At 38.6% G+C, this 72,089-nt stretch overlaps 1 protein-coding gene across 1 annotated transcript; it reads right to left on the bottom strand.

The window, feature by feature from the left end:
• Positions 1-29,870: 29,870 nt before the first annotated feature.
• LOC119506533 (non-structural maintenance of chromosomes element 4 homolog A-like) lies at positions 29,871-69,374 on the bottom strand. The gene is given in 3 exon segments (XM_037799561.1): positions 29,871-30,441; positions 30,443-30,650; positions 69,317-69,374. Coding segments are annotated over 3 exon segments (837 nt in total).
• Between the last annotated feature and the right edge of the window lie 2,715 nt (positions 69,375-72,089).

Genomic DNA, 72,089 nt, shown 5'->3' with positions numbered 1-72,089 from the left:
GATTTACAAAACAATCATGCTTAAAATATAGGATTCCAATATGCTACCCTATTATTAACACCTTGGATTGGCATGGAATATTTGTTACAATTTCCAGCACATTTTTATAATTGCACCTTTAAGTATAGCCCATGGTATAATTTGGGATTCACTGTTTGTGTAGTGTACTTCCATGACTTTTTAAAAAGCTTTTATTCTGTTACCATGTATACAATCAGATATATATTTTAATGCAAGTATTTTTAACTTATAGAAATACATATTCCTGCCTCTCCTAGAGTTTAAAATTCAACATGATCTGGGGATCCCTATTTTGAAAAATTTCCTTAGGTGATTAATGTACAGCAAGGAATGGGAACTGCTATTTTGGGGGCACATTTTAATATTTAGTTCCATATGTGAGTAAGATACGTGATTTGTAAATAACTTACAGCAGCTTACAGTTTGAGTCACGTTTAAAGAGCCCCTCCAAAACAAAGTAAGGAGAATTAAATAGTAATCTCCTAAATCCTGTCTTATATTTGGTATTACGATGTGTTGTTTCTTTAAGTAGCTACTCTTGGAAGCTCTCATGCTTCCTCTTAACAGAAAATAGGTTATCATAGTAAGGAAAGTATCCTATATAGTAAACTTAGATCTTATATTTCAGCTTTAGAAAAATTGGGCCTCCCTAAATATAAGTTCAAATGGGAAAATTCATTTTAGCTTTGCTCATTTGTGGTGCCACTCTAATGCACAACTTCATAATTCATACTGAGTTCTGTCAATTCCACCATCTAATCTCTAATCAAAAATAGGTGCTGGGTTACTCTGGTTGATTGTCAGCATAATCACATGCTAATTTGACTTTCTGCTTTTCCTGACACCATCATACAATGTCAAGATTCTTCATAACTCTCTTCCACCATTCAGTTTTTCCAAAGAGCAGGCCTATTAGCCAGAGGCCATAAAATTGTCTTCATGTTTTCCGTACTTTCAGACCAAATGCAGCCATGGTGGCTCCAAGACAACTGGCTTTGCATAGGCACATTCAATTTCACATCGAATTACTTAGGGGGAATTTTCATTCTTCTCCAAATATGAATACTAATATTAAATTGGCAGGCAGAGAAATATATGGTCCCAAGAAGGATTGCCCAGAGGTATACTTTAGGATATTATAAAAGAAAACTCCTTTTTTTTTTTTTGGTGGTTAAACCACTGTTGCCCATTTTATTATATGTTTTACTAGGAAATTTCTTTCTCATGTACTGGAGTTGTTTTTGTTTTTGTTTTTTTAATTGTTTTAATGAGATATATTCACATGCCATACAATCATCCATGGTGTACAGTCAACTGTTCACAGTACCATCTTATAGTAGTACATTCATCACCCCAATCTATTTTTGAACATTTTCCTTACACCAGAAAGAATCAGAGTCAGAATAAAAAAGAAAAAAGAACACCCAAATCATGCCCACCCCCATCCCACCCTATTTTTCATTTAGTTTTTGTCCCCATTTTTCTACTCATCCATCCATACACTGGATAAAGGGAGTGTGATCCACAGGTTTTCACAATCACACTGTCACCCCTTGTAAGCTACATTGTTATACAATCGTCTTCAAGAGTCAAGGCTACTGGGTTGGAGTTTGGTAGTTTCAGGTATTTACTTCTAGCTATTCCAATATATTAAAACCTAAAATGTGTTATCTACATAGTGTGTAAGAGTGGCCACCAGAGTGACCTCTCGACTCCATTTGAAATCTCTCAGCCACTGAAGCTTTATTTCATTTTGCATCCCCCTTTTGGTCAAGAAGATGTTCTCAATCCCATGATGCCGGGTCCAGATTCATCCCCGGGAGTCATATCCTGCATTGCCAGGGAGATTTACACCTCTGGGAGTCAGGTCCCACGTAAGGGGGAGGGCAGTGAGTTCACCTGCTGAGGTGGCTTAGTTAGAGAGAGAGGGCCACATCTGAGCAACAAAGAGGCACTCAGGGGGAGACTCTTAGGCACAATTTTAAGCAGGTTTAGCCTCTCCTTGCAGCAAAAAGCTTTATATGGGCCAGCCCCAAGACAGACGGCTCAGCACATCAAGCCATCAGTCCCCAATGTTTGTGAGAACATCAGCAACAATACTGGAGTTGTTTTGATGTACTGCGATTTATTTTACTAACAAGGATTTCTAAAAAAAATAAAATTAGTGAAAGTTGTTATACTCTATTTGGAGTTGGGAATGGGACTTTGAAAAATTTGGAGGAGGTATTTTTCTACCATGTTTTATAAAAGAATACTATTTCATTCAACAAGTAATAATTGAATGCCTCCTATGAGCAAAACAGTGATTGGCACTAAGAAATATACAAAACAGTTTATATTATGGTTTACATTAGGGTTCACTCGTTGTGTTGTACAGTCCTATGCTTTTTTTAAAATTTTTTTCTAGTGCAAATACACAACCTAAAATTTCCCTTTTTTACCACATTCAGTATGTAATTCAATGCTGTTAATTATGTTCACAATGCTGGGCTACCATCACCACCACCCATTACCAAACCTTTTCCATATATTAATAGTAGTTAATAGTACAATTATAATAATATTCTTTGATCAATTTTAGCACACTAATGCAAAGTGGGGGATATATGGAGACTGTGTATTTTTTGCATGATTTTTCTGTAAACCTACAACTTCTTTAATAAATATATATGTACAAAATAATAATCCCATCATATTATGTAGTATTTTGCAGTTTAGACACCACTTTGATGTTTGTTGTGTTATTTTCTTAAAATGGAGAAATTATAACATTTTCCTTAAGGACATCATACCGTTTTAGGGAGAGATTAAAGGAATGGGGTATATAAATCATAAATTAATTATTAGGCTACAAATTAAAATATAATCTCTTAGCAATCAGATTCTTTTCATGCAAAATAAAGCACAGTTATGGAATATATTTTGATTGATAATTCACAAAGATCCAAATTAGTAATGGCAAATGGGTCCAATTTATGAGCTTCAGTTACAAGGGTAGTAGGGGGAAAATGGCTTGTCTTTAACATAGTAAAAATCGATTTGGCAAAAAATTCCCTAAACATCTAAGCAGTTTTATTTTAACTTTCAAAAGGCCTTTTGGAAATATGCTATTAGAGAGTGAAGAATAGCCTCCTGTTCATCAGCAATAGTGGCAAAGGGATCCTGAAGATGAATTGTTGAATTTTTCCATAACAAATACTGCAAAGGTCAGAGGAAGGAGTGCAGGATGTCTCTGATCCTAAGACAGGTCCAGTTTCTTGAGAGGATGAGGAATGAAACCTGGAAAACTGGGTTTTCTAAAAGGTGATTAAAACTTCAATGTCCGTTTCTCTGAAGAGGAAATACAAATGGCTAGAAAACATGTGAAAAAATCGTCCTCACTAGCTTTTAGGGAGATGCAAATTAAGACCACAATGAGATGTCATCTCATAGCAATTAGAAAGGCTGCCGTTAAACAAATAGGAAACTACAAATTCTGGTGAGGAGGTAGAGAAATTGGAACCCTTATTCATTGCTTGTGGGACTGTATAATGGTGCAGCCACTCTGGAGGACAGTCTGGTGGTTCCTTAGAAAAGTAAATATCAAGTTACTCTTCAATCCAGAAATTTCACTTCTTGGTATATACCCAGAAGATCTGATAGCAGTGACATGAACAGATATTTGCACACAGATGTTCCTAGTGGCATTGTTCATAATTGCCAAGGTATGGAAGCAATCCAAATGTCCTTCAACAGAGGAGTGGATAAACAAAATGTGGTATATACACACGATGGAATAATACACGGCAGTAAGAAGGAACGAAGTCGTGAAACATGACAACATGGATGAACCCTGAAGACATAATGCTGAGTGAAATAAGCCAGACACAAAAAGAGAGATATTATATGTTACCACTAATGTGAACTCTGTGAAAAATGTAAAATAAATATTTTATATTGTAGAATGTAGGGGACCTAGAGATAGATAGCAACTAGTGAAGGAGAAACAATAATCTAATAAGAACAGATAAGCTATTGAGGGTAATCTCAATGTTCTGGGAATGCTCAGGAATGATCATAGTTTGTAAATTTTCTTGTGTTTGGTAGGAACATGTTGGAAACGCAGTTATTTTAGGTTATTCAGTTTGCTTAATCCTTTGTTTTGTTTTGTTTGAAATGTGTTTTTTTGTTGTTGTTTGTTTGCTTTTTAATTTTTAAAAAAGAAAAGAAAAAAATTAAGTGAATCTTTTGTAAACAAACAAACAAACAAAAGAACTTCAATGTCAGGATAAATTTCTCCTTCAACTATTGGGCTTTATTCTGAAATCACATAAGACCATAAATTCTCAATAAAAACCTGTTATAGGGAAAGAACCCTAGCAACAGAGGGAAACATTATCTGTTGCTGTGAAACAATTTACATTAAAACTTTTTGGCTTAAAACAATGAGCATTCACACTCCCTTTATCCAGTGTATGGACAAATGAGTAGAAAAAAGGGGGACAAAAAGTGAGCAGATAATGGGGCAGGGGGGGAGGAGCATGCAATGTTTGGGGTGTTCTTTTTTACTTTTATTTTAATTCTTATTCTTATTTTTTGGAGTAATGAAAATGTTCACAAAATTGATTGTGGTGATGAATGCACAGCTATGTGATGATACTGTGAACAATTGATTATACACTTTGGATGACTGTATAGTATGGGAATATATCTTGATAAAATTGCATTAAAAAAACAACAACTAGCCTTTATTCCCTAAAGTTTCTGTGGGTGAAGAGGCTAAGAATCTGGGCACACTTCACTGGGTCTTCTTGCTCACAGTCTCTCTCAGGCTGTGATTGAGGTGCTGATAGGTCTTTCTTCAGTCATCTTGAGGCTCAACTTGCAGAGGTGTTTTAGTTTCCTAAGCTGCTCAAAGCAAATACCATGAAATAGGTCTCATTCAACAATGGGACTTTATTAGCTTACAGTTTTGAGGCCAGTAAGATGTCCAAATCAAGGAAGCATCAAGGTAATGCTTTCTCCTGAAGACCAGCTGCCGGCAACTCTTGGCTTCTCTACCACATGGTGAGGCACATGGCAGTGTCTGCTTGTCTCTCCTTTCTCTTCTCGGTTTCATTGATTTCAGCTTCTTGCTTCCATGGCTTTTTCTCTCTCTGTCCGAATGTCATTCTTTTACAAAGGCCTCCAGTAACAGGATTACAACTCATCCTGATTGAGGCAGGACACTTAACTGAAATAGCCTCATCCAAAGTCCTATTTACAACAGGTTCACATCCGCAGGAAAGGTTTAGATTTAAGAACATGTTTTTCTGGAGTATATACAGCTTCAAATCACCACATGAGGACTGGCTTTCTAGCTCACTCAGTTCCTTGCCATGTGAGGCTCTCCAGAGGGCAACTCATGATTCAGTGGATTGCTTCAGAGAAAGAGACAGACAGACAGACAGACAGACAGCTAGAGATATAGCAATAGGGGGAGAGAGAGAGATCATAGTCCTTTTAAACTAATTGTAGAAGAAATATCCTCACTGTTTTTGTTTTCTATTTATTAGAAATCAGTTAGTAGGTACAGCCCACACTCAACCGGAGGGAATTACATCAGGGCATGAACACGGAGAGGTGGGGTCATTTGGGAGCCATCTCAGAGGATGCCAGTCAACTGTACGGACGATCCAATCCACTTCTCGTTTAACAGCCAAGGAAACTGAGGCGCAAAGTGACGAATTAACTTCTCCTATGTAGCTTAGCCTATTGCTGTCTCTTTGATAAAAGAAAGGCAAGAATGGCCAGGAGTGGGACTGTGGAAGCCACAGTGGTTTGCAAATTATGTTTGTAGAATAAAGTGAGTGGGCTTGAGGTGGTTCATCCAGCCCACCAACGGGATACACTATATTTCAATTCGTTTTGCTTCATCTTCCTTGTAGGATGTTTTTGAATGAAACGGTTCTTCTGGTCAAAAAACTCACTTGAAAATTATTGTTATTCATGAATTTTATTTGATAAAGTTTTTCAGGTTTAATCCTGGAGTTGAAAAGACATTCTGATCACTTTTATTCATTTTTATGACCCTTACATCATTTCTTTTAGAAATTATTTTGGTTATTTAAAAATAGATAAAGGTTTAATATTAGTTTTTCTGTTAAGACTCAGTATGTTTGAAACTGTCAGCTTTTAATCCTTTTATCAATACTTTAAGCCAATTCAAAGTATATCTCCTTGGATTTGTTCTCTCACATCACATTAAAAGTAACAGAATGGAGAGGCTTCTTGGGACCAGTTATATGATATCTTTGAATAAATTCTTGCCATCTAGTAAGAAAGACAGATGCATACTTAGTTTGAGGACTTATTACATGTAACTGTGTCTTTCATATATTTCTGACAAAGTCATTTTAGAGCCTATCACCTGTACACAGTAAAGCAGTACCAAACCTCAGGAAGACACACACACACACACACACACACACACACACACACACACACCCCACAACACTCACAAATGTGGAGAAAACCCTTCATGGAGTACTATTTATTCTTTTGCCAAATTTCTGAAACTTTTGCTTGGAGACTGAATTTTTTAAAAATGCATCATCTAAACAGCCTGTTTATTAACTTACTTTTTTTCCAGTTAAAATTTTACAAATTCTGTTTTATTTCTCTAAAAACACATTTAGATCACTCTAAACCTTCAGCGTTATAGAGAATGTTTCCAATTTTAAAAATTTACTACAAAAATGACTATGAAGAGTATACATGTACATTCATCTATGTATACTTCTCTATTTCCTTTCAATAGTTATTTGAAATAGATTTTCTGTGTGAAAGAGTGTGCACATTTTAAATACTTTTGGTAAAAATCACCAAATTTCCCTTAAAAATGTTTACATTCCTGGGGCAGTTTATAAGTGTAGAGAAATCTAAATTTAGGCTTCTACCACAACCTTTCTTTGTGACAGCCCTGTTGTTTAGCTTTTCTGTATTTCATTATATGGAAGGGAAGCAGCTGCCATTTTCTGCAAGGAAGGAAACTTGTATGATAAGGAAACATGAACTTAGGCTTGTGTCTAAATGCCCAAGAGGTCCAAGTGAGTTATACCCCTGGACAGATGCACTCTTGCATCTCTAATAACCAATGTTTTGCACAAGGAGAAGGTAGTGCTCTATTTTGCTATTTGTCTTTCCCATCTATTCCTATAACATATCACTTTAGGAAGTATTAAAATATATGTATCACAAACATTTAGAGGGGAGCAGGGGAACTCATTGATTTCCTGAAAGCAATTTGCTAATTAACATCAAAGAAATGAAATCTGACTTGCATAGCCTAGTGAATGGCATTTTTCCATAGTCCTGGTTGCTATGGTGATGAAGGAAACTCGTTTGTTCCGGGTCACTCCTAAATTTGTGCATGAAAGCATAAGAGATTATTTCTGTCTAATCAAGTTATATGGAAAAGTTGAAGGGGAGGTGCTGTGTTTTACAGCCGTAAACTCTCAACAGAATAAAACACAATACCTGAGGAAAGGGGATTATATCTTCCTTTTAAAACAAGAGAAGAGAATTTCTAACTGACCCCAAAGCCTCTTCCAGCAGAGTATCTTTTTTTTTTTTTTTTTTTTTTTTCTGCACTGATATAAGGAATGTGGAATCACATTTCTTACAGGGAATTAGAGTACATATTGAAAAACTCTACAACCCGACTTTGCATAATGAATAAGGAGTAGGGTGTGCATTCATTAAACGATTTTACTTTTGAACTTAAATTCTACAGTGTGTCAAATGCCTCACTAGCTGTGCCTTACCAGGAAGCCAAGTTCTGTTACAATTAACATAATTGGGAAAGCTGGAATGGGGAAGGAATGGCTCACCTCTTTTTTTACCAGATGTCTGGCCCCTCCGTGGTATTGAGGTTTAGGGATCTTTTGCACTCCCCACCTGCTCAAACACCTCTGTTACTGCTAATGCAGATGGTAGTATTGTATGGCATTGTTGGACTTTCTGCGTCAGCCCAAACATTTCTGTAAAGGATTGTGACTTCGTTACGTTTTGTTCTTTATTTATACAAAGCTTACCTTCTTTTTAGCCAGATAGGTATGAATTAAAATCTTCATCCTGCCATTTACTAGCTGTGTTTTGGAAAAATCCCTTTACTTCTTTAAACCTCAGTGTCCTTATTTACCGAGTGTGGATAATAAAATTTAACTCATGTAAGCTTTTTTAAAGGTTTCCACCTATATTAGTTATCTATTGCTGCATAACATATTACCTCCTTCCGAACATTTAACAGCTGAAAACAACAACCCTTTATTGTCTCAGACACTGTCTGAGGCTCAGGAATCCAGAGCCATTTAGCTGGGTGATTCCAGCTCAGGGTCATTCATGAGGTTGCATTCAAACTGCGAGCTGCAGCTACAGTCATCTGGAGACTTGACTGGTGCTGGAGAACAGTTACCCAGCTCACTCCTGTGGTTCTGGAAAGACCTCAGTTCCTTGCTGGCTGTTGGCCTGAGGTCTCTATTCCTCATCACGTGGTCCTCTCCATAGCAGCTGGCATGCCCAAGAATCAGCTCTCCAAGAAGAAAAGAATGAGAGTACATGAGCAGGAGAAAGCACCCCACATGGAAGCAACCATCTTTTTATAACCTAATGTCAGAAGTGATATCTTATTCTATTTTATTCATTAGAAATAAGCTACACGTGCAACCTCACTTAGAAGAGGAGAATTAAGCTCTACCTGCTGAAGAGATAAGTATTTTAAACAGTTGAATTGTGACCCCCTCACCCCCAACCCCCCAAAAAAGATATGTTAAAGTCCTAACCCCAGAACCTGGATATTTGGGCATTGCAGATGTAATTAGTTAATCTGACATCATACTGGAGTAGGGTGGACTCTTAATCTAATATGACTGGTGTCCTTGTAAGAGGAGGAGAAGAGACTCAGAGGCAGAGACACAACAGTGGAGAGAGCCATGAGATGGTGGAGTCAGAGGCTGGAGTGATGCATCTAAAAGCCATGCACCCCAAGGAATGCCAACAGTCTCCAGAAGCCAGGAAGAGGCAAGGAAAGATTCTTCCCTAGAGCCATCCTAGAGAGCATAGCCCTGCTGACAGCTTGATTTCAGACTTCCAGCTTCCAGAATTGTGAGATAATACATTTCGATTGTTTTAAGCCACCCTGTATGTGGTACTTTGCCACAGAACCCCTAGAAAACTAATACAGGTATCGAAGAATTTATGGACATACTTGTAAAATGACCAAGTCTGTCCTAGGTCCAAAATTTATTTGCATTCGTCTCACATGCAAAATACACCCTCCCAAGAACACCAAAAGTTTCATCCCATTACAGCTTCAGTTCAAAGTCCAGAATCTCATCTAAATCAGGTCCAGTTTCTTTGGATTTAGTTCTTTAAGTTCAGCTCCCTGATTATTTTCTACTTATGTAACTAAAGGCATATGTCATAGGCCCCTGACACAATCAACATATAACAATCGGACAGACTTAGGATAACCACTACAGGCGGGTTGTTTATAAAAGAGAAAACACTGGAGTCACAAAGAAATCCTTACTCCATAGGTATTCTGAAGTCAAGCTAATTATTTAAGTCTCAAGACCTGGAAATAAGTTCCCATGACTCTCAGTTCCAACATCTGGATTCTTGGCTTTCTCTCTGCCTGTTTAATTTTTCTTGACAGGTAGATCATATGTATAGGTGAGTAGTTTCCTCAGCTTGCTTTCTGCCAGTAGAACTTTGGGGATCTGAAGGCTTCTTTTCATGCTGTAATGTCTTTATTCTTTTTAGTCTAAGCTGGCAATACTTCTGCAAATTATAGTTCTTCCAAAACCCTTAATGATCTTCTGCAAATCATACCGGGAATTACTCTGTTAGACAAAAGCCACACCCACCACTCTCCTCAGGATTCTGCTAAGATGGCTGAAGGACAATGCCCCTTAGAGTCTAAGCAGTCCTCTTGTTCAATTGAGAAGATCTCAGAGACACACAATTGATCTCTTTAGGGGGCCATTAGTCTGACTGAAAGGAACTGAGGTATCACCATAGCTCTTTCTGAAGCCTTTTGAGAGAGTTTTTCAGTCTTGCCCTTGGCTTCATCTTTAGATCACTTTTTATGGTAGAACTCCAGACACCCTCTTTGCTGAGAAGCCGTTTCTTAGTTTTAAAATTGTCTGCTGTCTGGAAAGTTTCAGAATTTTCAAACGCATCAAGTCCTGGCTCCTTCATGTTTAATAGTCTTCCTGTTAATTTATTTTTGCCCTCTCACATTTCACTATAAGAAGCAAGAAGTCAGGCACTACCTTCAAGAACTTTCCTTGGAAATTATGAGGTTGCAGTCAACTGTGAGCTGCGACTGCAGTCATCTCTAGGTTCAAGTGGGGCTGTAGAATGCACTTCTAAGATCATTCACATAGTTGTTGGAAAACCTCAATTCTCCGTTGGCTCTTGTTTAGAGGCCTCTGTTATTCACCATGTGGGATTCTCCATGGCATCTGGATTCCCCTAGAGCAGATGATCCAAGATAGTGAGAAGGAAGGTATAAGAATGAGAGAGAACATCCATGGTGGAAGCTAGTCTTTATAACCTGATCTCAAAAGTGACATCCCACCACTTCTGTCATATTCTATTTGTTAAAGCAAGTCTTTGAGTCCAGCCCACACTCAAGAGGAGAAGAGGGATTCAAGCTTCACCTCTTGAAGGGAATAGTTTCAGAGAATTTGTGGACATAGTTTGAGAAAACATCTTACCCCAAAAATCATGGCACATGAAAGAAAATCTAGCTCCAAACCCAGCTGCATGTGCAAAATTTATTGTGGCTTATTGTTTTATTTGAAAAGTTCAAGCAAAATATTATATCTTATGTAACAACAAGTAAAAATGATGTTCTGGAGCAATATGCCATGGTTATACTATGCTGGCTTTGAGTAAAAAACTGATTACACATGGTGATCAAAAAATAGTAATTTTTGCAATAATGATAGGCATTTACCTGTATTAATTATTCTAATCTGCATAAAAATTCCAAGGGGAATGATAGTATTATCCCCACTTCATATATGAGAAACTTGGGCTCAAAGAAGTCGATGGATTTGTCCCATGTTGGCATTCCTAATAAGTAACACAGTTAGACTTGTAACTTCAAATCTGTGCTCTTTCCACTTTATCAGCCTGCCTTTCTAAAGAGCTCACACTAGTATTTTGAAAGAATTCACTTCTTGGAAAATTGAACATTTTAAATAGGAAAATTTCAGGACCTTCCAGAAATAAATGCCATGAGTGGAAAACCCAGTGTAAATTATTTTATCTCACAAAATCTTTGATTTCATGAGATTAATGGTTTTGTGACTTTTCTTTTTAATTGCAGAAGCACACATAATTGCAAAGCAGCACAGTCTGGGAAATAGAGAAAATATTAATTTATTAATACAATATTGTTTGTGCATTCACACCTTGCAAGACATTGTGTTAGTTTTGTTGGGGTTAAAAAAAATGACTTACAAGGATTTTGAACAACTCTGGTAAAGGAAATTAGTTCTGACCGCAAAGAATTATTATGAATGTATCAGTTAGCCATTGTCACAATAAGGCTGTGTAACAAACCACTCCAAAATTTAAAATAACAAGAACTTATTCTTGTTTATTTGCCTGTGGGTTGCCTAGGCATTGCCTGACCAAGCCCAGCATCCTGCTTGGCTTGGAGTAAAGCAATAGGTTTCATCAAAGTCTTCTTCAAGTGTCTCTTGCTGTCCCTGAATCATTGTGCACACCAGGGCATGTTAATCTCATGATGACAGCAGAAGCACAAGAGGGGCAAGCAGAAGCCTCCAATATATCCTAAAGCCTAGGCTCTGAATGCACTCAACACCACCCTCCCACCCCACATTACAATGTCCCAAGAAGTCACATGGCTAAGCCCAAAATTAATGGAATGAGGACATGTACTCTGCCTTTAATGGAGGAATTACAAAGCCACACAGCAAAAGGAATGGACCCAGGGAACGGTAATGAATTGAGAACAATGATATAATTTACCACAATACATAAAAGAATATGGTATATTCCTTAACAGACATCTATGAAGGGAATAGTTAGCAGTGACTGGGGTCAAAAGACCTGATTTTAAAACATCCATTTAAATCTCTTACTAGGTGTGAGATAATCACTTAATTACCTAGAGCCTCAGTTTCCTCATCTGGAAAGGGGTATTTGTTAAGAGTAAAGATGATCATGTACTTGGAAGTGAAGCCCAGTGTCCAGCACATAGTAAGAACGCAATGAAAGAAAAAGATAGAGGACTAGACTAGGGGTATGAGAACTCATATTCTACTAGTGAAGGCAAGACATATATTTGTGAAACAACTAGAGAAAAATTACAGGCAACTTCTAAGCAAGAATAAATAGAATATAAAATGTGATCCATGTGGAGAGGGCTTAGTCAGGGAAGTCTTCTTTATCCATCTGGAATGCAGCTCATCAAATGAATACTTTCAGCTCTCTCTCACCCTCTTTTATTTCTTAACAATTAATTTCAGGGAGGCTTGCATATATTTCCATTCATCTTAACTCTTTATAAGATATTCTGGCAGTGAAATGACATGGTTGTCATGGAAGCAATCAAGAATCAGAAATCAGAACTCAGGAGAGTATATGCAGCTGACCATGGCTTATTTTTACAGTGCAGAAGAATTTGGTTTTTCTTTATAATAAGTCACTTGTGAAGGAACATGTCTATCAAAATTTTCATTTTGTAATACCAAACAAATTCATTAGGCGAGTACCAAGTGTTAGATATGGGCACAAATATATTTTTTTGTACTTGGTACCTATATACATAATACACATATTTATGCATTGTAGTTATGGCACATTCTAATTTCCACATTCCCTTGGCTAAGTTTAAAAACTTCCTATGATTCTGGATACTGAGACTGAAACTCAATTCAAGGATCCTTTATATTCAGCCTTGCGTCTTCAATGGGTGAAATCTCTACATTGAAGAAATTTATTTATTTTTCAGGAAATGAAAAATAATCAAAACTACATTTTCAGGAAAACAGGTAAGGATATACAGAAAGAATAATTAGCCTCCCACCCTCTACACAGTTCCTATATTTGCCTTTCTAGGCATTCAAAGTATAGCCCCTTCTTGTTTTTCTGTTTAAATGTTTGAACATACTATTTTCAAAGGTGTCATCTCCTTTTTTCCAACCCAAATTCTTTGCTTCAGTTCAATTTAGCAGTGATCAAGAACCTTCTAATTGTAGGACAGTGTTAGGTGCTTTGGAAGGTGCAAAATGAATAACACACCATGGTTGCCCACAGAGACCCTGCCGCATGGGGAGAGCAAATAAACAACTATCTGATACTTTGAACATTACAAGGAAAAATGAAATTATGTGCATTCCTTGCTCTAAGGAAAGAAGAATTCACAAAGTGGGTGACATTTGCGCTACTCTTAAAAGATGGGTAGGATTTCATTAAAGAAGCATAAACTGGGGCAATGCATTCTAGAAATAAAAATTTGGAGGTGTCTAGCAGGCCTTTGGAACTCTGGATTTTGGACTTAGATAAAATGCTAAGGCCACAGTGTATCTACGGAAGTAAAAAGAATAGCACTGTTATATGACATCATTAGGGTGAAAAGGCTAGCTGAAAGAGGAAGAGGGAGTCTATGAACAGAAAGAAAGAAGACAAGAGAACCATCAGGAAAGGGCAGAAATAAAAAACATCAAGGAAGGCTAAGAAATGGATCCTAATGGATAATAAAGGGAGTGCAGTATCATGGAAACTGTGGGAATATCAAGTTCAGAAGAGAAATCAATCAGAGGATGAATGAGTACCAAGAGGAGGAAGTTGGTGGAAATTAATTATCTTACTGGAAAGAGGATTTTTCCTATGAGTCATGAAAAAAATAAGAAAAGGATAAGTGAACAAAGAGTAAAATTTTAAGGATAATGGGAGAAATCAAGAGGTCCAGAGAAAACGGTCTTAGAGTTACCATTTTGATGAATGATTTGGATTTCGAAAGGTAAAGTTAGGAAGCAACTTTATTCTTCCCCCCCTCCCCCCGCCCCACAAACCTGAGCCCTCATTTTTTTATAATATGGATGAAATCTCAGCCAGGTATCTAACTTTTCTGGTCTCTTTAATTCTCAAGAAGAGTCTTAATTTACTAACTCAGCAGTCTCAATCAGTGTAACATTTAATCTCAAAATCCATTCAGTTTAACATAGTCTCTATTCCCCAAGTTCAGGCTTACATTAAGCCTAAAACTTGCAGTGAAAAAGGATACATTGATATCTTCTTCTTGCTCCCTGATTCCCCTCTTCCTTCACTCACTACTTATATTTACTCCTCTAGGATCTGGTCCTGGAGCGTAGACTAAGACGGAAATGGGCAGTCCATGTAGCTGGAATAGCTGTCATCATTTATCCTTATTCCTTCAAGGTAGATGAACAAGTTCTCGCTCCACTTGAACCTGAGAGTATTTTGTGGAGCTTCTCTAAGATACTCCCACTGGGAAGCACTGACTGCCGCACTGTAATATAAACAAAGCTTCTTGTCTGTGGGCTGCTTTCAGTTCCACCCTCATCCTTTGGCCTCCTGGTCCAGTCCTCTGCTGGGTCACATCACCCTTCCTTGCATTTCTTCAGAGCAGAGTACCTGCTCCGATGATTCCAGGCTGACACTCTACCTCAAGGGTCATGTTATTTTCTTGGAAATGTGTACCTTTGCCAGCAGGTGCAGTTTGAACCTGAGGCAACCTTCTCTCTTCTCTCTGCTGCAAGGCAGGTCTCTCCAGGAACAAACTTTTTTTAAAAGCTTTTTTTTTTTGATTAAAGAAGTTGTGGGTTTACAGAATCATGCATAAAATACAGGATTTCTATACGCCACCCCATCACCAATACCTTACATTGATGTGGAACATTTGTTACAATTGATGATAGCACTTAATAATTGTCCTGTTTTTTTTCTGCCGTGTAAAATTTTTGTTTCCTTACAATTTTATTGAGATATAGTCATAGACCATTCAATCATCCAAAGCATACAATCAGTTGTTCACAGTATCATCATATAGTTGTGCATTCATCACCATGATCAATTTTTGAAAATTTTCATTACTCCAAAAAAAGTAATAAAAATAAAAATAAGAATAAAAATAAAAGTAAAAAAGAACACCGAAAACTCCCATCCCCCTTATTATCCATTTACTTTTTTGTCCCGATTTTTCTACTTATCTGTCCATACACTGGATAAAGGGAGTGTGAGCTACAAGGTTTTCACAATCACACATCACACTGTATAAACCATATAGTTATACACTCGTCTTTAAGAATCAAAGATACTGGGTTGCAGTTCAACTGTTTCAGGTATTTCCTTCTAGCTATTCTAATACACTAAAAACTAAAATGGGATATCTATATAATGCATAAGAATAACCTCCAGGATGACCTCTCAACTCCGTTTGAAATCTCTTAGCCACTGAAGCTTTACTTTGTGTCATTTCTCTTCCCCCTTCTGGTCAAGAAGGCTTTCTCAATCCCATAATGCCAAGTCTGGACTCATCCCTGGAGTCATGTCCCATCTTGCCAGAGAGATATACACCCCTGGGAGTCATGCCCCACGTAGGGAGGAGGGCAGCAAGTTGACCTGCCAAACTGGCTTTGAGAGAGATGCCACATCTGAGCAACAAAAGAGGTTCTCTGGACTTGACTCTTAGGCACAATTATACTGCCTTTGCAGTAAAAGTAGGCACAAACTTTTGCTTTCAGATTTTTCCCAAAAAGAACCAGATCCTAATCCTTAGTGCTCCAAAATCAGGGATACATATTGATGTATCCATGGGGTCCTTTTGAAAAGTTTTCACTTGATTATGGTGAGGAGCAAGGAGGGAATGCCACAGCATTTCAACTGTTCTCTCCAATGAAGTTCCTTCATGGCCTGTTAACTCTCAATCTCTTATTCTTTCAAAAGTTAGTGATAGACCTAAGCTAGCAGAATTGGTTCTGAGCCATCTCTTTTGCAAGTCCTGTATAGCTGCTTTAGCATCTCTCTTTAGAATGGGGGAGTATTTGGCAACCACTGTGTTATTCTCAGCCAAGGACCTATGCAGAAAATTCAAGACAACAGGAAGAGTTGACTTTAACATCCTGATACATTAGTAAAATGGGAGATTAGATCATTTACTGAAAGTGAATGAGGTTATTTAGGGATTTCTGTGGTTAAAAAGAAAGAAAAGTGCACTCCAATAAGTGGAGAAGAAAGTCAGTTAGCAATGAGGAAAAGATCTGGTGAATGACCATTGTGAGGTTTGATAACATCAGTATGAACTACAAGCCAGCAATACAATTATGGGGATTTTGTTTTAAAAACAAAACAAAACAAAAAAAAAACAGTAAAATGGAAGCTAGGGAGAAAAATCAATATTTTTTTGTTTTTTTTTTTTCCCCAGTGCTGATGACTAGCAATATGGTTTATAGCAGAAGATGGTAATACTCAATGGTCAAGGTCTGCCAAGAGAACTTGACTAGATAGAGAGGGAGTAACAATAACCACAAAAACTTCCAGGAAGTTGATTTATATGCTTATGCCTCATGTAATATCATCATTATTTTACAGATAAAGAAAGACGCCTTAGACAGGTTAAGTAACATCTCTCCAAACTCCTACAGTTCTAAATAGGGATGATGTGTGAACTCAGATCTGTGCCACTAGAGTCAGCACTCAGAAGTGAATCAGAAGAGTAGAGGTAGACTTGGATATGAACAATTATAGATTATTAGAAAAAGAACAGGAGGGTTAGTGTGAAATGGAATGATGGGAGGGGATCATTTAACATCCCAAAAGGGGATGTTAAAAATTACTATCTTAGAGTATTAATGATGCACAAGTGTGACATGCAAATGGGTTGCTCAAGTGGAGAAGAGTAAAGGTCGTTGGAGTAGGAAAAAAAATAAAATAAAAAGGAGTGATAAAATGGGCTGTTTGGTACTTGATCCTTGCAAATGATGTATCCATCCAAGAAAAGGTGGGAGGTTGGGTGCAAAATAGGGAATTGATGTGGAAAAGAACGATGTCAAATAATGTGAGGGAAACACTACAGAGGTAGGTAAAATTTGGTAGCTAAAAGGAAAAAATCTAGATGGCATTGGTTTCCTAAGGAGCTGAGATTATTGAATAAAAGGGATAGCAAAATAATTGGGAAGTGTTGTTAGGGAGTAAATAGAATTCCAGCGCTGAATCCTGACTCCCACATTATGAGAAAATGGAGTTACTTTTAGAGGGAATTGTGCAGGATATGTGGTTTTCAAGGAAAGAAATGAGAACATTCTTCTCACTTGATGCCTCCCCAGAGACCTTTCCTTGCCACCCAACCTAAAATAGTCCTCTCATCCAATTATTCTCCGTCACATTAGCCTCTTTTATTTTCTTCATGGTGCTTGTTGTTAAATAAAATTACTCCCATTTGTTTAATATTTTGCCCTTCACTAACATGTGAGCTCCATGAGAGTAAGGGATTTGCTTTGTTCACCTCTATAGCTCCATCATGTAGAAAGGAACCTGACCCATAGTGGGTGTTTGATAAGTAAGTGTTAGATGGATACCTGAGTTAGAGCAAATGCTTGGAGAAGATCTTGACAGCATATTCAATATTTTAACATTATAACAATGATATCAAAGAGCAGAAGCAGGAAAAGTGATTGATGTAGGTCAAGAAGAATGGGTCTAAAAGAGTTTCAGAGGGTAGGGCTCAAGAACCAAAATAATGGTGGTTACTCGTCAAGGAATATTTGTTGTGAACTCTGATACTGGAACAAAACAGAACTCATATGACCCTCATTTTCCCTCTGATTAAAGTTCATACTGATGAGGCTTTGTGTGGATGACACATTCTACCTTCCCCCCTAACTTGGTTAGTAGAAAGCAGGGCTCCTGGATATGGTTGCAGCTGACCTTTCCTGAAAGGGAAGAAATCATTGTTAAGGGGAAACTTGGGAGCTGTTTGGAAAGGAAATGGATGTTGGACATCCAAATATTTAAAAATTAAAATAAAAAATCTAATTATATATACATAAATAAATATAAACATATTTGCCAGATTTATCAAGGATATGTTTATTATGGTATATTAGTTTGCTAGGTCTGCTATGACAGAGTACCACAAACTGGATGGCTTAAAACAACAGAAATTTATTGTTTCACAGTTGTGGAGGCTAGAAGTCCAAAACAAAGGTGTCGACAGGCTGAAATCTCTAGGAAAGAGTCTGTGCTGTACCTCTCTTCTGGTTTCTGGAAGTGGCCAACAGTCCTTGAAGCACATTGGGTTGTGGCATAATTCAATCTGCCTCCGTCATTACATGGCCACATTCTCTCCCTTGTCTGTCTGTCTCCTTTCCCTTCTTTTAAGGTCACCAGTCATATTGGATTAAGGGCCTCCCCTGCTCCAGCATGACCTCATTTTAACTTGCCTAATTCCACCTGTAATGACCCTATTTCCAAATAAGGTCATATTCTGAGGTGCTAGGGATTAGGACTTCAACTTACCTTTTGGGGGGAAACAATTAAACCCATAGCATGAGGATATTTATATGTGTGTTATATATGTATAAAAAATTATGCTTAACCCTTCCTGTTCCCATGCCTTCATAGTTAATTTGAAATCATAAAAAATGACTTTGATCAGTGTTAAATATCGGACTGTGTATTTTCAGGTAAAATGAAGTGGAGTGTTGATGTAATCCCATAAATAATTTTCCCCTATGATACGAAAGCTACCATTGGAGAAGAATTTAGGGGAGGAGACCACAGAAAACAATTTCATTTATCTACATGGTTTCAAATGATAGAGGAGAAAGAAAAAACGGGCAATTCAGGTATACTTATTTCACAGTGTTAAAGTTTAAAATATGTAGGGAAGTCAGAGAATGGAGGAAATAGAGGGTCTGAGAAAGCTGGAGTTTTTTTTTTTTCCATCCACATTGAAAGCAAAATGAAATTTGGAGTAAAGGAACAGTATAATTTTCACCTTATACAAAATTTGCTTAAGGATCTCTAGTACACGTAACCAACAACATCCTCCAAAATATCTGCCTGGATTGGCTACTTGGCCTTTTGTTTCAAGATTGTGATGTGGCCTGATGAATCCTCATGAACTTCCTGCCATGCAGAACTTTCCAAGAGAGTTAGTTCTTAGGACAGTAAATGAATGAATGAATAAATGAATGAATAAAGACAAGTTCCTGTAGTTTACATTAGAAGCTTCTTTTCATCTGAGCTGACTACAGGGAAGAAAATCATTTAAATGCTTAAATATTGATTCTCTTAATTCTGACCAAAGAGTTTGGAATAGTTGTTGTTTATCCTAATATATCAGGGCTCATTAGATAAAACACAGAAATTGCCAAGTAGGATTAGTGGGGGTTCTTTGTTGTTTGTTTATTTACATTTTCCTCCTGAAATTTAAACATGCAACCACAGATAGAACAAGGGATATAGTAGTGACAGATCTGAAAAGAAATTAATTAAAACAAAGGAAAATGAGGGTCTTGGTAAATGAAACAGATTAAAAATTTGAACAAATACGGAAGAAACTGAGAGAACAAACATAATATTTAAAAACATAGTGAGGCAGGAAGTCTTATCCCTTCTATAGTCTTCTTATGGGAACCTGGAAGAAGCTTTTACAAAGCCCCAATCAAGGCACCACTGCTTTGTGTCTATGATATGAGTGCTATGTTGCTTAATGGTTAAGGCTGCAGTAGTCTGTAGTTATAGTGCTCTGTTCATAACTCAGCTGGATCACTTCTTAGCTGATTTGGAGCAAATTACTCTGCTTTTCTGAACCCCTGTTTCCTTATCTCTGAAAAGAAGATAGTAGTAGAATTTTCCTCATAGGGTTGTTGTGAGGATTAAATGAGGACATGCTTAGAATAGTATCTGGCTCTCTGTCTTAGTTTTCCAGGCTGCTATGACAAATACCACAATGAAAATTTATTTGCTCATGGTTTTGAGGCTAGGAGAAGTCCAAAAATCAAGGTGTTAACAAGATGACGCTTTTTCCCCAAAGTCTATAATATGTGGTGCTGCCTGCTGGTGATCCTTGGGGTTCCTTGGCTTGTTTTCCAGCCCCATGTCACATGGTGACGTTCTCTCCTTTTCTCTCCCTTGTTCCATTTGACTTCCAGCTTCCTGGCTCCTCCCCATGGCTTTCTCTCTATATATGTGAATTTCTTCTATTTATAAAGGACTCCATTAATCTTAATTAAGAGACTGTCTCATTCAGTTGGACCACACTTTAACTAAAAATAACATCTTCAAGACATGATTTGCATCCATAGAAATGTGGACCAAGACTAGAACCATGTCTAAATTGGGGCATATAATTCAATCTACCACATCTTCCATAAATATTATTACTTTTACCATATCATCATCATCATCTCAGGTGCCTATTACAGTATATGTCACTTGGCAGACACTCAGTAAAAATTTGATGACTGAAAGTATGAATGAACGCTATCCAAAACAACCTCTTTTACCTCCTTGAAAACCTACCAGGATCAGTTAAAGCTGGGCCACAAACTTGGTGTCTGCAGGGTTCAGGAAAGGCATGTAAATGAACAAAGCACATTGGTTGTCAAAAAAAAATGAAAAGAAATAGCCATCTTAGTCCACCTTTTATTTTATTTAGATAGACACATGGATACTGAGAAATATTTCTATATTTTTAGTAAAACAGTCAGTCAAACACTGATAAATGGCAACTGACTACTCCTCTGTATTAAAGGCTGATAGGGAGTGGTGGGGACTGTGGCATTCTGGAGAGCCCAAAACCTTCTAGAGCATACAGCCTACATGCAGTTCCAACTGATTATCACATTTGAGAATGCAAGTTTAGTGTTCCCAACTCTGATTTTTCAGAAGACCCTTGAAATATGTTTAATGTAAACTTTTTTTACATGTTGCCTCCATATTTTTTTTTTTAGTTATTGCTTGTCATTTAAACACTGGACAGGCGAAATACAACCTGACTGCTGGCTGGTGATCTAGTGCATGGGCCTCAGTTCTGTGACCTCCAGGTGGGAGAATAACAATGAAAATGCAAATACCCCAGAATGCATAGCCTCTTAACAAGATAAAAGGTTAGGTGGGAGGGAGCCAGAGGCAATACCTGCCTACTCCCCTATTTCATCTAGAACTATTCAACATAGGGAGGACTGGAGCAAAATGAGGGGCTATTTTTGAGCAGACATGAATGGAGAGATAAGGGGGGGTATTTCTCAAAGTATGAGTTCTTGGAAAAAGCAAAAAAATAAATAAAAATTAAAAATACTTTTTTCTAGTCAATGTAAGAAATGTGTGGCAGGCAGTCATAAAAGCACCCACTTAGAAATACAACATTGTTTTCCATTTACCTCCATCTACCTCATGTTTGCTTATTAGAGATCCAGATACCTCAGTGGTTTTTAATCTGTGAGGTACTTGAGGACATTGTTTTCTGCACTACTGCTGAGCACATTTCTGTTCTGCCTACGGTTTGCTGGTCTTCTCATTGATAATGGTCTTGTTGCATATTTGCAGAATGCCTGCCTTCGATTCTGGTCATGAACTGTACTTTTGAAATGCACCCAGCAGCTCCCCTCACTGTGGAAGCAGCCATGCCCCTGCCTCAGGGTGTTGGCTCCCTGCCATTGACCACACCATTGATTTTGGACCTACTGCATTTAATTCCCTACTCAAGGAAAGTTAAGCAATAAAACAGAAATAGGAGCTATGATCTTGACCCTTCAGGAGCTTAAAAACTAGTAGAGAAGGCAAAACATTACACAATAGGAATGTAAGATGCTTGCTATAATACATTGCTGAAGAGAAAAGCCTTGCAAATAGAAAAATCAGGCTTGAATCCCACTCTTCTACTAGCTGGTTGACTTTAGGCTTATTTGTAAAAATGGGATAAATATACCTACTTCCCAAGTGGTTGAGGATGAAAGAAAATATTGTCTGTTCAATGGTGCACATGTAGTGCCTAACTCACTGTAAGTGCTCCAAAAAAGCACTTGCCTCCAGACACCTTATAATCTATTATAGACAAAAGATATATTGTATAAAAATTTAAATAACAAATCCATTACTACCTAACTCTAGCATACAGTAATAAAATATCTCATTGATAACTGATAATTTATAAATAATGATGGAGACGATGCGAAGTGTCTTAGTTTGCCAGAGCTTCTGAAACAAATGGCACAAATCCATTTTGGCTTAAATTAACAGGAATTTATTGGCTCATGGTTTTAAGGCTAGAAAATGTCCAAAATCAAGATACACAGTTTAATCCACCACATTCAGGATTTCTAAATTGAGTGTTAGGGTTGGTCAAATTATACATATATTTAAAAATGTTAATTGATTTCTACTTGTAGTAAAGCACACAAAACTGTACATGCAGCTGAATAAATTTTTCATAAGGATATTCCTTTGTATCCATCAGCAAATGAAGATATAGAACATTTTCATCATACCAGAAATTTCTTTTTTACCCTTTCTTGTTTATATCCCCTGCTCCCTCCCCAACCCCCAATTTAACCACTACTCTGACTTCAATCATCATAGTTTAGGTTTGCTTATTCTTAACTTCATATAAATGGAATTGTTCAGTATGCATTCTTGTATCTGGTTCTTGTCCTTCAACATATTTCCTGTCATAGTCATCCCCAAGCAATGGATAACATAGCTTGTATCAACACCTTACATGACCAGTTTTTAATGTTAGACTTTCTGGGCAGGATATAGTGGAACTCAGTTGTGGTTTTGATTTGTTTTTCCCCAGTGGTGAACAATGTTTATCACTTTTTCATATGCTTACTGGCCACTTGAATATTCTTTCTTTATTTCCCTGTCTCTCTTTCTCTGTATTTCTCTCTCTCTTTTCTTTTTGAAGTAGCTGTTCAAATTGTTTGTTTCGTTTATTGTCTTTTTCTTATTTATTTGCTTTTTTATATTCTGAATAGACTTAATAATATTTTATCTTAGTTTATATCTTGCTTTCACTCTTACTGGTATCTCAATGAAAAGAAATTCCTAAGTTTATTGAATTCCAATTTCTCAAAATTCAATTTTATGATTAGCAATTTGGTAAACTTAATAAATGTCATCACCAATAAACACATGAAAAGCTGTTCAACATCATTATTATCAGGGAAATGCAAATTAAAACCACATTCAGATACCACTTGATACACACAAGGTGGCTATTATGAAAAAAAATGGAAAATAAGTGTTGAAGGGGATATAGAGAAATTGGAATTCTAATGCAGTGTTCATGGGAAGGTAAAATGGTGCAGCCACTATGGAAAGCCATATGGCAGTTCCTCAAAAAATTACATAAAGAATTACCCTTTGACCAAGCACTCCCACTTCTAGGTATATAACCGAAGACAGTGAAAACAGGGTTGCAAACAGATACTTGTTCACCAGTGTTTTATAGCAACATTATTCACAAAAGCCACCCAAGTGTCCATCAATAAATGAATGGATAAACAAAATGTGGTACAGACACACAATGGAATATTATTTGGCCATAAGGAAAAATGAAGTTAGGACACATGCTGCAACATGGAAGATCCTTAAAAACATTACGCTGAGTGAAATACAGAAGGCACACTGGACAAAAATTATTTAATATCACTTATAAGAGATGACTAGAAATAGCAAATTCGCAGAGATAGAAAATAGTTTAGACGTTACAAGGGGAAGGGGGTAGGGGCCAAGATAGAAAGGGGAGTGTTTGTTTCTAAAAATAAAAAAATAAAAATAACAAAAGAAATATTTGCTTGTCAAAGTAGGCTGGATCATATTTTGATTCTTTTGAAATGGCTATTTTGAAACTAAGAAACAGAAGCCTGTTAAAAGATCGTGCATACATGTTATTCCCAATCAAAGGGGTTGCCTGATCTTACCATACATTTCCAGCCCTTTAATCTGAAGGTGTGAGTTTTCAATTACCAAAGTAGCCCTCAGCTGGAATGCCTTGTTGGGTGACTCTGGACCAGTGTCAGAAGGATCTTGTCGACAGCCTATTATTGTCCATTGCTGAGACACTCTCTACTGTAATTGGAGACAGTTCCCATGGAGATGAGGGCTTCTGCCCCTTTAATTTTTTTGAATAAATGCATTTACTCTGAGATTGAATTTTCCCTCAGATGACCATATATTATATTCTTTAGAATCTCCCCTTTAGTTCCATCCTCCATAGTTTTCTAAATGTTTGGAAAAGAACATCAGTGGCCAAGAGGGGCGGAGAGGGGTTCTGACTCTTATTAATTCTTTTCACCAGGAAAGAAATAGGAGGGCCAGGGGGAATTAACTTATATGGAATACCAAGGGGCAGACTTTTCCCTCATCTATGGAAGGGGATTCCCTATAGTTTAGCTTTCAGTGTTAATGGAGGAGTGGGATTTGAATCACTGATGAGTGTTTTACAAAGAAGTAATGAGGAAAAGTGCAAGGATTAGAAATCAGAGTATAGAGTCAGTAAACTGCAAATATGCAATTGTCACAGAAGACAAGGGTTCAATAAGGGAGTGGCCATGCACTCCCCATAAAACAACATTGCCTGAATGTACAATTGAGTAGAGAGTAGACAGAAAAGAAAGCACATAGGGCATCCAGTTAGGGACACACACTTAGACAAGCAGGGTCATGAAAGAAGGTTTTCTGATTGAAAAAAGTTTGCAACTGATTCTGAAGGAGATGAACATCAGAGATTTTCTGGAGGATGAAGGACATTCTTCCAGAAAAGAAAATTAGGCAAACAGGCCAAGAGCTGTCAGTCAGATATAAAGGGGTGAAAAAGAAAAGATAAGAAAATAGATCATTTCTCTTCTTTTTATTCAGGTTTGTCTTTATGGAACTTGGTTTGATGTATAAAACCCTGTCATCAGTATGAGAACACATTTATTAAAGCACCTGTTGGAACCAAACTCTTGTGAGGCTTAAGCTCTTATTTCCTGAAAGATAAAACAAACAAACAAACAAACAAAAGCACTGTGCCCTTTAATGTCAGTCAAAATATGTAGTGTTCTCATCGGTATCCAAATCCTAGGACTCAGCTATCTTATGGAATGTCTTTAATTCCCTTTGGGGATATCATAACAATAATCTCGTATAGCAGTTCATGTACAAGATTAGTAGGAGAGAGCAAGGTGGAGCTACCGCTAGTTCCCTCCTGGCATGGCCAAGACCTACAGCCTGTGTCATGTCTACAGAAGCCCCTAGTGAGCCAGCCACTGGAGTTTTCCCAAAGGAAAAACTCTTGAGAAATGCTCACCTAACTGGCTTCATGTATGCACAACCTTTAAACAGGCTTCTTAGTTTCAAAATAGCCATTACAAAAGAATCAAAAGAATCAAAATATGATCCGGGCCACTTTGACAAGCAAATATTTCTTTTGTTGTTTTTATTTTTCATTTTTAGAAATAAACACTCCCCTTTCTACCTTGGCCCTCACCCCTCTCCCCTGGTGACTGCTAAACTGTTTTCTATCTCTGAGAATTTGCTATTTCTAGTCATTTTTATAAGTGAGATTAAATAATTTTTGTCCAGTGTGCCTTCCTTATTTCATTCAGCATAATGTTTTCAAGGATCTTCCATGTTGCAGCATGTGTATAACTTCATTTTTCCTTATGGCCAAAATCAAAATTGGACTAGATTTATTCATTTTCTCCACGTAAAAATCTGCACATTCTTTAAAATAAATCAAACAATACAGCAGAATATACAGAAACACAAAAATGAACTGAAAATCTCCCACTCTGATTCAACCACTGTTATACTTTTGGTGACTATTATTTTTGACATCTCTCTATGACTAGGTATTTATATAATTTGCATACTTGAGAACATATCATGCCATACAGGCTTGTTGACAACCTGTTTTTCACATTTAGCAATATGTCATAGACAACTTTTTATCTCAGTTTATTTAGATTAATATCATTATTTTAATGGCTGCATAGAATTCCTCTGTATGGATAAACCATCTTGTTTGTTTTTTAAACACTGATTCCTTTTTGAAGGACCTTGAACTTGTATTCAACTTTTTGCTAATATAAGCAGGCTTCAATGGACATTCTTGTACACAGTTGTACAGTGGTCCTACTTTTTTTTTTTTTTTTTTTGGATAAATTCCTAGACTATGGAGATATTCTTAAAATGGCTGTTTGTGGAGAAGATATGTAAATGTTCCAAAATATAGTAGACTCTTTTTTTATTTTTTTATCATTTGGTGTAGAATATTTGTGGCTCTTTTTTGGGTGGCTGCCCCTTTCATCTTCAAAGACTGCAGTGTAATCCTTAATTTCAGACCTCCTAGGTTGGCTGGAAAAAGACAGCAGGCATTGCTACTCATCTTTCTATGTTTCTATGCTGCCATTACCTGTTCATAATGGGTGGGGAAGACAGAAATTCCTATAGTGACTAGTTCAGTGAAATGCAAGATCTGTGAGCTGGGTCTGCTTTTTCCTGGGACTTAAAAGAAGTATAGAATTTAGGGAAAGCATTTTAGGAACTGAAAAATGGAGGGAGGATGGGTAAAGTAATTTTAATGTGCTTGGCATTTCGGGAGAAAAGGAGGGAAGTAGTGATTAAAACATTTGGCTAAAAATCTGTCCCTGTTTTTGACTCCAGCCATCAATCTCCTCATTTCCCCTCCTAACTTCTATCAAATAAGGCAAACTCTCTTCTCTCTCTGACTCTGCTGATGTTATTCCTTCTGCTTCATGTTTGGAACATCCTCTCCCTGCCATTCCTCTGTCCCTAAAACACAAACCCATCACCTGCCTAAGATGCCTACTTGGGAGAAGGAAAATAAAAAGAAAACTGTAGTCAAGATAAGATCCTGCTTCATATCCTGGTTAAACTACAAGAACCTTTTGCAAAATGGTGTTTTGCAGAAAACAATTTCAGGTTATAAATAACGGAAGAACGCAAATATATTTGTGTAACACTGCTTACCAAATCTGCCTCTTGGTGACTCACCACAAATGTTGGCATCCTAGAGTTCTGAGATATCCTGCAAAAAGGAAAGTTTGTTGAGATTCTTTTAACCCCATGCTTTCCGTACTTAATTTTGATACCGATTATCTTTTCAAGGCATTCCTTGTTGCAGTAAAACAGAGAAGCATTGTCCTAAGATGTCAGAGAAAGACTTTCTGAGATTATTGAGGGCAAAGGTATTTGATGTCACTTGTAACTGTGATTCATAGCACTAAAATGAACACTTGAGTGTTCTGGTTATAATTAAACTATTTTAAAATTATTTAAAATTCAGCCCATACTCACCAGTTTAAGACAAATCCTTGGAGACAAAAAGTCCATAAAATATGTTTATCATCCTTGGGGACACAAAAGAACCAAACGCATTGAAGAAAAGAAGAGGTAATACTAGACTATTTTTAATAATGATGTAAAAATCATTTGAGATTGGCATAGTGTTTGTAAACAGCTATAAGAGTTTTGTGTTTTTAAGTGCCCAAATGTGTTTTCGTAGGTAGGATAAGTATTCTCACTGAACTCCTACTTATCCTTCTAATTTGCTCATCTCTAAAATTCTATAAGTCAATGAATTTCAAATTGGCAGAGTTTGAATTAATGTGATTTAGATCACAGATCTAAGACTTAGCATTTTAAATGAAATCATTGAACTTTCATGGTAGAGTGTTGTGAAGGGTACAGAGTGCTGTACATATGAGTAAGCAACCTTAAGAATTGTCTAGTCCATTTGTTTTCAAACTGTTTTTGGTGAAAAGTTTCTGTTGCTAAAAAGTTTGTTGCATAGAGAGACTCCATATATAAAAACAGATAAATGTGGACTGTTTTGTTTGAAGTGGGAGTGGGGCAAGGGTGGAGTGGGGCTCAATAATATAATGGAATCATCATCATTACAAATGACCATAAGGTAGGATGCAGAAAAGTTTTTCAGTTTGGTAAAAATATGTCTTAAAGGGTATAGAGTACTGTATATGTCAAGGGCATAGAGAACAATATATCATAGTAGTAGAGAATGTGTGCTGGGGTTCAAATCACAGCTTTACCGCTTATTCAGTCTGTAACCCTGGGCATAGATCCCCATTTATAAAAATGGAAAATGCATTACCTCCTCTATATGGTTGCTGTGATAGTTAAATGAGTTACTAAATATAAATCTATTAGCATATTAGTATTATAAAATTATTATTAGAAGCAGATAGATGTTTTAGTCCTGATTCTTCAATTTTCTTAGCACTTTTTCAACTCTTTCGGGTTTGTCTTAGTTTGTCAGGGCTGCTATGACAACTACCACACACTGGTTGGCTTAAGCAACAGGAATGTACTGTCTCACAGTTTTAGAGGCTAGAAGTCCAGAATAGTGGGTCAGCAAGGCCATGCTTTCTGCAGAGTCTGCAGTGTACTGGTGATTGTGATCCTCCATCACATAGCATTTCTTACTTGAGGCTTAAACTGCCTGCTGTGTCCAATTTCCTTTCATCATATGAACTTTAGCCGTATGGATGAAGGCCCATCCTCATTCCATTTGGCATCATCTAAATAGGATTTTTGATGACCCTATTCACAAATGAGTCCACACTTAGCTAATAATAACATCTTCAAAGGTCCTGTTACAAATGGGTCCACACCCACAGGAATGCAGATTAAGACTTGAGCACATCTTTGTGAAGGACATAATTCAATCCCCAACAGTTGCCAAGGCTACTATGAGAAGGTTGAAATGATCTTTTACATCCAAGTTGCAATGCCCTATGGTACATTTTGTATGTTGTATGTATTCAACATTTCATTTCTATTTATTGTTGATTTTTAGTATTTATTGATCAGCTGATTTATTAATATTTACTGATTTTCTAGTGTTTAGTTGCTTATGCCTCTAAAATCTACAGTGGCTTTTTACCAGGTCTCTATTTTTTAAATCCAAGTGCTAGAGGGATGCCCTTTCCATCTTTTCTTCCCTGTCCTCCTCAAACTAACTTTAATTTCCCTCTTCTAGACCAAGGCACTATCCCCATGTTTTAGAGATTTTTTTTTTTTAATAACCAGATTATCTATGGACAATGTCCTTCTTTCTTTTCACTTCAGATCTATAGCTAGAAACTAGTCACCACTCCTACTGCTTCTTGTTTTTTTGTTTTGTTTTGTTTTGTTTTTTCCTTTAGAATAAAGATGAAAACATTTTTGCCTCTTCCAACAAATGTACTATTCAATGAAGGGTAATTATAAAAGAGTGAACTTTGGACTCAAACTGTCTTGGGCAGTTTGCTTCAGTGCCAAGATGCTCAGTTTTCTCATTTGTCTAACGAGGATACTACTACTAACTTGGTGGAAGAGTGAGGATGAGGAAACATACATTTCTAGAATGGGAAGGAATCCATGAATGTTAACTCTGATTATTACCAAGTTCCCTGTTTTATTATAACAACTCATCATGCAGTTAGCAAATCAAAAGCCGCAGTTTATTTTAATATTTAATTTTGAGCAAACAGGAGTGTGCATCATGTATAATTTGAAGCTGGCAGGGGCTAACCAGAATCTTCTCCCATTTCAGCCAATAAAAGCATTATTCAACTCATTTTCTACATATCAAACAGATAGAATATTAACTGTGAATTTTTTTATGGCAGTGAATTTCCTTTAATCAAAGATGATCATGACAAATTCATTAACTATCAAAATCTACATTTTGCTAAAAACAATCTTTTTTTAAAAATGTTTAATTATACAATACATACAATACATGCTGCTTTCCTTTTTTGGATTTCACTATCCGTTTGAGTCCTTCATCTTCAGCCGACATCAAACACTTAGTCTTTGCTGCTCTGACCCCTGGCAATCACAGGCTCTGAAATCACAAAGGTCTTCACAGTCTCCTCCCAGTCCTGGTAACTCAAAGCTATGATTCCTTGATTCCTAATCTGGGTGTTGCGGTCAATCCTCTCACTTTCTTCCTTAATATCTACAGGGTCTATTATTGGCAGCCAATCTTGGTCAAGTCTTATTCTTGTAATACCATCCCTTATAATGAAGGAAACCGTATCAGAATCTTCTCGAAAATAGGTTTGCAACAATCCCAAGATTCTTTCTACTTGTTTTTCTGTTGCTTCTTGATGAGATTCCTCCATTCTTTTTAACTGGGCAGGCATTGCCCTCTGCTTTTCTATCGCGCGAACTTTGTTTGGACCATCGATGCATGGCTTTGGCACAGTTACCTCTCCTTGTCTAGAACCCATCGGAAAGTGGAATGTATCGGTTTCATTAAAGGTGTTTTCTGCTGTTTTGCCTGATATTTTCCAGGAGTCATAGACTATGAATTCAAAATCAGAACTGTCTTCATCACGGACGAGTTCTTCAGCTTCTGGCGGATTTACACCCATGTAGAGTTTCAACTTATCTTACCGTAGCAAAGGGGTTGAGATTGGAGCGCAGCTGCTTTGCTTTCTCTTTTCCCAAATCTGAAGCCAAAACAAGAAACTGAGCATCTAGAACTGCTTCTCTTACTCGGGACACTCCATTAAACAGAGTGTGGACCTCTTCAAGGACCTCTGTTAGTTTGTCGCTGGCATTCAGTATATCCTCCTGATTTTCTTAACCCAAAGGGCTTGTCTTTCTCTGCCACCTCTGAGGAATGTTCCATGACAGGGTGCTTCTCAAACTTCTTCAAGCAACAGAATCGCCCGCAGGGCGAGGTAACAGAATGCAGGGCGGTCCCCAGAGTCTCGGATTCGCTAGGTCCGGGGTGGAATCCGAGAATTTGAATTTCTGACAGCTCCAGGTGACGCGGCCGCTGTGGGGCCCGGCCACCCACCGCCAAAAGCAACAAGAAGCAACGCGGTATCCGCGTCCCGCCTCTCCCCCTTCCTAGCGGTCAGAGCTCAGGCAAGTCGACCAAGGGGTCTGGAGTCGGTTCTGCAAATCGGGGTCCCGCGGTGCCCCCCGCCGAGGTCGTGAGGCTCAGTAGAAAACCCGAACAGCGGAGTGCTTTGAAAACAAATCAAGGCGCGGTGCGGCTGCTACGGGCTGTCACCAAGTGCGCTTTTTAAAAAAGTCTCGGCTGCACGCGGCCTGGGTTTGCGCAGCGGCCTCACAGGCGCCTGCCCTCATCCCACCCCAACCCGGTCTCCACCCCCACCCCCACTCCCACCCCAACTCGGGGCGCCTGGACCAGGACCGCCTGAATTTTGAAATGTCTCTTTTTAAAGATCCTAATCATTGAAAATCTCCCTGTTTGATGGTTTCTCAGCATTTCAGGTGAAGGTGTTTTGAAGAGTAGAAAGAGCACAAGGCACCCTCCAGGAACATAATTAATTTAAATCTCCAATTAAATCATTTTTGGAATGTGATGCAGTGTAAATGAACAAATGCAAATTTTATGTTTGTAAATGTGTATCTACACACACGTATACACACACGTCACACCTCTCCTTTGTCCTTAGGGAAAGGTAGAAATCCTGCCGAATTTGATCTCAAGAAACCAGGCTTTGAGAAGCCAAGTGATCGGCATGATACAAGTCAGAATCACTCAGTCATAGACTCATTCAAAATGCATCAGTTGTGCAACATGCTGGAGTGAAAGGCAGATTTAGAGTGTTACTATCCTAGGTTTAAGAACATCTCTGCCACACATTGACTTTGTGACCAAGGGCAAATATGTTAGCCTGTTAATCATCAGTTTTTTCATGGGAATGCCAGCACTTACTCCGTAAGATGGTTGTAAAGATTATGTGATATATAAGATGCCTGGCACATAGTGATGACTCCCTAATTTCTAGCATTCCTTTTTCCACAGTCCCCTACTATGTGCAAGGAGTGAATAAAAAGGATGATTAAGAAATGGCTTCTGCCCTCAGAGAGATGCCAGTCAATTGCTGCTGGGAGAGTGAACCAAGTTTGAGAAACTGGGAGTAACAATAATTAATGCTTCCTCTAGGGATTGGCCCTTGTGCTAATTTCACACAGTGGCAGAGTTTGAATTTGAAAACTGATTTGCTTTGGTGAAATTCCATCTCTATATTCAACTAACTCTTGTGAGTTTAGGAAAGTTACTTAACCCTTCTGAGCTTCAGTTTCCTCATCTGTGAAATGATGAAAAGAGTAATAGAAGTGGCTACATCTAAGTTTATTTTGAGAGTTAAAAAATAATATATGAAAAATGCAAGGGCCATTATTACTGCTTAATAATGGTTTGAGGCAAAATATCAGATATAATTGTATCATTTTTAAAGAAGAATTTCTTTCAGTTATCAGAAATTCTAGGAAAGATTATAAGCAAGTTAAAAAAGCATAGACAGGAATAAATTTTATTATATTCCATCTTTTTTCCAACATTCAGACAATGGGTTCTCACAGAGCATCACATTGGGGGCACTGAAGTTAATATTAATAAGAAGCATGACAACCCCTTTGTAGTCACAAAAAAAAGAAAAAGTCATCTGTTTCTTTAATGTTCTTCTCAAAGAACCTACCACTGCCTCTTCTAAGTGCTCCGAACATTATCTTGCTACAGATATCTCCATCCTTGTGGTAGAGTCTACATTATTGTGGTATCTCTAATCATAACACAGTGAGCTTCAGATATTTTACTCTAATTAATGTCATCTCAAAGGGTGCACTGTGATGAATATATGTAAATATCTCACGAATTTGACCATGCTTTCAGCTCTGAACTCTGGCTTCCAGGAGTCAATGTGAACTAATTGAATAACAGAAAACTCATAATTTAGCTACTGTAAAGAAACTGAAAGTGTCCTGTAAACTATGCAACTCGGTCAGGATACATGATTATCTTTAGAATAAAATTTGAAATAATTTTCCAGTTTCTTTGTGCCTTCTGAATATTAGCTGAATGTATTAAGTTGGAAAAAAGGGCATGATATTACTTTGGAAATTGAAGTCATCTTTTAAACATAACTCCTAGGGTTCCCAATGTAATGCACGCTTCCAGGACCTTAAGTGGGTGTTCCATAAATGCTGGCTAACCACAGGAAAAACACTGGAAGGACACAAAGGAAATGGACAGGACTCTGCTGTCTTCTTTTTTCAGACTTGCATGGCTATGAGTTGTCAGGCAGTGTCCTGGATTTCTCTCTCTTAGCTTAGAGGGATAACACTCATGTCTCCTCTCTACCCTGAGGCCAGACCTTCCTCAAATCCCATATAAATTGCTCTTCCCGCTGGCTTCTTGCACCCTGTACATTCCTGCCAGACTAGTCTCCCTAGTATGGGGCTTTCAGCATGTTACCTTCTTAAAAGGACTGAAATGTCCTGAAATGCACTTAACTGGTCAAATAATATAATACAAAAACACAAGATCATAACCAAGGAATATAGATATGAAACATTGTGGTCATATTTGTTGAAAGGGAGGGAAAACCCCACTTAAAGGGATTTAGATCAGATAAACAGAATTTTCTCACTAACCACATTGAAACGTCAGCAGGAACTTTGCCTTCAAACGAGCCACACCACCAGGTTAGAAAGGTCTGGCTTTGCTCCATCTCTTGGCCCCCATGTCCTCCAGGGATTGGCTTCATTTTCAGACAGCTTCTTCCCCCAGGGTTATCAAGATGGTCACTGGCAGCTCCTGGGTCTTTTCTCTCCCAGAAGAGATAAGCAAGCCTCTCCTCTTTTCTGATAATATCCACAAAAGTGGTGAGATGCCCTCTGACTGGATAGCTTTGGTCACGTCCCTGAACTAATTGCTGTGGCCAGGGGAATGGAATTCATTGACAGGCTTAGGCTTAAATCACACACTCTACTCCTGTAGGTCCTCCCAGAGATGGCCTTGACTGGGAGAGCTGGGTGGTCATGTGCCTTAATGATAAACAGGAATTATTGCCCAAAGTAGGGTGAGTAGTTGCCAGGTAGACAAGAAAACAGATGTGAATCATGCAGGCCTACCACCAGTGTAAACCTTCAAGGCACGGTACTATCCCAGCTTCAGACTGTTGGACTGATTGGGATGTGGAGATTTAGTGGATATGCAAATATCAGACAGCACAAAACAAATTGTTTTCTATAAACTCTTTGTGAAAGAGGTAAAATATATTTTGGCTACTCAGAGGAAAATACAAAATTGCCTGAGAAAAAATTAGAAGACACCAAAGAGAACTGAAAAGTAGAAGACAAAGAAGAAAAGAAGGAAAAAGAAGACTGTGGCTTTGATGTGTGATATTTTAGAAGATAAACAGATCATTGAAATAGAACTGGAGTAAGATGGGTAATACAGGAAGATAAGGCAACTTGTTTATCAATTATGTAATTCAAGAAAATGTTTTTAAAGAAGATCTCAAGATTTAATATTGAAAGCATTTTTTTTAACTTCAAAAAGATGTGGTGTAATATAGCTCCCAATAGTCTAGCTAATTCTTGTCATTTGTGCTCAGTAAGGAGTATACTTCTAAAGCCATACAGGGACTGTGAAGGAGAAAAGAAGGAAAAGAAAGAAAAATATTTATTCTATGTTTCTAATAAGAAACCCATTTTTTTTTAAATAAATGGAAGTGTCTGTGGACTCCCCTCTGTGGTGTCTATGGTGACTTGAACTGCATGTATTTCCCATATGGTTATTAGTCTCTGATTATCACAATCCTCATATCCTTTCTGCCTAACACTTTTTTGAGTGTGGAGTTAATCACCCCTTAATAGCAATGCCAGTAATTGTAGCACAGATTCTGATTTTTAGAAATCCCCTCTAGGTGAAAGTTGCCATGCTCTGTAATTTTCAGTCAGCTTTCCTATCTTTTCACATGTGGGAGGCTACTTCGCTGGTATAACCTACATGAAGTGGACTGTGCAGGGTTAGATATGAAAGCCTCCAATATCCAGCTGACTCTTTGAAGTATCAGCACTCTACTGTGGCAGGAGATGTTTTAAATCAAAGGAACAAAAAGCACCATAGAGAGAATGCTCTTTTTTTCCTGGAGGTTTGTATTTCTGGAGATACTACTTGGAAGCCAGGCTTTTCCCTCCAAAATTTTGATTTTCTCACAGAGAATGAATCGTCCTTTCACTATTTGGAGAAAGTCAGGGTCAGAAGGACATGATGGGGCAATGCAATAAGGTGTAGGCTACTCTTGCCACAGTAACCAATAGCTCAGAGACAGAGTGACAGAGAGCACAGGTGTTCATTAACTGTGAGATTGAGACAATAAATGGAGAGAAGTATCAGAATCAGCTGAAATAAAAGAGTCATATGGTGTGGCACATGGAGACTGCCATATAGTGTGGGAGTCAGCGAACTATAGCCTGTGGACCATGTCTGGCCCATCATCTGATTTTGCACAGCCCATGAGCTAAGAATGGTTTTATGTCTTGCAAAATTGGAAGAAAAAAAAATAAGAACACATTTCATGACTTGGAGAAATTATATAAAATCCCAATTTCACTGTCCAGAAGTAAAGTTTAATTGGATCACAGCCAACTCATTCATTGAGGTATTGTCTATGGCCACTTTCATGCATGTCTTAGTTTCCTAGGGCTGATGTAACAAAATACCATAAACTAGGAGGTTTAAAACAAAAGAAATTTGTTGTCTGGAAGCTAGAAGTTTGAAATCAAGGTGTCAGCAGGACCATGCTCCCTCTGAAGTCTATAGGGGAGAATCCTTGCTTGTCCCTTCTTGCTTCTGATGTTTGACAGCGATCCTTGGCTTATAGATGCATCACAGTTTTCTGTCTCTGTTTCCACATGGCTTCCCTTCTTGTCTTGAACTTCACACACTATTTTGAGTGTTCTTTTTACTTTTATTTTTATTCTTATTTTGTCTGTCCAAATTTACCTCTTCTTATAAGGATACCAGTAATATTAGATTAGGGACCACCCAATGGAGTTTGCCCTCACCTTAGCCAAACACATTTTCAAAGAACTATAATCAAGTAGAGTTACATTCACAGAACTGGGGGTTAGAATTTGAAAATTTTTTTTAACCATTTACTTATTGAAATATGTTCGCATACCATACAATCATCCAAAGGGTAAAACAGTTGTTCACAGTATCATCATATAGTTGTGCATTCATCACCACAACCAATTTTTGAACATTTTCATTACTCCAAAAAATAAAAATAAGAATAAAAATAAAAGTAAAAAGAACACTCAAAATGTCCCATACCCCTCCTCCCCCATGTTAGTCATTTACTTTTTGTCCCCATTTTTCTACTCATTTGTCCATACACTGGGTAAACATAATGTCAGCCATAGGTTTTCACAATCACATGGTCATACCATATAAGCCATATAGTTAGTTATACACTTGCTTTCAAGAATCAAGGATACTGGATTACAGTTCAACAATTTCAGATATTTCCTTCTAACTATTCTGATAAACTGAAAACTAATGAGGGATATCCATATAACGCATAAGAGTTACCTCCAGAATGGTTTCCTGACTCCATTTGAAATCTCTTAGCCACTGAAACTTCATTTTGTTTTATTTCTCTTCCCCCTTTTGGTCCAGAAGGCTTTCCTAATCACACGATGCAGGGTCCAGGCTTATCCCTGGGAGTCACAACCCATGTTGCCAGGGAGATTCACATCCCTGCAAGTCATGTCCCATGTAAGGGGGAGGGGAGTGAGTTTACCTGCTGAGTTGATTTAGAGAGAGAGGCCACATCTGAGCAATGAAAGAGGTTCTCGGTGGTGACTCTCAGGCACAATTGTGTGTAGGCTTAGCCTCTCCTTTGCAGTAACAAGCTTCTTAAGGGCAAGCCCTTGAACATATTTTTTGGGAAACACAATTCAACCCATTACATGCTACAATGGCATAGCTGAGTAATTTGTTACAAAGATCATTGACCACAAAGCCTAAAATATTTACAATCTGCCCTTTTACAGAAAAAGCTTGCCTAACTCTGGTCTACTGGAAGGAGGAGATTTATGAGAGAATAGATTAAACTAAAGATCCAAAAGTAATCTGTATAATTTTATACTTTTAAAATTAATACTTGGTAAAAGCGATTATGAATAGCTCCACATTGTTTAACGTCCCAGTTTAAAAATTCCTGCCATTTATTACATTGCGTGTCATAGAAACATGAAAATTAGGAGAACCAATGACTAGGTCAGAATGGACAATACTTGATTTAGCCTACCTGAACTCTATCCTCCAGTGGAAAGGATGAGATGAGCCCCCCAATGGGGATGTTTTTCCATTTTGTTGTCATCATCTGAGCAGGAAGAAGAACAGAGATGCTCTTCCTGTGTTTCCAAGTAGAACATGTCTAATTCTCTGAACTTTGAGCCTCCTTGTTCTTTGTATCATGGTCATCAACCTAAAATAGAAAGTAGTTTGGTTATGAGACATATAAAGTATGTCACCTATGAAGCACATATGAGTTAATGAAGTATAGTTTTTTGGATCAATTCATGGCTACCAGGTTTTTAATGAGTCAATTTTGACTTTTAGTAAAGGAACATGGTTTAGTTTTGAGGGGAGGATGGCCATACATGGTATTCATTAGCAACTTTGTTGCATGACCAAGAAAAGAACCATCCCCCATTGGACCAAGGATATTGGTCTACCTTTTTAAAATGATGCAGGAAAATGTAAGAATTATTCCTACTTGTAGTGAAGAGAAATGCAGGTAAACAGACGTTGCACATGTTTTTCTTCTTTGGCACATACTTTTTGGCTGATGACTCTGGATACAAGCAGTTTTATCCAATTGAGCAGACTTAGAGTGGATACCTCTGTAAGGGCTTCCTATTTCTTCCTGATTTATTTTTACAGAACTATTTAATCCAGTATGAGGGCATATGAATATTCAGCATGGAAAAATTGCTTGTTTTAGTCAATCATTCAAATTCTTATGGAAGGCTTCCTAATTGCTTGTCAATTAAAACCCCTGGCCTCAAGGTTTTATACTCTAATAGGAAAGACATATAATATAAAATTAGGAATCTAAGGGGAAATGTGGATAGTTTCTTTTTATTCAGGGATTTGATAATGGCTCTTTATGCTTTAAAATTTACAATTATAAGAGTAATGGAAAGTCCCATTAATAAAGAGTAAGAAATAATTATTGATGAACTTAGTTTCACACATTATTCACCAATACATTGGGATCATGTAAAGATGTCCACTGGCAATTTTGATCCAAAGATTCATAATTTTAATACAGTTTTTTGGCCCTTCAATGCAGAGAATTTTAGTATCAGGGAAACTAAGCAAACATTGTAGATTTATTGATATTATTCAATAATCATGGGTAATTATAGAAAATATAAAGCTATGATAGGAATCAAGTCATTATGGCAGGGGAAGTGAGAACTTCAACCTTTTAGTCAATAATCATGTCCTCTAAAATATGTAAACATTTAATATATTGATTTAAATACATTAACTTTTGACTTTTATGAAAAACTGTATAAAATTAGAAATAAAGAACATTAAGTTTTAATTACAACAGTCTGACCACATGGGTACCATCAGACGGAAGGGAAGGTATATATGGCTAGATGAGACCCATTTATGCTACCAAAAAAAATGCACATGGAATGGATGTCAACAATTCACTTAATACAGTACAAGTCAAGGTCTACTGCACAACTATAAAAGAAGACTAGAATATAGAATTAGACCAGACAGTTACATAATTCACATTAAAATAAAACAAAACAAAAATATTTATTCTGTTTAAAATTTGGTCCACTTCCTGTTTTGTAAATAAAGTTTAATTGGGATGCAGCTACACCTGTTCTTTACATATTGCCTAAGGCTAACTTTCGTGCTGCCACAGCAGAGTTGAGTAGTGGATTTAGAGAACATATGGCCTGCAAAAGCTAAAATATTTACTCTCTGACCCTTTACAGAAAAACTTATATCCAGCTAGTTGTCCTTATTCTCTTTTTGGTTTTGATGGGAAATGTTCGGCATTCTACACTTACATTGTATTAATTATCATAAATATCAATTTAACAATTTGGATTTCTTTGGAATTATCTGTATTCAGTATTTATAAGTATCACTGCTTGGGAACCTATAGAAATATTATTAAGAATTATCAAGGAAAAAATAAGAAACTCAATTTTAAAAATGGGCAAAGTCTAGAAATAGTAATTAATGTATGGAGAAATCATAATGGCTATCAAATTTGTGGAGAGATTCCCAACATCATTAGTGATCAGAACTTGCAAATTAAAACAAAAATGAAATATTATTTTATAACCATCAGATTGGCAAAAATTAGAAAGCTAGATGTTATTAAATATTGCAGAGTATATTAATAAACAGGAACCTTCATGCCTGGCCTCATATACATTGGATCAAGTTGTAGATGGAACAAACTGTCAGCAAGAAGTGAATCTAAACCTCTCTATGTTTTATATCTCAGAGATGTGCTTCTCAGAACTTACACCAGAAAATAAAAAATCTCTCAAAGCTCTACAAAAGGGAAATAACAGCAGAGGGCCCTTACCCTGGCCAACAGTGAAGTGAGACATAGTTTTAACTCGATTCTCTGCACCTAAGGTCCAAAAACAAAATAAAACAAACTCCACAAGACAATGACCAACAAACAGGAAAACCCAACTGTGCTGGTTTGGATGTATTATGTCCCCCAAAACACCATGTTCTTTGATGCAATCTTGTGGGGTCACATGTATTAGTATTGATTAGGTTGGATTCATTGGATCAGGTTGTTTCCATGGAGATGTGACCCACCCAACTGTAGGTGATAACTCTGATTGGATTATTTCCATGGAGATGTGCCCCCGCCCATTCAGTGTGGGTCTTGATTAAATCACTGGAGTCCTTTAAAAACACTGGCACAGACCCATATGCTGGCTGACTTAGCTCAGAGATGCTTGGAGTTGTGGATGCCTGACATGGGCTGCAGCTTAGAGAGACATTTTGAAGACGGTCGTTGAAAGCTGACACTGACATTTTGGAGAATGCCATTTTGAAATGCAACCTGGGAGTAAGCAGACACCAGCCGTGTGCCCTCCCAGACAACAGAGATATTTTAGACGCCATTGGCCATTCTTCTGTGAAGGTACCCTATTGTTGATGCCTTAGCTTGGACACTTTATGGCCTTAAAAATGTAACTTGTAACCAAATACACCCCCTTTATAAAAGCCAATCCATTTCTGGTGTTTTGCAGAACAGCAGCATTAGCAAACCAGGACACCAACCATAGACTACCCTAAAATAAATGTTGTTATGAGGGAGTCATTGGAGTTTTCTAGTCTAATATTAACCATGAAATAACATATATATGTATGTGTGTGTATGTGTGTGTGTATATATATATATTTGCTTTCTTAATTTTATTAGGAGTTTTGTTGGTTTCTGCAGAATTTCCAAAAAATTTAATTTTTGATCCTAAAACTACAGGTATTAATATCCAGAATACATAGTACCCTCTGACCCAGCTTTGCACTATTTTCATAAAAAGAATCTTTAATGTTACCTTATCCCTGCCCCCCTCCAAAAAAGTTATACCTTTTAATAAATGTTCTTTTATGATAGACAACTCAGATTTCTTCTTCATTTTCTCTTCTGCTTACCCACTCTAGGTTGTTTAATCTTTCTTATGATTATACTGTTATTCTAACAAGTTGTCTTTTTTTTTTAAAAAAAAAAAAAGCAAACAAAGAAGGTTTGGTTTCTCTCCCCTTTGGGAGGCTATGCTGTCACAGAGAAGAAAGCACATTCCTCCTTCATATTTATTTATAATAAACCTATATGCATTTACCAAGATGAAATGATAATGGATGATCCACCTCTTGTTACATCTTTTCATGTGATTCACAAAATAGCCCACATACACACTTGTGTATGCCTCCATTTGAATAAATATGCTCAATTTCACATAAACTGAGGAATGCCTTGGTCTCAAGCAGAGATCCATTGGCCCAAATTTCCTATTTTCAAGGGCGATCTGCCTCCAGTAACCTTTTCACTTCCTAATGGTTACTTTATGTGTTGGTGTTCTTTTGGGGAGATCTTCCTGTCAGTTATGTTAAGTGAATTCTGCCTTTTCCACAGTGTGTGCAGCAGAACCCTCTCAAGTCATAACAGTTGGCTTTCTTGCATACATTTCCAAATACATTTTAAACATTATTGCTTTGACACTGTGGGAAACAAGAGCCCAGGTCTGCACGTGGTAAATTGTGGCCGACAAAAAAAGTAATAGGATTTGTCAAAAATTCTTATCTGCTACAATCCACAGGAAGCCTTCTAGAGCTTTCAGGAATGATATGTGTGTTAATAGGAATGACTCTGAAGAACAAGGATGAAGATTTAATGGCTGTTTTTTCTCCCCGCTCTGATATCTTAGAAAGAATATTTTAAAAACTTGATTCATCGACTTCAGATGTTTACTTTCCCTCTGCACCACCTCTACGTTTCTATGATCTTATAATTATAGGGGTTTCCCTGTCCAGTAATGAATCATAGAGCAGTTAAGTGTATAAAGCAGGAAAAATGTGATTCACACGCACAGCTAACAAATTGAGAAATTGTTGCAACTTCATATTTCCTTCTGTTTCCTTGCTACTCTACTTTAACCCTGTTCCATGAGCAGCCACATCCATGCAATTGCAAAGATCACCCGCCTGCATTTTTAAGTGGTTCCACAGGGCATTTTCTACTTTTCTGTGTTTCACCAACTTAAACATAGCCAACAAGGTTATCATTTCATAGCTGTTGAAACGATGCCATTCATTTTACTTACTCAGTCCAAACCATAGCTGTGCATAACAATTTCATTGATATTCTGTCAAATGTCACATGCTTTCAAGTTCAGTACCTACTTACTGCATCGAAGCTGGAGAGTACCTGAAAATCGTCTTGTCAGGTATTTCTTCCCATTAAGTATAAAGAAGATACAGAGGGCAAGGGAAAGGCACCTGCTGCCGTCATGCGTGTGGTACAAAGAGTTTTCTAAGGACCAGCAGGGCTCCAAAAGAATGACTGCAACTTATTTATTTTGGTAGCTCAGTGCCTAGCAGAGTGTCTGGCTGTATTTTCTCATTTTGGGGGAAATGAATCAATGCAGTGAATGAAAATACCTGTCGTAGTCAGGTAGGTTGACTTCTGATCCCTCTATCAGGCACTTTTGTCTTGGTTTCCTAGGGCTGCTGAAATGAAGTAGCATGAAAGGGGTGGCTTAAAACAACAGAAATTTGTTGACTCACTGTTCTGAGGCTAGAAGCCTGAAATCAAGTTATCAGCAGGGCCATGTTCTCTCTGAGGTCTGTAGGGAAGCATCTGTTCCATGCTTCTCTCCTGGCTTCTGGCAGTGGCCTCATTCCTTGGTGCTCCTTGGTGTGCCTTGTGACATGACTCAGTCTCAGCCTCCATTGTCCCACGTGGCTATCTTCTCTCCCTGAGTCTGTCAGTGCCTCCTCCTCTCTCCTTCTTAAAAGAACCCTAGTCCTATTGGATTAAGGACCCACTTACTCCAGTGTGACCTCCTTTTAACTTGCCTAATTCCATCTGTAATGGCCCTATTTCCAAATGAGGTTACATGCTGAGGTAGTAGGAGGTTAGGATTTCAACATTTTTTGGGGGGGGAGGGGGCAGGGGTTAGGATTCAAACTGTAACAACTATATAGGTGACCATAAAAGGTATGTATAACCAGAGAAGAAGTATCTCGCAAGATAGCACAGTGCTTACGATCACAAAGTTTGTAGTTACATCAAGGTTTTGAATCCTCACTATGCCATAGTCATGTGACCTGAAATAATCACTCTTATTCTATTAATAAGTTACAGCTCTTATTGAACTCTTATTTGTGCCAGAAACTGGTTAAGAGATTTACCCAACAAAACATATTTAATCCTCCTGACAACTCTGTGTGATAGATACTGTTATTCTTATCCCTATTTACAAATGAGGAAACAAGGACCTGAGCGTATAAATAAATAATAAGGGACAAAACTGGAAACAGAATCCAGTCCTTATTCTTAACCACAAGAGTTAAGCGCTGACACTCTGCTACAACATTACATCTCAAGTACTTGAGCTTTTCTGCAACACCCTTTACAAATATAGAAAATGGGAATAATTATATCTACCCTACAGGGTTGATGTGAGATTTTCGTTAGGCTATTCACAAGGAACAAAACATGCCCCAATCTCAAGGAACTATGGATACAATCTTATCAACACTTCACATCACCCATATTCTTGCCTTCATTTGCTAACTCAGAGCCTCCAGAACTTCTGCAAAATCACCCCTCTTGCTGGTATTTATGGGTCCTCAGCTATGCCTCAGTGACCTCATGAACCTGTCAATTGGATAGGGCTACAGCCCTTTATTCCTCTTTTGCCCGACCACCTCATTGTCAATGAACTAAATTCATGGAAATCCTAGAGAAAGGCCCAAGATGGTAGAGCTGATGACACCATGGAGAGCATGGCAGCATTTTTGCCAAGAGTATTATTGTCTCTAGACCTGCTTCTACAGCTGTCAGGCTTGGTACTGCCAGGGGAGTGCAGATTCCCATGCAAGAACAGTGAAGATCTCTCTGCTATAGTTTGGCCTCCAATATGATGCCCCAGTTCCTAAGTGACAGCATTAGGAAAAAGTATGAAACCTCACACTTGAGATTCTATCCCCAACCTATTTCCCTGTAGGGGCTTAAAACCAATTCAAGGATCCGGGAAAGTTAAAGATGCTTTTCCTTTCCTTTCAGTGGCCTAGAATCTGCAGAGCACGCACACATATGCACAAACCTCCTCATTCGATATTCAGACAAAAACCCCAAACCCTCAGACAAATCGCCTCATGCAAATAGGAATTCTAGATACTTGTGGTACAAAAACTAATCATCAGCAGACACGTGCAGATGAGTCTAAATTCTTTTCAAGTTCAGCCAGGACCAGGTAGATGCAAAGCAGTTATCATTGTAAATATAGTAAACATTCATTTTCTTTACTATTAGTAGCTCAGGAAATAGACACCGTAAAATTAGCTTTCCAACCATATGTCAAGTCACACATTTAGCAGTTATGTTTTTTAAAACATAACCTACAGAGTTTGTAAAGGGAATGCAGAAGGAGAAGCCACAATCTCTGTAATCCAGAGGTTTATAATCTCATTGAATAAAGGAAACACAGATACTAGAGAAATCAAAGTAGTTAAGTAAGTGAATGTATTGGTTTTAACATTTGTTCATAGATTCAGTCATCAAATATGTACTGATTAACTGTACCAGCACTGTTTTAGGAATTTGGAATATTGTGATAAATAAAGCATGTATTCTCTGCCCTCGTGGAGCTTATATTATAGTGGAGGAGATGTAAATACATAACAAGATAAGGAAAATTGTGAAGTTTATGTAGGAAAACAAAAAATTAAAGTACAGACCAGAAGCGTAGGATTCGGAGAAGAAATCCATCAACAGTATCTGTGGCAACTGGCACAAGGTCACGTCGGACCATAATCTCAGAATAAAATACAACAGCCTTGACCCTATAACCATATACGCTCATGAAGTAGATCTGGGTTTAGACCCAGGAAGTGATACTTTTTTTAAAAATAGACTATTTTTAGGGAAGCTTTAGGTTTACAGAAAAATTGTGCAGAAAGTATAGAGTTCCCTATATTCTCCCCCAACCCATCACAGAGTTCTCCCTATTATTAACATCTCTTCTTAGTGCTGTACATTTGTTACAATTGGTGAACCAATTTTGGTGTGTTCTTATTAACTGACATCCATAATTTTCCTCAGGGATCACTCTTTGCATTGTACATTCCTACAGGTTTTGACAGATGGATAATGTCACCTACCCACCATTTAGCAGATCATACCAAATTGTTTCACTGCTCCCAAAATGCCCTGAGATTCACCACTTCATGACTCTCCCCCTCCCCATGAACACCCATCAGCCACTGATCATTTTAATATCTCTGTATTTTTGCTTTTGAAAATTGTCATACAGTTGGAATCATACAGTATGTAGCCTTTTCATTGTGGCTTTTTTCACTTATTCATATATATTTAGGTTTCCTCCACTTCTTTTTGTGGCATGATGGCTCATTTCTTTTTATCACTAAATAAAATTCCACAGTTTATCCATTCACCTATTGAAGGACATCTTGGTTGCTTCCAATTTTTGACACTTATAAAACTGTTACAAGCATTCATATGTAGGTTTTGTGTGTATGTATGTTTCAACTCATTTGGGTAAATGCCAAGAAGTACAGTTGCTAGATTGAATGGAAGCCTTGATTTAGGTTTCTAAGAAACCACCAAACTCTCTTCCAAAGTGGCTGTACCATTTTGCTTTACCCCCAGTGATGAATGCAAGTTCCTGTTGCTCTACATCGTTGCCAGCATTTGGTGTTCAGTGTTTGGATTTTACCCATTCAAACTGGTGTGTAGTAGGATCTCACTAAGAACATACATGTTAAGCATCTTTTTATATGCTTATTTTTAATTTATATGTATCTGCCAGCTTTTGAAATTAGGTTGTTTCTTTTCTTATTGTTGAGTTGTAAGGGTTCTTTGTACAATTTGGATATAAGTCCTTTATTAGATATGTGCTTTGAAAATATTTTCTTCCAGTCCGTGGCAGTCTTTTGACAGTATCTTTCAACAGAGCATAAGTTTTTAATTATAATGAACTCCAACTTATCCATTTTGTTTCTTATATGGGATTATGTTTTTGGTGTTGTATCAAATGGTATATTTCAAGCTTTCCAGATGATTATGAAGTGGAATCAGGTTTGGGAATCCCTGGAATAATAGTCAAGCATAGTCAGAAAGACCTCATGTGCATGCTCTTATTATTAGGGTGGTGTATGTGAGATAATGCTTCCTGACAGAAACGGCTTTGACCCTTTTAAGTATACCATGGTTACAATGGCTAGAATATAGTGGAGGGTCTGTTTCCCTCACATCAGGTGGTTGCTCATGGGCATTATTTTTCAGTCATGAATGGATTTGCCCCTGTTCTAGAGAGACTTGCATTTCTCCTCCTCACATAACTGCTATTTCTCATCCCAGTCATTTTATTGTTGTCTTGTTTCTCATTGCAAACTCTGTGAGTCAATACAGACTAATGGTTAAGAACAGGGGCCATCAAACTCTGTAGATGGTTGTATAGTAAATGTTTTATGCTTTGTGGTCCATGTGACCTCTGTTGAAACTATTCAGCACTGCCAATGTAGTGTGAAATCAGTCATACACAATAAGAAATTAATGGGTGTGGCTTTATTCCAGTAAGTTTTTACTTATGGAATTGACATTTAAATTTTCTATCATTTCACGTATCACAAAATGTTATTCTTATTTTAATTTTTTTTCAATCATTTAAAATTGTTTGAACCATTCTTAATTCTTGGGCCATACAAAAACAGGCAGTGGGCTGGATTTGGCTTCTGGGCCTGTGGTTTGCCTCCCATTAAGGAGCATGGGCTTTGCAACCAGGTCAGGGGAGTCAAACATCCACTCAAGACCCAACAATTTATTAGCTGAGTTTTCATGGCAAGGCCAACTGCTTAGGTCTCTCTATCCCTATCTGTAAAAAGTGTAATCATGCTAACTGTTTCATGAGGGTGCACAAGGGATTAATCACGATCCTGGATCAAATAAGCAACCAAATCCTGATCACTAGAACCACTGGTGCTGGTTATTGTTATTGCTGTTTTACCAATATATGTTACAAGCTTTCTAAGTTGATGACTCTGGAGTCAAAACCTTGTCATGAACTTACTTTTTGGGTTTGTAGTGAGAGGAAAGTCAGTCTACTATAGGAGAAAGACCTAAACTAGTTGCATGTAAATTTGGGCAAGGCATTTTTCTCCCTGAGTTTCATTATCCTAACTCAAAATGAAGTTGATGGAAGGCCAGGCCAGCTCTAAAATTCTAAAGACTCTGAACCCAGGAATGCTAGTTGGCTACCTTGTATCCTTATTTTCCCATAGAGAAATGAGAGTGAAACAATGTGTTTGTTCTTCTGGGAAATAGAGGAATTTTTAAAATATCTCCTAGAGAAAGAAAGTTCAACATTTCAGGTCACTTTAATTAACTAAAAAACATAAGGCCCCATGAGACTGGAAAATTATTAACTCCTTTTCCATTTCTGGTTATAAATTTCCAATTTTGTAAATAGACTTTCACATTTGGGTAGAAAGAACATAGCATTACTTTATCTTACTATATTTTATTATTTTGCTTAATTTTATTTTATTTTCTCTCAGCACACAATAATCAGTCTGGGTTGAACTATTCTGGAAGAAAGTGATTACAGTTGCATTATTTAAGCATCTCTTGTTTAATAGGGAAAAAAACCCAATCAGACCTACTTAATTTAAATAATGGGGGTTTACTGTACACATGCGTGTGGGCTGTTTCTGTAACCTAAAACCTTAGACTTCTTGAGGATCTAGTTCATCACATTTTGGTTTTGTCTGAGTGCCACTGAATTCTTCTCTCACTCAAACTAATGGATTTTCAATATATTATTTAGACCAAATCTTAATAAGACCCTGTTTCTACTGGTTTAGCCATCATTGTGAGAGTCCTTTAAATCAGGCCATATCATGTGTTACCAGTTATTCTGAAGATTTAGTAAATCAGCTATTATTTATTGAGCAACTACTATGTGCAAAGTTCTCTGCAATGCACTGTGGAGATAGTGAACAAAGCAACAAGACCCTTTTCTATAGAAGGAGGAGAGGAGGAAAATGAAAATAAACAAGATAAGTTTAGGTAGTGATAAGTGTTAGATAGTGATAATTGCTGCTTGAGATAGGGGGTCAAAGCAGACCTTTCTGAGCTGGCCAACCTTGAACCAACATCTACAAGATATGAGGGAGTCATGTGAAGGTGATGATGATGATGATGATGATGACAACGAGGACGGACGACGACAATGATGATAGAAATAAACACATACAGTGCTTACTATATGCAGACATTACCCTAAATGCCTCACATACACCAACTCATTTAATCCTAAAACCACCCTATGAGGCAGGTAATATTAGGAATCAGTTTTACAGGAGAGGAATCTGAAACGTGTAGCCTTTAAGTCACTTGCTCAAGGTCGTAGATTATCAATATCAGAACTGGAATTTAAACCCAAAATCAATATCAGAACTGGAATTTAAACCCAAATCAGGGCTTCTAACCATTAAACTGCAATGCCTCTGAGAAAAGAATGCTCTAAGCAGAAGAAACAGCAAATGCAAGGTCTATTTGTTGAGGCAGTCTTGCTCTGGCACTGACAATTTCCTGAGTATTGCATTCGTGAGCTAGATGCTGTTGTGAGGCAGATTCAGCAAGAAAAGGCAGTTGGGTAGCTGTCGCCATGAGCAGCATGTCACATGTAAAAGTTAGTGACTGATTTACAAACATTGGAAAAATGATATATTTGTGCAAATTACTATTCTTAATTATCTTCAGAAAAGCTGGGTTTTGCCATTTTTTGTTCAAACAATTTTTGCCATTTAGATTCAGACTTCGATACTAATGATGTGGACTCAATGATGTTTTTTGTTAGCTTCCTTAATTATTTATTTGTTTGTTTGCTTGTTTTGCTGTGTTATGTATTGCCTGCTTCTAAAACAAATTTGTATTATCATGCAGAATGTGGAACTATCCTTCTGGCATTAGATTATAACCCAAGTAATTAAGCCACAGAGGTTCTATCAGCCAAATCAATACCAAAACCAAAGAGGTCCTAGAACCTCTATGTTTGTGTTTGAGATATGTGCATCACTGCACTCTCAGAACAATTACATGATATTCCTTTGAAATGCCTTAAGCATTGTTGGAAGGCATAGCGTGAACTCCATCATTCTATAGTAATGGATGCACGGTGGCTTAAAAGAATACTGAACAGAGTAGCATACAATAAAAGAGAGAGAAATGAATTCATTTCAGTAACTATTTTGAAAACAACAGTTAATGAAAAAAATACAATTTAATTTCTGAGTTGTTTTCCAAGCTGCTTATAAACCATCTATTAACTGGGAATTCATCCACTGAAAAATCAGTTGTGGTTTTTTGACACAGGCTGAGTTTTCATCTATTTGCAGAGAAATTCCATATCTTCAGCTCATATTGGGTCACTGTATAACATGATGCAGCAGAACATAATTTAAATAACTCTCCCTTTTCCTATATCTCCCCCATCTCATATATATGCCATGTACCTAACCTGTATTTATTGAGCAAAAACAATGTACAAGACATTCTGTCAGGAATATGAGAGTCGCTGAGAGACTTCAAAATATGGTATAATTTAACATAGGCAAGACACATTCATAAAATAACCATAATTTAATAATGACGACTTTGGTGATACTAATATTTATGGTGCACTTTCTGCATGGTAGATACCATGAGAAATGTTTTATATGAACTCTTTCTGAACTTCAGAAGATGGCTTCAAGGTAGTTGTTATTATTTCTGAAGAAACATAAGCTCAAAGAGGCTAAGTAGCTTGCCCACAGAGCTAATAAGTAGCAAAATCAGGATTTGAATATTTTTGTCAGAGTCAAAAAAATCCACTCTGTTTTGATGACATTCCCCTGTGTGTTCAACAGGATGTTATTAATAACAATGAACACAAATTTCATGAGGTCAAATAATCAGTTTGGGAAAATTAGGTTACACAAAGTTAAACAGGTTTATTTACTGAAGAATTTTTCAGAGCCTTTAATATACTAATATGCAAAGTAAAGCTCCAAGAAAAAATATAATTGTTGATCATGCATATTTAATTGATGGATTTCCCCACCACCCCATCTCCCACTCTACTCAGAGCACATCATATGGTTACTGATCCTTGAACATACCTTTGACAGATCTGTTGCACCCAATACTGTAATTGGATTGTGTAAAAGGAGGAGAAGATTGTAAGAGTCATTAAGAAGACAAAATGAAAAGCCTCGTCTTAGTTTGCTGGTGCTGCCATGAAACTACCACAAACTAAATGGCTTCAAACAATAACAATTTATTGCTTCACAATTCCGGAGGCTGAAAGTCCAAAATCAAGGTGTTGGCAGGGCTATACTTCTTCTTAAGGGAGATCCCATGCCATGCCTCTCTCCTGTTCTGCTGGGTAGCCAGCAATCCTTGGCATTCCTTGCTTTTTGCAATATAACTCAATCTTTGCCTCCAACATATGACCATCTCTGACTGTCTCTCTCTTACAGACTGTCCAAATTTCCTTTGCTTATAAGAACACCATCATATTGGAATAAGGGTCCACTCTAATCCAGTTTGGCTTCACCTTAACTAATAACATCTTCAAAGATCCTATTTCCAAATGGGGTCACATTCACAGGACTGCGAATAAGAACTTGCACATGTATTTGGGGACGGACACAATTCAATCTATAACAGACCTAATAGAACAAACAAAGAAAACTCTGAATTTTCATCCTACACTAGAAAAACACAGAAGTTTAAAAGGACACTGAAAAATGAGAGTGTGGAACCAAGAGGAAAGACTAGTTTTCTGAACATATATGGAAATAATTAAATAGTGATAGTTAAAGTAACAGGAATAGACAAATTCATCAAGAAAGCATTGTAATGTCAGGGGGCAAAGAAGTGACGATGAGCTCAGCTGGGATTAGGATGAGTCAAAGAGTACAGAAACAAAGGAGAGCTAAAAACTGTTGCGGAGGTGGCAAGGGTAGGCATGAGGCTGAGGAGAAAAAAGCCATCAAGTCTGCCAGCTGAAGAATCCTCAGTGAACCTTGAGAGAGTGGTTTCATTTGAGTGGTGAGGGCTGAAACCTTATTACTTGGGGTTAAAAAAAATGAAGGGAGAGGGTGTATAATATTCTTTTTTTCTTAGGTTGGCTGATAGCTCAGTGAGCAATAGCAGGGTCAAGGACAGATTAATTTAAGAAAGGAATATCTGACTAAGTTTGAAGGCAGAAAGTCAGGGCATAGTTGAGTGGTGAATGTGAAGATAAAGGACAATTAGGAGTCAACATTCCAGATGATATTTTAGTGCTTGGGAATCAAAGATATTGGTGAGTCTTGTTAGTTTTGAGGCCAGTGGAACTCCTCAGAGAATAGAGAAAAAGTACATATGAGAAAAAAAGTTTAAAGAAATTCTGAAGAAGTAAAAATAAACAAATGGAGTGAACTCTTTTCTTGTGGTCAGCCAAACTATAGAATTAAAGAGTGTGCCAGTTTGAAGCTGTTATGGACCCCAGAAGAGCCATTATCATGTGGGGTGAGATCTTTTGATTAAATTATTTCCATAGAGGTATGAACTTGCCCATTCAGGATGGGTCTTGATTAGTTTTGTGGGGTCCTTTGAGAAAGCTCACAGAGAGAATGAGCTCCTAGAAGCTGAGAGAGACATTCTGGAGAGAGGCTAATATGTGTAATCCAGAGTTCGCCCCTGGGAGAAGCTAAGAGCCAACACAGACCCAACGCTTGGAGACACTGGGAGATGCAGACAAAAGGATGTTTGGAGATGCTACACTAAGAGCTGAAGCCCAGAGTTTGCCATGGAGAAGCCAAAAGGGAACTTCTAGATGTTTAGAGAAAAATGCCCCAGGAGAACCAAGCAGAGAGCTGAGAGAAGCTAAGAGAGACAGAAGCCCAGAGACACTTTGGAGAAAGCCATTTTGAAATGCACCCCAGGAGCAAAGGACCAGCAGATGCCAACCACGTGCCTTCCCATCTGACAGAGGTGTTCCAGATGCCATCGGCCTTCCTTCAGTGAAGGTATCCTCTTGTTGATGCCTTAGTTTGGACACTTTTATGGCCTTAGAACTGTAAATTTGTAACCTAATAAATCCCTGTTATAAAAGCCAATCTATTTCTGGTATTTTGCATAACAGCAGCTTTAGCAAACCAGAACAAATAGAAATAAAATAATTTATTAAGAAGGTAAAAGAAATGTGGAGTTCTTAATTTGTAGATGGTGAAAACTTTTGAAGAACACTACTAGAAATAGTATTTGGAATAAAAAATTAATTAGGCCAAACATTATAAAATTTCTTATAATTTGACTATGTCAGATATGTATGTATATATGTATATGTGTATATATATATATTTGGTATGCAAAAATTTCATTTTTACAGTTTTACGTTAAACAAATGTCTCCCAATTACGATCCAGCTGAAGCTAAATTATATGAATTTGTGGTCCGTACATATTTTTTGCAATTCTTTGAAAACTAAATAGGGAAAAGTAGCTGAAAGAAGCCAGGAAATAAGACTGAGAAGACAACAAATCAGAATATTAAGGAACAAACAGTTTGTGGTGTTAATGAACATTTTCAAACAATTTATTGATTAGCAATGAGGTATTTGAAGCCAGAAAGGGTTGGCTTGAGGGAGCAAGACGCATGCAAAGAAAGAAGGTTTGAAGAAAATAGGTAAAATTTAGAAAGGAATTTCAAAATGAAGTAGTTTTAAATGTAAAATAGTAGGACTGATTTTTCTGGGCAAACCATGTCACTGTCCGTGGTCCTGAAACATCAGTGAGCCTTAGGCTGTCCTTTCTTCATTCCATGGCAGTGGGTAACAGAACCTGGAGGGGGAAGAGGCAAAAGGCAATAGTGGAAGAGAATAGAGATAGGAGATTGAGGGAAAGAAGGAAGGTGAAATAAAAGGTCGGAAGCTACTATCGTAGATATAAACGTTAAGGACTTTTCTGAGAGAAAGTAAGAGAGTCATTTTACCTTATTTTCAAGCAAATTAACATTACCAGGAAAGAAACATGGTAAGTGGGTGGGGAGTACTTTTCTGCAATCAATATCCCAAACTTACCCCACCTTTTGCTATACATTAGGAATTTTGAGAGACCTCGAGGCTAAAGTGCTGGAACTATAATGGATTTTTAAATCAGAGGAAAAACTGGTGATTTGCCCAAGAAATGTGCATGCTAACCACTCCTTGTGAGACCATGAGAGTAGGGAAGTTCAGCAATGGTATTTCCAAAGCAAATTATATTAGAGAGAGCATGATTTCACTTATAATGAGAAGGTGGAAGGGGTTAATTTTAGAAAATATGGGAGAATGTAATGAAATATGCCCATGAGGCAATTAGAAATGGCTTTGCGTTTAGTTTTTTATTTGCAGCTATAACAGATTGCCACATATTTAGTGGATTAAAACAACACAAATTTATTATTTTACAGTTCCAGAGATCAGAAGTACAACATGGTTCTCAGTGGGCAGTAGGACATGCCCATGTGTTATTTTTATCTCCTGTAGGAAGTCTTCCCTAATTCCACCCTGCAGATGATTCTTTTCTCTTGTGAGAATAAAATGAGAAAATACATGTTAAGTGTCTAGAACACTGTCTGGTACAAGGTAAACTGTGCTAGGTGCTTTTCATTTTCTATACCACACAAGGAGATTGTGAGTCGATGAAGAAGGGATTCAAAACCAAATCTGCCTGACCCAAAGCCTGTGCACTTAAACATTATAAGCCTCTCACAAAGTGAGACCTTAAATAGCATAAATAGTATATTTATGTTCAATAGTTTTAAATCTTCACTAGTAAAAGACAGAAAAAGTACCAGGGTTTATGGGAGGGCTGACAGAATTCAATTTTTATCAGATATTTACTGAACACATATATTGTACCAGGCATTGTAGGCATGGGGGAAATGGAAATAAACAAACCTACATTTGAGAGGGCATTCTTTTGAGGCAGGGGGTGGGGGGAGCTTGATGGGATACAACAAAGTAAGTAATTCAGCATGTGTTTCTGGGATCAGTGTGTGCGGTCACAGTTGACTCGTCTGGGGGGGAAGGTGGCGGCCGGTTGCCAAATCCTAGGCTCTCAGGATTGCTTGGAGGGTACCGGCGGCGGGGGCTCTTTCCCGGAGGCGAGGGCGAGGCGGGGGACTGGGCCCGGTCCCCGGCGTAGGCGTGCAAAGTATGGAGGGCGGCGAGAAAGGAACAGGCGGGACACGGTTCTTTTAGGGTGAAGAAGCCAAGAGAGTTTATTAGGGGAGAGTACAAGCTTATATCGGGCGTTTAGAGGGCGGGGTAGCTGTAGAGGTTAAAGGCTTGGATTGGTTCTGAGAGGGCGCGGAGGTTGATTGAAAAAGGGGCGAGAGTTGCTCCGGTAACGGTGTCTGGCAACAATGTATGCGCACTGGTGGTAATGGGAGTTGCACTGGCAACGGGGAGTGTCCGGGCAAGATAAGGGGGTGGGGAAAAGGCGGTTCCCTCCGGCAAGCCTCCCCTAACAGTGTTATTTTGGGTGAGGAAATGGGGCCTGCCTCCGGCCTCACTTTCCCAGGCCCGGGGGGCTGCGGAGGGCGCTGTCGCCCGTGCCCACCACCCTCCCCAGGGGCTGATCAGGTCCCCCAGCCCAGGCCCGCCAAGTTGAAGCACGTAATCAGTGTCCCACATTTCCCCCTTCTTTTCTAATTAAAGGAAGAAGCTTACCGGAGAGGCCCGCTAAGGGATGAGGGAAGGGGGAGGCCGGGGAGGGGAAAAAGGGGTTGACGGTGGCTCAGCGAGGCTGGAGCTCGGCATTGGTGTGGCGCCCGGGCGCTCGACAGGGGCCTTGCTGCTTGCGGGATGGACGAGGGTGGGGGGTTTAAAGTTGGAGGTTCAGAGAAGCTGGAGCTCGAGGTTGGTGCGATGTTTAGGCGATCGAGAAGGGCCTCGCGGTCGGCGGGTTGACTGGTGGCAGTGAGGTCGCGGAGGGTTGGTTGTCATCTCGGAGTAGGGAGCGTCAGAGGTGGCGAGTCGCTGGTACTGGACTTGCACGAACGAGGAGAAAATAGCATCCGTTTGTTTCCTTACAAGCTGGACAATTCTGCGGATAATGCAGGGTCCTAAGGTGAGAGCTAGAATAATCATTAGTAGGGGGCCGAGGAGAGGGAGGAGGTAAGGGAGGAGGGGGGTAAAGATGTGGGACCAATAGCTGGTGGCTTCACGGTCTCTTTTGCGTTGTTCCAGTCCCTCTTGGACCTTCTCCAGGCTGTCCTCGGCGAGATCCGTGGAACTGGCATACACACAGCACTCCTCTCCTAGGGCGGTGCAAAGGCCTCCTTCTTTGAGGAGGAGAAGGTCGAGACCTCGGCGGTTTTGGAGCACTACCTCAGAGAGGGAATTGACAGAATTTTTAAGATGGGAAATAGCGTCTTGTAGGTGACGAATGTCCTCGTCAACAGCCGCCCGGAGGTGAGTTAGGGCGGAGCCTTGACTGGCTAATGCAGCGATTCCGGTGCCAGCGCCTGCAAGACCTAGGAGGGAGGCAATCGTGAGGACGGTGATGGGCTCTCACTTTTGCAGTGGGGCAGAAGCTGCAGTTGTTTCCAGGCGGAGGAAGAAGTCTTCCTCGCTATGGTATAGGACCCTAGGGATGAGGACAATTAGGAGGCAAGTTTCATTAGTTGTATTGAGGGTTTGCACGTTAAGGCAGGGGGTAAGCCCTGTAGAGGAGCAGAGCCATTGGGAGGAGTTATGAGGGATGAGAAATTTTGCAGAGCTGCTGGGAGACGAGTAGTCGGCACAAGCTGTGAGGTTGGGAGAGTTACTTGAGCGAGGGCAGATGCACTTTCCTGTAAAGGAGACTGAATGAAAGGTTAGGGGGATGGCAGAGGTATTTCAATTGCATTCCGAGGGGCTGTCCTCTGTGTTTTCTGAAAAGGAGAGGTTGGAGGCAACTGGCTCATACAGGGGGGAGGAAGTGGAGAGGCAAAGCCAACAAGAGGAGGTAAGATTGGGGTTGGAGGAATTCACTGAGGTGAAGGCCGCTTGGATAAGGCCGAGGAGGGGAGAAGAGTAGCGAGCGGGGGGCAGAAAAGGTTGGGGTGGTGGTGTTGGCGATGCGTTGTTTGCAGCTGAGGTGCGGCTGGTTGGAGCTGAGGTGCGGCTGGAGAGCTTCCTGGCGTAGGTTTCTTCGACTCTGGAGACAAAGGTGGCGAAAGGCTCACTCGGCTCCTGGAAGAGCTTGGTGAATTTATTAGGCCGACAGGCAGAGCAGTTGGCAAAAGCTCGCAAGGCGATTCCCCGAAGGATAGGCCAAAAGGTGGCAGGCGCATTAATATAGGCAGATGCATTTATAAACGCTCCCGTGCTTAAATAGGCTTCGGGGTGATGATAGACTCCAGTGGCTGCGTCTTGCTCACTTTGCTTAGCTGCTTTCACCTGGAAGTGAGCACACCAATCAACAAACTGGCCGGGGTTAAGAATGGAATGGGCAAGTGAGGCCCAGTCTTGGGGGAGGCAAAAGTCCATGGCGAGATCCTGCAGTATTTGGGAAGCGTATGGGCTACCTAACCCATCCTCCTTGACGGCCCTGCGAAGCTGCTTGATAGTATTAGAGTCAATGGGATACCAGTCATACGGTTTCTGTGGTGTGGGGGTAAGGTTAAGAGGAAAGCAGTGAAAAGCACGAGAGAAAGAAGGACGCGCTTGCAGAGGGCTTGGCGCGGGAGTGGGGGTAGGGGGAGCGTTGCCCCAAGGGTTGCCTTGAGGTGTAGAAGGCAGCCAGGGGTTGTTAGTCGGCAGGGTGGGAGGAGCGGCGGCAGCTGCCGGTAGCGGCTCCGAGGGGGAGCTCGCCGGAGGGGGAGGCGGAAGTGGGAGGCCCCAAGCGTCGCAAGACGGCGGCGCGGTGGGAGTGGCTAAGGCATAAGATGATGGACTAGCTCCGCCCTGTGAAAGGGCGGGGTAAAGCGCTTGCGGTTTCTGGCCCAGCTTAGGGCTGACATCATCGCCGGAGCACTTCCTCCCCTCGATGGAAGAAGAAGGAGGAGGAGGAAGTTCGCCATCTTGGCGAGGCTCAGTGTTATTTTGTTTTTTGGGAGTCACTTCAAGCGCGTTGTTAATCTGCTCGACTAAGGACTTTGTGTCCGAATCGTGGTCTACATTAGTATCGCTGTCTGAATTTGTTGACTGGGTTGATAGGGCCTCCTTGGATTTAATGGGGCCTCGATCAGGGGGGAGGGAGCCTTGAAGGCAGGAGCGGACGGTTATTAAGGTGGGGAGCAAGCCGGGAGGGAAGCGCTTGCTCTCATGTTCCATGGCGTTGGTGACCCGATCAATAAGGCGATCATAAGTAACAGGGTCCCAAAGATGGCAAGTGGTGAGCCATGGGTTAAAGGGCAGCAGGAGGTCCCAGTATACTTGCAGCTGCCGGACAGACACCTTACAGCGATGTGTGTCTAGGAGACCAGCCAGAGCACGAACTTGGGGTGCTTGGCGTGCAGATAGACGATTACCCATAGCGGAGTGAGAAAAGAAAAAAGGGGGGTTGATTATTGAGTAAAGAAAATGAGGTAAACCGTGGTCGCGAGGCCGAAGGAGACGGCGAGAATAGAAGGCAGGAGCCTCTAGTAGCGAGAGCAGTTTGGGGGGGGCGGTCGCAAAGAGGCACACCGCGCGAAACAAAGAAACAAAGACACAAAGGACCACAGCAAAGTAATGGAGGGGAAGAGGGAAAGCTACTGGAGGAAGAGTGTTAGGAGGAATGGGGGGACATAGGAAGAGAAGACGAAAGGTAGTCGGGGGTAAGAGTTAGGTTAACGCGGGAAAGGAAGAGCGGCCCGGGCGCGGAGCGGCGTGGGAGAGGCGGCTCCGGACGTGGAGCGGCGAGGGAGAGGCGGCTCCGCGGGGCGGCGAGGGAGAGGCGGCCCTTACTTTGCAGGCGAGGAGAAGGGGAGCTGGAGAGGCGTCCGGGCGAGCGGGTGGTTTTACTGGACCGCTGCATGGAGAGGACTTTTAATTCCAGGGGCCCCACGTTGGGCGCCAGTTGCGGTCGCAGTTGACTCGGCAGCCCCAACTGTTAGGGGAGGCTTGCCGGAGGGAACCGCCTTTTCCCCACCCCCTTATCTTGCCCGGACACTCCCCGTTGCCAGTGCAACTCCCATTACCACCAGTGCGCATACATTGTTGCCAGACACCGTTACCGGAGCAACTCTCGCCCCTTTTTCAATCAACCTCCGCGCCCTCTCAGAACCAATCCAAGCCTTTAACCTCTACAGCTACCCCGCCCTCTAAACGCCCGATATAAGCTTGTACTCTCCCCTAATAAACTCTCTTGGCTTCTTCACCCTAAAAGAACCGTGTCCCGCCTGTTCCTTTCTCGCCGCCCTCCATACTTTGCACGCCTACGCCGGGGACCGGGCCCAGTCCCCCGCCTCGCCCTCGCCTCCGGGAAAGAGCCCCCGCCGCCGGTACCCTCCAAGCAATCCTGAGAGCCTAGGATTTGGCAACCGGCCGCCACCCCCCCCCCCCAGACGAGTCAACTGCGACCGCAAGTGTGGTAGGCAGGATAATGCCCTTTCCAAAGATGCCCATATCCTGATCCCCAGAACCTGTGAATTTGTTGCCTTACATGTCAAAGGGACATTGAAGATGTGATTAAATTAAAGATTTTGTGATGGAGAGATTTTCCTGGGTTATCTGGGTAGGCCTAATGGAATCACAAGGGTCCTTAGGAGGCAGAAGAGGAAATCAGAGTTATGTGACGTGAGAAGGATGTGAGCTGCTGTTGCTGATTTTGAAGATTTAAGGGGTCCATGAGCCAAGGAATACAGGCAGCCTGTAGAAATTGGAAAAGGCAAGAAAACCGATTATCCCTTAGAGTCTCCAGAAGGGAACATAGCCCTGCTGGCATCTTGATTTTAGTTCAGTGAGACTAAGTCAGACCACTGACCTCCAGAACTGTAAAATACATTTGTGTTGTTTTAATCCATTAAATTTGTGGTAATTTGTTAGAGCAGCAATAGGAAACTAATAGAGAGTAGTGGCCAGGATCACTCTGACAACCATTTTCCCTAAGACACTTTATTTTCTACTACCTTTTTCTCTTAAAAGTATTGGGACTCCTGAACATAAGTAACAAACCGAACTAAGCTAGCCAGAACAGAATAGGGAGAGTTTACTATAAGGATACAGGGATATCTCACATACCCCAGAGACAGAAATATAACAAGTCCCCTAAAAAGATCCAGAAGCAAGAGCAGCTAGAAGACTCTCAGGACTTTTTTTTCCCCCCATATTTCCATTATTTTCCTTTTAAAATATTGGCTCTCTCCAGACTAGCTCCCTTAGTCTCCTGTCTGTAGAATTGATTGTTGACAGATCTCAAGATTGCATGTTACAAGTCCAGATGCCCAGATGTAGAATCTCAATTAAAGCTACTTTGTGTCTCCCTAACCTTTACCTCTTCCCCATCCTCATTTCTGGCAGAGAAATTCACACTGGCCCAGCTTGGGTCCAGCACCTTGCCCTGGCCAAGGGCAGGTCATGCCTCATATTAAATGGCTGCTCATTCTATAAAGATTTGTAAAAAACAGACATACAGCTTAGTATGTTTATTCCACCATGTTTATTCCACATATGCAAAGATAATTTTAGGAAAATATATCATTCAGTTTAGCCAATATTATTCAGAATCTTTTTGGAACAAAGAATTGTGTGAGGCAAAATGAAGGATACAAAAGGCAAACCCTAAGCATATATCAAACATCTATTTTTATGCAAAGAACTCTGCCAAATGCTTGGGTCACAAAGACAGAAGACTGTTCTTTTACATTGGAGGAGAGGACAATTCAGACTATTATGTGATGTGTGCTGAATGAAGACTTGTGCAAAGTGCCAGGACAGCCCAGACAAAGGAACAATACATCTGCTTGGTTGGCTTGGGTAGGGTGTGGGGCTGGGTCAAATTCTCAGAGAAGTAATTGGAGCTTCCAGGTAAATATGGGATGAAAATGCATGCCAGGAAGAAGGTGATCATGTTCAAACCCTATATTCATTAAAATAATCAGTGAGTTCTGGGAGCAGTGAGTAGTTCAGAGTGACAGGGATTGCAGGGGAGAAGATTCCAGCTTTGCAAAGCTCACAATCCAGCAGTGGAGTGGAGTTGGCAATAAATAACTACTCCAAGATCTGTATATTTCACTATAATAATGAAGTGGCAAGCAATACCCGTTGAGAGTTTCAAAGGTTAGCTTGGGGATATGGGGGCAAGTTAAAATCCAGTTAGGAAGATTAGAAGTGTTCCTAGGATAAGCTGGCTTTTGAGCAGTTTCATAAATAGTCTATGGTTTCAAGGAATGAGCAAAATAGTACTTGAAATTAATGAAAATGCTCCTCTTTGTTTTCATAACACATAAGCATTATGCACAGCAACTTACCACCGTGGGCATCACCACAGCATAGATGTAGCATTTACTCCCCAGGGTGAAACAGAATCTATGAAATGATTTCTATCCTCTTCCCTGTTTTTTCAAGAATTGTCTGACTTCTATTGAGGAGAGGGCTTAACTGTGTCAGGAAAAATATGGGAAAAACTTGACTGTCGACTGGCAATGGGAAACCCCGGAGGAAAAGAATTTCCATCACAAAGTGTTCTCTTCTGTGGAATCTTTGAAGTAGGCCACTGGACTGCACATACCAAATTCCTCTTGCTTTGTTTCTTGTTTTAAATTAATCATTTGAACATGTTTGGGGCTTCAAATGTTTACTGGGTGATTATCAACACACTGAAATACTGAAGGAAAGCTCCTGGGACACCATATTCACCCCCATCAGCTTTTTATATTTTATTTTGACATACCATCAATTGGAATTTTTAATTCAGACTATTCTCAAATGCTCCTGCAATTTTTCATAGTATATTATCAAACTTTCAAGTCTTTTGATACGGGTAATTAAACATGCCAAGTTTGTTCCTAAAGCCCAGAGCCTGAAGTTGCTCATTCACGGTTTATGTTATTATACTTAGTTGGTTCCTTTCCATGTATTCATTTTATAGCCCTGGTCAAATTTATTCACTTTTAATTCCTTGTAAGTTTAACTTAAAGACTAGGACACATGGAACCCAATTACTTACATTCTATGTGGGTGAAATTCCCAAAGATACGCCATGCATCGGAGACATTTATTTTACTGTTCATTTTAAAGAGAAGGTTTCCTTTTCTAAGAGTCAGATATTGATCATATCACTCCTTTTTGACATAATCCCGTATTCCTCATGCAGACAAATACACCACTGATTTTTATAAACTGGTGGCATTTTGTGTTTTTTTCCATCACTGGAAGTTTTGTTTGCAAAAAGGAGAATGGAAGCCAGTTCAGAGTAATCTATCTTTCTACATAAGTATTTCTGTGGCACTTATCACAGCAGTACCTGGGCACTCAAAAAGCACTATTAGACTAAAACATATACACTAGAGGGAAAAAAAATACTAGATGCTAAGAAAACAGAAAGTTTAAAACATCAAGAGAAATAGAAAAAAAATGTTCTTTGTTCATGGGCAGGCAATGGGAGTTTAAAGAAATTCTCAGGAGCAATAAAAAGTATGTCCCCACCCCACATCCATTTATTTATTTAAAGTCTTCTAAAGGACTATTCCAGGTCTTTGATTCAAGTACAAAACACCACTGAGACTTGCCATGACAAATCAAGGATGGAATATGACATTTATTCTGGCACGCCAGGTGGAAGACAAAAAAGAAAGTAAGAAAATCATATAAAAATAAATGAGATACCAATTGACCCCAAGGGTGTTTAGAATTCTCTAGTAGTTCAGTTCTTTTTTTCTGGCACTAGAGAAATGAACTTGATGCTTTCCCAGTTGAATATCCATAAATTGTGGTATCTGTAATCAGACATACATAGGAAATTAATTCTTTGATGGTGAAACTTACAGAACTAATTTAAAGACAAAGGGGCTGATGTCATAAATCAAACTCCAGACTGACTTTCTTAGTTAAGTATCTTTTATCCCTTAATATAGGATCAGTAAAATTATAGTATTACATGCCAGATGTCAGTTAGGGGCAAAACAATTTGTAGTGTCAAAGGCTATTTATACCATTCTCTTTAATATATAAAAGAGAAATTGCTGTATAATTGCCCAATTTTGTATCAAAAATATAATCTGCTATAAAATTATTGTATATAAAATTCATATTTGAAAATGATCCAATTTTCTTTGGCACATGTAATTTACAGATTTATATTACAATTCAAGCCAACATGTTGAGAAAAGTCACATTAATGGGAAGGGATAAATATCTAATTTACAGGAGAGTAACTACCATAAAGTTTTAGTTGTATCATAATGAAATTTCTGAGTAAAAGATACCTTCTGCTCCATTTCATGGTGGGTAACCTGCCAATTCTTATGCTTTCTCTCCTATTTTAACAAAAACGATTCAAAAATTTTATGTAACCTTGTTATATGGTCAGAAACCCTGTTGATAGAAATTACATTTTAAAGAGTAAAGCCATCTTCCCTTCAGATTTATGTAGAAGTTGACAAATTCAAAGTATTTTAATAAGGCCAGCAGTGATAGTTCAGGAATGAGATTTAAACTGAGCTTCTGTGCCAACAAGTACATTAACTTTATTCAAAAATAGTGTATGTAAAATGGCACACAACTGACATGAGCTGATTATGATAATGTCTTAGTGCAAATTTTTGAAAATCAGGTACTATAAAAATATACCATTAACTTTATGTTAATAAAATATTTTGCTTGATGCCTTTTAAATTATTCATTTGCAGTAGTCTAAAAATATAAAAGAACTCTTATTATCATTCAATTTACATGATTACTTTTAAGTTCACTTTTTTGGTTTAACATAAACAGAGTGTAAAATTCACATCAAGCTTTTGGTATTTAAAATGTGTAATTTTTATGCAAAAATTGGATGCTGTGTTACATTTTTAAGGTTGTCATTAGTATAAATATAATTTTGACTTCTGATTTGAAACAATTTAACCCTTAGGAGTAATTACCATGTTTTCCAGGTTGACTCATTATTGCTGCTTTGATTATAGATGGATTCCTTTGTACAAACACTTTTTAAAAAAGCTTAAGCACTGACTTGGAGCCCCAGGGGTTTCCACAGATGCATTTGAAAAAAATGACGAAAATTATCAGGAAAAGAGGATCTTTTATTCCCAAAGGGCTTTAACATTGATTTTAAATATTAAATAGTCATTATGTACGCAGGACTGAGCTGAGCCCTTCATGGTTTACACAGGAGGACAGTACCCTGGCTGCCACTTGGTGCTCGCAGATTCATTAAAGACATTCCTGCTGTTAGTTACAACATTTTTGGCACAGTACTTGGCACTTAATGCTACCCAGGAAAATGGATTGACATCAGTCAAAAACAATAGTGAAACAAGAGTGTAAAATTGGGTATGACCTCCAAATATTGTGGAACTTGAATAGGAGGGATGAGATCTAGAATTTTAAAGAAGGGAAGGTGTAGCCCTTCAAATGGGAGAGGGGTGTAAATGAAAGAACAGAGTTGTCTTCTTTAGAATATATATATAGAACTCTAGTCTCTGTTAACAGTGTAAATAATTTAATATTTACATTTATATATACAGGTACTTAGATCCATGTGCAAATCTAAAATTAGTTATATAAATACTCATTTCAAGCCATATGCAATTCTAAAAATGTACAATACATGCAAAAACTTTTTTTCAAATGCCAGACAATGGCTCCCTTATTTCTAAAGGTCTTTTAAAACTCTGTTCTTGAGGAGGGTGGGTAAGGAAATGTTGAGAGGAAGAAAAACGAAATAGTAACTTTTCTTGTGTGTGCTCTATATCAACATGAGGGTTCTTTACCACATGGCACAAGTGATGATTGCCTCACTTCTATGTATTTAAGAGAAGGAGGTCCTGTTTCATCTAATTGCAGGCAAACTTGACATCAATTATAAAGTTTGTGCCAAAGTCAGATATGAGGTTCTGAGTTCTGCCTAGCTGGGTCCAACCCTGACTGCCAAGAATAGTACAATTTTGATATGACTGGACAAGGCACTAAGTGGGGTTCCCTGGAGTTTGGTACTATTTGTAGAATTAGCATACCTTATCCTATCAAAATTGCAAGGAACCTTACAAGCTCGCCTCACACCCTATTGAATCTCCTTGCATAACATCCTTAAGACATGTTCATCTAACCTGGGTTTGAATGGTAAAAGGAAAAGAAAGGGCACTATTTTATGAGATTGCTAATCACTCAAAAGTTTCTGGAATATTAAGCCTGAATTATAACAACAAAGACTAACACTAGTTGCTCATCACATGCCTTTCAAAAATTTAAAGACAGGCACTATTATTCCAACATCTTTCTTCACCAAGCTAAGCATTTTTCTTCTCTCCTCCAATGAAAAATTTACCAAATTACTTTCCATCTTCCTTATCTTCTTGAGGATACTTCCAAGTTTCTTTTTTTCTTATAAAATATATTTACTAATGCTTCTGTGTGGTGCTTAAATGGTAAAAACAACAATAATAATTTTTTAAAAAATACAACTGGACCCTGCCCTCAGGAATTTTTGTTCAACAGGGGGCAAGTACATATGAATCAAAGAACAATACAAATACATAATTATAAACTGCATTAGGCATACAGAAGGAGAACACCCCAAATCAAAGTGGAGTATCCAGACAGCTACATAAAATTCTGGATTTGATATAATCTGCAGAGAAAACAGTGAAGCTATTACTAACCTTGATCTGACTACTACATTTCTAATACTGCCACTTGAAGAGTGCTTTAGCAGTGTCATCGTAAACTTGTGGTTAATTCAAGCCTTCAATTTTTTCAAATGAACTGATGTTATATCAGCTTTTTCCTCCCCTCTACTTTTGTAATTGATTTTTGAATATTAATTCTGAACTTTAGAGCCATGTGTATAAAATCCCACCATCCTGGTTTTGCTCTGTGGTTCTCAGATGTCAAGGTCATTTTTGAATCATGATGCAGGCATCAACATATTAAATAAACATTTGTGTTAACTGAAAATGTGATAAGTGAATTGAATCAAGTAACATCAGAGAGATCTCCAAGTTGATATACTCCTCCATATTTAAAAATCTTTTAATACCTAACTCTATATAATGGTCATTTGTTGTTTTGCTGCCCAACATCCATTGTTTCTTCCTCTGGTAGTATATTTTCCTTAAGGACCCACTTTTTTGCCACTTCACTGTCTATGATTCAGAACAGCCTACTCTATTCCTGGTTCCCAGGATGTCATATGATCAAGCTTGGCCACTGAGAATATTGACTTCTTCTGGCTACAGCACTGGGGACATAATCTAAGTCAGCTCAGTGAGACTATATTCTTCAGCTTTCATAAAACTACTGGGAAGAGACACTCTACTGAAATTTCAGCTGAGAAAATATAAGATCAGAATTGCTAACAGTTAACATGTGGAGAGGGCCTAGATAAGGGTGAAAAATAAGAGACATGAAAGTAGAGCCAAGAGTCTTAAGAGAAAGATAAGGAGCCCAAACTGTCATTATATCTTGAGTCTTTAGGCTCAGCTGTTTTGGAGTCAAAGATAGGTCTGGACTTTTTATCACATTAGCCATTATGTGAACTCTTCTGCTTCAGCCAGTTGGCATGAAGTTTCTGTCATTTGCCAAAAGTGTTCTGATTGATGAACCATACTGTTGTCTTAGTCAACAATGTCCTATTTTGGGAACAAGAATATCATGGGATTCTTTGTCATCTGTTTTATTGAAATCCAGATATAGAATCTCTATAATAGTTTCCTGGCTGATCAGGCTAGTAACCCTTTTGTCAAAGGAAATTAGATTTGTTTGCCATGATTTGTTTGTTTGTAGTAAATTCATGCTGGTTCACAGTGATCATCTATTTTCTAAAACCATCTGTTTAAAATCTACTCTAGTAGCTAGCTAGTTTAGAAGACAAAATTACATTTGCTCTTAGCATCACTAACCATGGAATAATACTTACTTTTTTCTCTGATCTTTTGAATATTTTCTTTTCTAAAGCCTTAGGCACATGGTTCCATCAGTGTTTGAATGTGAGCACCCTTTTAAAGATATCAACAATATCTCAGACCTCAAAGACTGTTATTTGTACTTTCTTAGTGACTATTTATTTTAAAAATACATAAAGGCAAAAATAATTATAATGAATCTATTATCATCTTTAAATGAAATTCTATTTTGCTATACATATCATCCTTATTCATTTGAAAACTTGTCCTACTCATATGTAGGAGATACTTACTCAATCTGGAGACAATTCATCATGCACAAATGGGTTACCGAACACCTTTCAGTCTGGCCCAAGGATAAGTGAGCCAGATGGGGAAGTGCTATTACAGGGTATGCATTTGACCAAGCCTTAGAGAAAGAGAAGGAACCCAAATGTCATAATATGTTTTGGAGTCAAAGATAGGGCTGGACTTTTTGTCACATTAGCCAAAGGATTTCATCCCTCATCCTTTTCAAATGCAAAGCTTCACAGACACTTTCTTCTTCCTGCCAACCTGAATGGAGGCAGTTCTTTTGCCTCTGCTAAATAGAAATCTTGAAATAAAAAGTAATGACCTGACATGGAAGAACATTTAGGCTTTCAAGTCCAAAAAGAAGCTGGGACGTGAGCCGACACCGGAAAAGATTCACAAGAATGAGAAAGTGGGATTGGGCATGGGGCAGTGTCCTTGACTTTCTCTATGCAGGAAAAATAATTCACAGGGGAATAGTTATCTGACTGACTGACCCTAATGAAAAAGCATTGCACAGCACCTCTTAAAAGCTTCTGGTATGTGCTTTTATAGATAGTGGTACTCAAATGCGGACAACTGATAATGCCCAAATTTTGTTTTTGTCTGCTTTAGGCAGTTTAATTTTAAAATGAGTTTAAGCAAACTGTGGTTTAGGGGAAAATAGATTTAGTTTTCCCTTAGTAGACTGATTGTCATTTTAAAACATATCTCCTTCGTGGTTATCACAACCTTGACAATGTGACATATTAGCTTAAAAATTTTTAAATAAAAAAGATTTTTCAGAATCAGAGCCTTGAATACCAGGCAGCAGTATTTTTCTTTAAACGTATTGTTGTTGATGTGGCTGTTATTGGGTTTTGCTACCTGTGAAAGGTTGTGGGCTGGAGTCTGACACTCTATAACTTGTGGTTAGTAATTAGTGTCTTGGGTATCAAAACCTTTTCTTTTTGTTCCCCATGTAGCAATGAGATTCACACTTTGTCCAGACTCTACCTTAATTTTTGAGAACATGGTACACAGTAGACACAAAACTGAGAAGTGTATTCTCCATGTTGTTAATGATTGAAATCTTGGCAGAGGTTGTCTCCACACACCAAGGCATAAACTACTTGAATACAGAGTTTCGTAGTACATAGCCCTGAGTCACGTTTTTCACAAGCGATGCAGCATAGGAAGCTGAAGGATTTCAGGGAATGGTCCCTTGGATGTCTGGAGTTAATGCAAATAGCTAAAGAGCTGCCATACATAGCTTAAAGTATCTTTGTAAGTGAAACCTGTGTAGACAAATGCATGGTTCCCAGTGATAACAAACACTTAGACTGTAATACTAGCCCTCTTATTTCTATTTTTCCCAAATATCCTCCTAGAGAAGCAGTTGGCTGAATGACTCAGATTAGGAGTATAAAGATGATTTCACAGACTTCTCTGCAGCTTGAGAATTCTACACCTGATGCCTGAATTATTGAAACCATCCTCCAAGTTGTCTTTCTGCCTCTGACCCACTTTACTTCTTTTTTACCAAAAAATCTTCATAAAATACTCCTATAGTGCATATTATTTTTTTCTGCCCCTGTGCATTTGTATTTTCCTGGGAGGACATAAGTAGCCTACTATATGTCAGTATTACAAGCATCAAATTAAAAGTGACAAGGAAATGTCCCTTACTTTCTGTAGTGTTCTCATGACCAAGCTTACCTCCTTTCTCTACTTTCTTCACTCTTTCAGACATGTGCTTTAGGGGGTAGTACAACACAATAAGAGGTAGGGTGACAGAGTAAAATGGTCATGATTTAGGTCAGAAAAATTTTTCTGTAAAGAACTACATAATAAATATTTTAGACTTTTCAGGCTATACAGTCTCTGTCACAACTTCTCAACTCGTCTGTTGTAAAATGAAAGCAGCCATGGGCAATACATCAACAGAAGTCCAAGGTGTTCTGATAAAACTTAATTTATGAAATTGGGTTTCATATAATTTTCACATCATAAAATATCTTTTGATTTTTTTCAATGATTTAAAAATATAAAAGAACATTATTAGCTCATGAGCCATACAGAATCAGGCTGTGGGTCAGATTTGGTTTGCAGGATATAGTTTGCCAAGCCCTGGCATAGGAGAAACATTGATTGGATATGATTCCTAGCTCTCAGGTTAGTTGTTTAATTGTAATTTTCAGTGTGTGTGTCTCTGTGTGTGTTGCGTGTGCACATGTGTAATTCCGTCTACTATGGAGGTATACAACATTTTATGAGTTATAATAAGTAAAGCAACTAGCACAGTGCCTCCATCTAGGATGGGCTCAAGAGCCTCTGCAAAAAGAAATTGCATCTCTCTTATGTAACCTTACAAGCATCAGCATCGAATATGCCCTCAATAATTACTGCTAATGTGAAAAATAATAGATTTTTGTCTCTCCACTCCCATATTAAAGAAGTTATGGCATTAGAGCTAAGAACTGAAGTCCTGGAGTGAGACAGCTCTGATTTAAATCCCACTATATCGGCTTGGTGATTTTTTTTAAATTCATCTTAAAATGGGAATAATAATACCTACCATACGGGTTTTTGTGTAAATTATATGAAATAATGTGCGTAAAATGTTTAGACAATGCCCATCCCTTAAGAATTAGTCAATGAATAAAAGCAGGTAGCAGCAGTGGTAGTAGCCATAGCAGTAGTATTAATAATATTAAATGTCTTCAGAGACCCCACCAGATAAAATTCCAATTTTACAGCTTTATTCAAACTATCTGATCAACTAGCCCATCCTAGTCTCTCACATCTGTCCTTTCAGTGCCCCACACACCTATTTTTTCTGCCTGTTTTACTTTATCCTATTCGACAACTTGCTCATTCCCACCTAGATGTCTTTGCTCCTGAGTGAAATGTTATCAGAATTTCCAGATTTCCCTGAAAATTCACCTCCAGAGGGCCTTCCCTAAGAATTCGGTCCCCATTGATTTTTTCTTTATTTTCAATACTGATGATGTTTTGTAGTGTCTAATATAATTTTTTACCTAATATTATATGATCTTATTTCATCCTCTAACTACCTTATATTTAAAGTCTTGTTTGGGGAACCAGACTGTGATGACCTTTAAGGGCAGGAAAGGTGAGATCTACTTTTTCTGTATCCTCCCTTCTCTCTAAAATAGACTTTGAGCAGCCATCTGCTAAGTGATGTAGTCTCTTGAGAAGACTGGAGTGTTCCTGTTCCTGGTGGGTCCAAGCTATAGTACAGACCTCCACATAATGAGATGATCTCTATCCAATCAGGGTTGTAATCCACTGCCTATTTTTTCCTAATGATCACTTACCTGTAATATCACTTTCAAGCTCCAAATACTCCTGCTTCTTCTGGTGACCTAGACACATTTTCCCCTTAACACCAGTTAGCTTTGTTATATTTTTAAGGCAATCCTTTGGCATTACCCCTAAGTATAAAGTGTCTTTTTAATGTTTAGTGTTCAGGTTCCCTTTTGAGTATTTCATATGCATTCTGAATTATTCACCACTTGATGCCTGCTTTTTTTTGCTGGAGATTTTTAGGAGCATAGTTAATTGTAATTCATTGGGTAGCATTTGGCAAGATTGGATGTTGTCGTTCAAACAGAGATTTTCCATTTCTGGACACATTGTCTTCCGTTGCATTAGAGATTGGGGAAAACTGCATTTTCTTTTCCTCTCTTTGCTTTTCCTACTCAAATACTGGATCTGCAATTTTTTTTCCTTCAGAAGGAGAGGAAAGAGCCAAAGGGTGGGACCTGGAAGAGGGCAAGAAGGTAATGACATTCTTACTTTCTGCCAGTGAGACATCCCTTCTTCTCAGTGCCTCTGGCCAAGGAGGTTCCAATCAAATGCCCTTCCAAGCTTGTGATTTCCTCTACCCATCAGCCATGGGGAGCACAGCAGGTAACACATGATACTGCTCTGCCCTGCAGACTAGACCTTCTGGTTTCACAATTCCACAACCCCATGCAAAGTGGAGAGAGAAAGCTGCCTTGGTGTTGAGTTGCTGAGTGGAAAGAATGGGAAGAGACTTAAATGAAAAAAAAAAAATCTTTGCCAACTCCTCTGTTGGCCTTCTTCTGTCTCCTTCAGAAGGAGAAGATATCAAGCTGCTTAAATTTAAAATTATAGGAAAAATCAAGATCTGCATCTTCTTGAGTATATCCAGTCTCCCTGAGCACTGGAAAGAATGCCCTTAAACTGCAACATTGCCGAGAACGATTGGGTATCTTTCTGTGAGCTGATCAGCTGAAAAGGAAAAAGAAATGAAAAGGAAAGCACTTCTTTAACATAACAGAAGCAAGGAAGAAAACTATTTTCCAGCTACAGTTCTGTCCTACCTTTCTTTATCCTTTTGTTTGGGCAGCAATCACAGACCCATATGCTAAATGGTGGAAGATATTTTTCAGAAGCGTTTGTCTCCTTGGGAAGCATCTAAGCCTGTTTTATTGGCAACTGTGAAATCACCACTGGTTCTGTCATGTGGTTTTTCTGCAGATGGTTTGCACTGGTGGCTTGCTTCTACAGGATGAAATTTCCCTTTGGACACAGTTTGGGTATAAGAAATTCACGTGCTACCCCTCTGCTTACTTAGAATATAATCCTCACACTGTTTCACTGGTAGAACTATTGTCCCTCAGAATTTTTTGATGCGGAAGGGGGAAGTAACATGGGGGAGGCCCAGTTAAATAACAGTGATGGAAAGGAACCATCTCAGAAGCTACACCATGATGGTCAGTTCTAGTTTGGATGGGTAGTAGGTAGCCTGGCAGTTTTCTTGGAACGTGCAGAAACCAGAATCCCATAGAAGCTTGAAATACCCTTGGAGAATTTCACCTAAAGGCAGATGGCAACAGTGATATTACACTTGTGTGTGTGTGTTTTTTTTCCTTCCTCCTCCTCTTCCCTGAAACTACCACTGTTCCAAATACAATTCATGCCAGGGACATTTATATGTGCCCAAAAGAGTGCAGTCCTTTCAGATAACACTCATTTAAGTATTATCACTTTAAAAATAGAATGCAAAAGCATAAATTGGATCATTCTAGTTTGCAAGGGAGAAAACTTGCACAGTAACTTTTTAGAAACTCTGGCTTTTACAATTTCTCAATTACCAGAAAGAGACAAAATGGAAAGTACTTTTTACGGGGTGAAGGAGAGAACTGACTGATGAATTTTGGAATTGGCATTTCAGAGTTGTTTTGTAAATGAGTTTGAAGGTCTGCACCTTTGTTTACTGGCGGGAGGATTCTGGGAGGTTCTTTAATATCTCTGAATCTGTCCATCTGTAAAATGGAGATAATATGGTTTTATAGAGGGTTGATGTGTAGATTAGATAATATAAGATAAAATCTTAGCAAAGAGTTGTCACCTAAGACATACAGTTAATGTTTAGTGAGAACTTACTCCTTGCTAGGCTCTGTGCTTTTTGCCCTTTACATGGCTTAACTTAGCTAATTCTCATACCATCTTATGTGCTAAGTATTATTTTCCTCCCTGCGCAGATAGGGAAACTAAGGCAGAAAAAGGTTAACTTTCCCAAGGCTACAAAGGGATTAATTAGTGGCAGTGGGATTTGAACTCATGCACTTATTCTGTATTCCATTCTGACTCTCCATGTAGTAGAGAGACAGTAAATTGTATTCTCTTCCCTTTCATCCCAAATTTCTGGACCTTTATTTACCTTATCTGTAAAATTGACCTGATTAGACCAGTGACACTTAAAAATGTTCCCATTAGCATACCTAGGGGAACATTTTTAAACTGCACACAGCTGGACCCACCCTTGTGTAAATTCTGATTTTGTCATATTTGTTTAGTTGGGGTCTTAGAATATGAATTATTCAGATGCAACATTTATTCTGATGCAAAGCTCTAGAAAGGTAAACAGGGTAGGAAACATTACCCTAACAAAACATTCTTAATGTTGTATTTGAAGAAATTTTGTGTTAACACAGATCCAGATAAAAAGTTTCTATCTTTGAAAATATTAAAGTACTCCTCTTTTTAGAGGGTAACTAAGAGTCAAGATATGGCTATAATTTCTGTCTCTTCAGTGTTTCATCACTGGTCCTCCTTTGT

This window comes from Choloepus didactylus, chromosome 11 (genome assembly GCF_015220235.1).
Source record: "Choloepus didactylus isolate mChoDid1 chromosome 11, mChoDid1.pri, whole genome shotgun sequence".
In the NCBI taxonomy this organism is placed as follows: domain Eukaryota; kingdom Metazoa; phylum Chordata; class Mammalia; order Pilosa; family Megalonychidae; genus Choloepus; species Choloepus didactylus.
The sequence above is the reverse complement of the archived record's forward strand: the minus strand, read 5'-3'. Positions and strand labels throughout refer to the sequence as shown.